We start from the raw sequence: 71,358 nt of genomic DNA on the forward strand, positions 1-71,358 counted from the left end.
AAAGGGGAAAGGAAAGAGTATGTACTGAACATTTTATCTGAGGGCAAGTTCAGCGGTTGGAAAGGAGTATGAGCTTTATTCAAGGGGCCGGCCGCCTGGGGAGAAGGCTGACTCTCGCCCAAAAATCAACTTAGAGGTTTCTTTATTAAGAAAATTTCGGGAAATTAATGAGTAAAAAGGGGAGCATAGTGGTTTGTAGCACTGCTTGATTGCATGCAGACTCAATGGTGCCAACTACAGACATTATCAAGGTGTTCCAAAGCTGTGTATGGGGGGTGGCAGGCGCAGGAGGTTGTGCAAGAGGATTTAGTTCCAAGTCTTTCTAGGAAACAATGCATTATCTATAGACACACAAAAGAAGTTTTAGTTAATCACGTGGCTTAAAGGTGCTAAAGGTTAGACTACTAAATTGGCCAGAGGGGCGTAGGCGGTGGTAAGAGCCATTTACCCATAGGAGAGAGCCATTCCAGGGGAGCCTTGGCTGCTTTTTGGAGACAGCAAGGGAAGTAGGTTTCCCACATAAGTTCCCACTAGCTCCCCCTACCTTTCTATCTCTTGCTGGTATTTTCCAGGGCAGAACTCAACCAGCAATCGGGGCATAGCACGGAGCTTATGCAGTCTCAAGGTGGTAGATTTTGATATCACACCTGCATGATTAAAGGTATGTATAAGAATTAGGAACACAAGGAAATAAGGGATTCAAAATCTGAAGACAATATTGAAGGAAAATTTCCATAGTAGTGACATTCCAGTGAGACCTAGAATGAAGAGTAGGACGTTTCTAAGTGGAGAACGAGGCAGAGGGGTATTCTAGAAAGGACAGGTAGAGCAAAGGCCAGAAGAAACTGGTAATCTGGTGTGAGTGGACTGTAGGGGCTTGGTGGAGAGGAAGGGACATGAGGTGAGCGAAATAGAATGAGAAATGCCTAATGGCCATACTGTATCATTTGAACTTTATGTTCCAGACCTGTGGTCCTGAAAATGTGGTGCCCAGACCACCAGCATCAGCATCACCAGGAATTTATCAGAAATGCAAATTCTGGGCCCAATCTCACATCTACAGGGTTAGAAACTGGTGGGGGTAGGGGGTGGGGCATGGATCTTAGCATTCTGTGTTTTATTGAGCTCTCCAGTGATTCTGACCCAAGATCAAGTTTGCTCTAGGCATCAGGGAGTGACTGAAGGCATATTTCAGAGAAACGATGAGATTGGAGCTATTGTTTCTCTTTTACTTTTTTAAATATTTTTTTAATTAATTAATTTATTTTAGAGAGAGAAAGAGGGGTGGAGGGAGAGGGAGAGAGAATATGAAGCAGCATAGAGCCCGACATGGGGCTCGATCACACGACCCTGAGATCACAACCTGGGCTGAACACAAGAGTCAGACACTTTACCGACTGATGCAAGAGAATTGGTTGGATGTATGGAAGGAAAACCCACACATGGGAATTGGATGCAGAAGACTTCTATCTTTAGAAAAACATCAAATATCTTAATTTCTTTTTCCTTCGGAGAGAAGGTGCCCTGATTTGCGGGTACCCAGTGAGCCGTCTGGGTAATCCAGCACTGATGTTGGAAAGGTGAAAAAGAAATTCTAGGAGCAGGGAGGGGACAAATGCTATTTAATAGGGTATGGCATCCGTTTTCTCTAGAAGGAGAGAAGAGATGAATCCTGTAGCCTACTTTTATCTTATGATACCCTTTATGTTATGGAGAAAAAATATTAAGGAATGTGATTTTCACAGCTGAAATTGATGGTAGTGAAGTCAATCCTACTACATTTTCTTGCGATACTACTTAGCAAATAGCTACACAAAAAATCAACAGCAAACATCTGCTCACATGGTATATTGCTGTACACTGGTGGTGGTGTACAGAACTCCCAGAATCTCATCCTAAGGGAAGAGAAAGAAGGAATACGGGGAGGAACATAGATAATCTGTTCCTATATGGATATAACTTTCTTTCTTTCTTTGTAAGATTTTATTTAATTATTTATTTAATTTGAGAGAGAGAGCAAGCAGGGGGTGGAGGGGGAGGAGCAGAGGGAGAGGGACAAGCAGACTCCTTGCTGAGCTTGGAACCCTACTTGGGGCTCCATCCCACAACCGAGAGATCATGACCTGAGCCAACATCAAGAGTCAGACACTCAACTGACTGAGCCACCCAGGTGCCCCTATTTAAAGCAGATACAGATGACAATACCTTCCACAGAGTGAGAGCAGTAATCCAAAGGCTCACCAACCAGTCTCACCATGAAACTTTCCTTTGCACACGCATTGCAGCCAAGGATCTGGAACTTAGCAGCACCCAGACTGTAGCTTTTCTGAAGCAAATTCAGCTAAAAGATCATGGACACAAAACCATCATAACAGTAAAGACTTTAATGAATCACCAAAAACTAAATGTATAATCTGACTTTTTTAAAAAATGACCTATTACTTAACTTAAGCTTCCTTAGCTCTCTGGACAAATGAAAAGATTCTGGGTTTTTCAATTCTTCATACAGGATGTCCTTGGAAAAAATCTACTTTGAGTACTGTGCAGAAATGCATTTCTGAAAGAAATACAAAAACATGGGAATTCCTCAGCCAGCTCCAGGCAGAAGTCCGCTCTAAGAGGCAGGGTAACTCTGTGCGGGGGAAGCCTTAGGGCCAGACTATCTTCTTCAAATCCCAGCACTTCTACTTATAAATTATGTGACCTTTTTCAGCGTACTTACCCTCTCTATGCATCAGTTTTCTCAGTTACAAAATGGGGATAATATTAATAGTAGTAATCACAGATATAAAGCTCTTATAAAGAGGACAAAATAAATCCATAATAAATATTAGCTACTACCATCTGATTAACAAATGCAGACATGTGTGTATGTGTATCTTTAGGAAAAGAAAAAGACTTCTTTTTCATCTTCTTTGGTGAGGGGCTGGGACATGGATAACCAAATAATTTGCTAGTATGATTTTCTTTAGACTTAAAGAACCACTTAAAAGCGCATTTTGACATGCTATATATCCCTAATAGTAGGCTCAACTACAACCTTGTCTCTGTCTACAGAGAGTATCATGGAAAGACTTTAAGGGCGAAAACAGGACTTGGTGGGACTTTTTAGTAAAAAGCATGGAAAAACTACTATGATGGAGGCTACACCACTGAGGAAATGATGGTCTGTGGAAACTAAAACTAATTTATTTGTTGAACTGGAAGCAGGGAATACTTAAAAAGTACAGTAATATCCATAGGGAAAAAATGTTCAGAAACATTTTTGGTAGCATTAGTATGACAGGGAAAATGCACCCCATACAGCAGATTTTAAGAGTCAGGAGGGAGCAAGGGCAAATAAGAGGCTGGTCAACATTCAGAGTTGAGAGTTCAGAGGCTAAGTGTTCTGGAGTAAGAATCTCAAGTTTTCCAAATCAGTGGTGAGGTCTCCAGAAATGGCTTCCTAACTCTAGCCTCTGTCAAAGATTTAGGGAACATATATCCCTCTGCTGGGCTATTAGCAGCCTGGGCAGGCAGCAAAAAATTATGAAGCACCAACTGTGTATCAGGCTCTATACTGTGAAAAATAGTAGCCTTACTCAATTTATTACCGAAGGTTGCCCAATCTCTGCTTCTTGCCACTTTTCTGGCCATGAGGGAGGGAAGGAAATGTGTGTTTCTACTTTTCCATAACCAAAGCCCCTCCCTCCAGGCCCCCTTCACACTAGGATTTTACTTTTAGGGTACTTAAGGAATTAACAAAAAACCAAAAGTCTACCTCAGAGATGGCAATAAAAAGAGGATTGATAGACAGCTACTATTTCAAATTAAGAACACAGAATATGATTTCAGAACCACAGCACTCCCTCTACCCTCATCAAAGATGACCTAAGAATGAGGCCTAACACCTACAAAATCACACAAATATTTGGAGCTTTTATCTTCTATTAAAAGTAACACTCCAGAAATGATAGACTAGCACATTCTCACTCTTACACAGAACAATTCTTGAGGCAAACAAAAAATTTTTAAAGATTTATTTATTTGACAGAAAGAGAGAGAGAGAGCAAGCACAAGCAGGGGGAGTGGGAGAGGGAGAAGCAGACTCCCCGCTGAGCAGGGAGCCTGACTCAGGGCTCCATCCCCAGACACTGGGTCTTGACCTGAGCCTGAAGGAGATGCTTAACTGACTGAGCCACCCAGGTGCCCCATGGAGATGAAATTATTTATTTATTTATTTATTTTTAAAGATTTTATTTGTATATTTGACAGACAGAGATCACAAGTAGGCAGAGAAGCAGGCACAGAGGAGGAAGCAGGCTCCCTCCTGAGCAGAGAGCCAGGTGCGGGGCTCATTCCCAGGACCCTGGGATCATGACCTGAGTCGAAGGCAGAGGCTTTAACCCACTGAGCCACCCAGGCGCCCCAAGATGAAATAATTTAAAAAGTGTTTCTTCAACTGTGTCTTTTGAAAGCTTGGCTCAAGACATCCCTCCAGTGGTCTTCTTACTCAATTCCTTTATTTTTCAGCTCCCATTTGACACGTTTCAGGTAATCTGGATCAGGGTAGCCATACCTGCAGAAGGAAAAAGCTCCTTAGTTTCTTCACAAACGGTCTTGAGGGATCTGTACAGTAGATCCCTGACATTAACATTCAGTGTTGCAAACATTCAAAACCAAGACTGCAAGCGGATGAATTACAATCACTTGTAAGTGTGCAGATGTGAGTGATTTAGCTGATAAGCGAGCCTAGCTCTCTGCCCAGGATCTGCCTTCCAATAAGAATTTGTTTTTAATTTTCACCTCATGGTAAGCAGTGACTCTCCTAAAGTCATACTACACTATATATTATGGAGGGTAATAATATTCTACAGGAGAATTTTCTAATTTGGGAAATCTTCAAAATTCTCAGGGCACATTCCCTTTTGGACACTAAGGGTTTGAGGCATTCTGTTTGCTTCTGTTAAAGCAAGTAAAGACAATTGGATTACCTATAATACAACTTCCACCACCATTAACTGAGACTTTTCCTAGAGTACTACTGGCCAAGTGAATTTAGGATCTCTATGGACCATTGGGAAGGGAGGGTAAAATAAAGGGTGATTTTAAAAGAAGGCAAAGTAAGTAACATTGCTAGGATCTATCTTCCAAACAGACAGGAAACCCCAAATTAAATCACCTTAGATACCATTCATCCTATATTTTGAAGTTCCCTCCCTTTAATGCAAAATTTAGTAACTGTGTGACACTTTGTGGTTTGGAGGGTAGAAGGTGATAGAACCAATATTTCTGCTTTATATTACCATTCCAGAATAGCATCTCTCAAAATACTTTACTGTAGTTAAGAAATGAATTCAGTAAAGTTGCATGATACAAAATTTATATATTACAAAATGGTTGTATTTCTATACACTAATAACAAAGCAGAAAGAGAAATTGGGAAAACAATCTCATTTACAATTGCATCAAAAAGAATAAAATAACCAGGAATAAATTTAATCAAGAAGGCGAAAGAGCTGTACTCCAAAAACTGAAATTTGATGAAAGAAATTGAAGATGACACAAACAAATGAAAAAATACACCATGCTCATGGATTGGAGGAATTACTATTATTAAAATTTCCTTACTACCCAAAGCAATCTACAGATTCAATGCAATCTCTCTCAAATTACCAACAGTATTTTTCATAGAACTTCAACACTTAATCCTAAAGTTTGTATGGAATCACAAAAGATCCCAATTAGCCAAGCAATCTTAAGAAAGAGGAACAAAGCTGGTAATGTCACAATTCCAGATTTCCAAGCTATACCAAAGCTATAGTAATCAAAACAGCATGCTACCAGCACTAAAACAGACCTAGATCAATGGAGCAGAACAGAGACTTAGAAATAAACCCACATTTATATGGTTAATTCATCTACCACAAAGGAGATAATAATATATAATGGGAGAGGCAATCTCTTCAATAATTGTGTTGGGGAAACTGGACAGCTACATGGAAAAGAATAAAACTGGACCACTTTCTTAAACCAGACATAAAAATAAATTCAAAGTGGATTAAAAACCTAAATGTAAGGTTTGAAACCAGAAAATTCCTCAAAGAAAACATAGGTAGTAATCTCTTGGACATTGGTCTTAGCAACTTCTCTCTGGATATGCTCCTTGGGCAAGAGAGACAAAAGTAAAAATGAACTATTGGGACTACATCAAACTAAAAAACTTTTGCAATAAAACAAAAAGGAAATCTACTAAATGCGAGAAGATACTTGCAAACAATAAACCTGATAAGAGGTTAATATCCAAAATATATAAAGAACTCATTATAGCTCAACATCAAAAAACCCACAAATAACCTGATTTGAAAATGAGCAGGGAATCTGCATAGACATTTTCCAAAGAAGACATAACATTTGTATGGAATCACAAAATGAATGGAATCATCTGATGGCCAACAGACACATGAAAAGATCATCAGGGAAATGCAAATCAAAACCACAATGAGATATCACTTCACACTTAGTATCAAAAAGACAAGAAACAAGTGTTAGCAATGATGTGCAAAAAACGGAGCCCTCATGTATTGTTAATGGAAATGTGAATTGGTGCAGGCACTGTAGAAAACAGTATGGCGGTTCCTCAAAAAGGCAAAAATAGAAATACTGTATAATCCAGTAATTCCACTGCTGGGTATTTACCCAAAGAAAATCAAAGCACAGTTCTAAAAGATATATGCACCCCGATGTTTATTGCAGCATTATTTACAATAGTCAAGCTATGGAAGCAACCTGAGTGTCTATCTATAAATAAATGGATTAAGAAGATTACATATAATATATATATATATAAAATATACATTTATATATGTATGTATATATGTGTGTGTGTATATACACACACACATGGTCCATATAATGTAATAATACTAAGCCATAAAGAAGGATGAATTCTTGCCATTCACAACAACATAGATAGACCTAGAGGTTATTATGCTGGGTGAAATAAGTTAGAGGACCAAAACCATATGACTTCACATATATGTGGAACCTAAAATACAAAACACACACACACAAAGAAACAGTCTCATAAATATAGAGAACAAACTGGTGGTGGCTAGGGGAAGGGGGCTAGAGGTTGGGAGGATAGGCAAAAGAGGGGAAGGGGACTAAAAGATACAAACCTCCAGTTGTAGAATAAATGACAGATGGTAACTACACTTACTGTGGTAAGCACTGAGTTAATGCACAGAATTGTCAAATCAACTGTTGTACACCTGAAACTAATGTAACTTTGTAGTCAACTTTACTTCAAAAAATACTGTATCCAATGCCACTGCTATAAAGTCTCCTTCTAGCCACACCCTCTCAAATTGCCATATTTTACAACCTCTAAATCCCGTTTAACAATCATTATATTTCAGAAGTTTCTCACATTTGTGGTCCCCCAAACGGTGATGTTTTGTGGTGGATATCATTCCATGTAATGACATTGGAGATTCCTAGCATTCGAGAATCCCCCACTGTGAAAATCAGCTTTTGATCAAAGGCTCTACGAAGCAGTCTCAAAACCTCATTTCCTTCCTCATTATCAGGCAAGTAAGCTCTTCGTTGTAATCCAGGGTATTTCTTTCCTGGGTTTGGGTGCTCTTTCTGTATGAAGACAAGAAAATAACACATGAAAACACTCCCAAGTCTAAAGTTTACTGTACAGATAGATGTGCTCATTTGCAGATAGAGCAAATAAAAAACAAAAAAAAATTTTTTTGGAGGTTTGCTCTTATTCCCAATAATTCATATTTCTCTCTTTGCCTAAATTCATTCTGGAAACACTATCCATCTTCTGAGTTGCCCTATTCTTTTTTTTTTTTTTAAGATTTTTTTAATTATTTATTGAACAGAGAGAGAGAGATCACAAGTAGGCAGAGAGGCAGGCAAAGAGAGAGGGGGAAGCAGGTTCCCCACTGAGCAGAGAGCCCGATGTGGGGCTTGATCCCAGGACCCTGGGATCATGATCTGAGCTGAAGGCAGAGGGTTAACCCACTGAGCCACCCAGGCGCCCCTGACTTGCCCCATTCTAACACAAAATCACCACCCGCTCTTTCTCTGCCTTAACAGACACAAAAGATACCTAAGTTAAAAGCAAACATTGCTGCCTTTATTACTGATATTATTCTTATTCCCATTTAAAGCCCTTGCACATGGAAATATACTGAATATCCCTGAGATATTCAGTAATCGGCACCAGGACAGTCTCTTGCTCTGCTCATTCTAGCATATTGAAAAGAAATGCATGTACTTCAGAAACACTTACTGTTTGTATGCCTCCTTTCATATTATAAGTAATCACAATGGAGCCATAGGATTCATAACCTGGAAGTGAGTCTCTTAGGACGGTGACAGTCATGGTTCCCTCTGGCTGATTGCCTTTCTGGATACCATAGGAAGTCTGGCACACAGGACAGACCGGCTTATAGGAAAAAGCTTTGTTGATACAAGAGGTGCAGAATGCGTGCTTACACTTCGATAGCACTTGTTTGTTACTAATGATGTCAATACAGATGCTACATATGTCCTCTTCCTTCTCCTCTCCTGATGCCCCAGAACTGGCAGAGTGCTGGAATGTTGAGAGAGCTATTTTTGAGTCATTACTATCAATGTCCACGCGTGTTTCTTGGTCCGCATTCTTTTGATCTCCAGCTAACAGGGACATTCCCACTTTTTTAAAGATATACTGCTTTGCCTTTGCAAGGTGATTTGGCAACCCAGTCAAAGTCATTGACTCTTGATTTAGTACAAAGTGTACATGCGGATGGTTTTCCCTGAAGTCATCTGCAAACTCGTTCTGATGTAAGTGCTTTCTCTCTTTGCCAAGAGCTTTCAGTGAAAGAACTTCTCTCATCAGCTCGCTTGACACATATTGATAGGCATCGATGAAACTGGAATAAGCATGGGCAGACAGATCGAATTCCTTGTCCTTAGGTTCAAAGAGAATGTGGATTTTCTTACTGTCTTCCCAAACCTCACAACGAGTATTGTACTTTTCTTCTAACTCTGTCATCTCCTGGAGTAATTCATCTTTTACAAGCATATAGTGAGCCGTGTCAACTTCAATTCTATTCATCAGGCATGTGGGAGTCAATATTTTCACAGGTCCCATGACAAGACTTTCAGAGGCTTTTAGGTCAAAAAAATATCTGGCAGCGAAAATGTCATCTTGGGTCCCAAGGAGAGTTAATTCTCCTCCTTTCTCCTTTATAAGGAGCTTTGTAAATCGTTGATTCAGTTCCTGTTTGATCTCATTTGCCTGTTCACTGTCTGCAAAAGCAACAGATTTCTGCTCCAGAGATCCCACGGTTTTCTGAAATTCACTGACAAAAGACTCTCTAGCAGCTTGGAGATCACTTGATGGATTGGAGGTGAAGTCTAAATAGACAGTATTCGGAGAACTCTCCTGAGTTGTTATTTTAATTTTTACACCAAATCTCTTCTGTATCAAGTCTATTTTATCAGGATAGATATACTGGAAATACTCAAAGAAAGGCAAGGGAATTTCAAGATGGTTGCTTTCGTCTTCTGCTTTGGTTTTTGGTTCCAAGGGAGAAACACAGCTGTTCTTCTGGTTCTGCTGATGGAGTGGCTTCCTCTCCATTGTCAAAGGGGAAGATTCAAATTTGCACCCACTTTCTTGGAGTTGCTTATTCAAGAAGTGATATATTTTTTCAATATCTCTGAAGGTGCCGCACACCTTCTCAATTCCATTGTCCCCTTCCATCTTTTTGACCTTGGGGCAGATAGTGGTTACGTGTTCCCTCTGCTCTTTAGAGAACAGCTTACAGTTCAGGTCCGCTGTGACGCTAAGAAAGATCTGAAATTTTAAAAGGAACAAATAAAATCTCTCGGACGTCAGTCCTACAGTCTCTTATCAAGACAAAGTCTATTATACTGAGTGAAATAAGTCAAACAGATAGAGTCAATTATCATATGGTTTCACTTATCTGTGGAGCATAAGAAATAACATGGAGGACATGGGGAGATGGAGAGGAGAAGGGAGTTGAGGGAAATTGGAGGGGGAGATGAACCATGAGAGACTATGGACTCTGAAAAACAATCTGAGGGTTTTGAAGGGGTGGGGGGTGGGAGGTTGGGGGAGCCTGGTGGTGGGTATTAAGGAGGGCACGTATTGCATGGAGCACTGGGTGTGGTGCATAAACAATGAATTCTGTTACACTGAAAAGAAATTAAAAACAAAACAAAAAAACCACCTAGGTTTCGGGAGCCTGGGTGGCTCAGTTAAGCAACTGCCTTTGGGTCAGGTCATGATCCCAGACTCTCAGGATGGAGTCCCACATTGGACTTACTGCTTGGTGGGGAGTCTGCTTCTCTTTCTGACCCTCCCCCCCCTCAAATAAATAAATAAAATCTTAAAAAAAAAAAAAAAAGACAAAGTCGAGAGACCAGAGAAACAACCAGAGGGCGACTGCTTTCAAATCCTTTTGGCAGAGAATGCAGCAGGCTATAGCCTAGAGGTTCCCAGCTCGTTCTGCCCATTAGAATAACCTGGGGAATTAAAACAAAAGAAAAGCAAACAAACAAAAAAGCCAAGGCCCAGGTCCATCTCTAGAGATTTTGTAGTAAATGTAGAGCCTGGGCATGAGCATATTTAAAAAGTGATGTGGACACAAAGTCTGGATTCTAGAGCTGTCCTCTATGTCCACTATTGGGGAATGGGGTGGAGGGAAGGTACATCGGCTTTCTGGGAAAGTTGCTACGGTTCTCAAAAGAGCCTATGAGCTTCAAGGGGAGCCTTAAATCTGAAAAGGATATGTTTTCGTATTTGCTGCTTTTTTCTCATCTTTAGTCCCCCTCCCCTTTTTAAAAAAAACTAAATACCTAACTGCATGACATATTGCTGGGCCCTCTAACTCCTGACCTTTAGAAGATCGAATATAGGACAGAAACACCAGATTAAGCAAAAAAGGACAGATGCATACTGAATGTAAGAGAAAAGCAAGATTTCTCTGGTTTTTGTACATGCTACTCCCTCTGCATACAACATCCTTCATCCAGATCATCCTTCAGATGTTGCCCAAATCCAGCCACCTCTCACGCCTCCATCAGGATCACCCAGAGTCCAAGCCCCTGTCACCTAGCTTCCTTCCTGCCGCAACCCCTCCTATCTGGGCTCTCACTTTGTTTTCACTTTGGCCCCTTCCTACACTCAGTCCTCCACACAGCAGCCAAAGTGAGCCTCCAGAAGTATAAACCAGATCACCCCACTCCCTTGGCTCAAAACCATCAGATGAACCCCCTAAGATTGAAGTTAAAATCCAAAGTCCCTGCCTTCATTCCCCAAAGACCTGATTTCTGGCTACCTCTCCAAGTTCCTCTCCTGTCATTCTCTCCCCATCCCCTGCCTTCTAGCCACAATAGTCTCCCTCCTTGAAGCCCCTGGACTTCAGGATAGAAGCTCCTGTCTCAGGGCCACTTATGCTTCCTTCTGCCTCAAACATTCTTACCTCACTTAGCTTGCTCCCTTACTTCATTCATGTCTCTACTCAGTACCTCATCTGAGAGGTTTTTCCTGATATCTTGTTTAAAATAATGGTCTGAAAAAAAATAAAACAATGATATCACTGTTTATCATCTATCCTGTCTTATTCTTCTTCCTAGCACTTATCACTGGCAAACATTTTATTATATATCTATTTTTTTAACTATTGTTATCTGTTTCCCTCATTAGAATGTAAGGTCCCTGAAAGCAGGGTCTGTGATCCTGGCTATATTCCCAGCTCCCATGACAGTGCCTGGCACACAACAGGAAGTTGATATTCATTTGTCAAATGACTACATGGCTGGCTCGTTCTCATCACTCAAGTCTCAGGCCAAATGTTACCTCCTCAGAGAAGTTGTCTCTGATTTCTGGTCAGAAGCAGCACCATTCCTTCCCCTTCTTCACTTTGGCCCCGTCACCCTCTAAGGCCAAACCCTATCCTATTTTCTTCTTAGCACATATCACTGCCTGAAACTGTTTCTTTTATTTTGTTTACTTGCTTGTCGTCTTTCTGTGTACCTCCCCACCCAGCAGGGACTTTGTCTATTGTGTTCACTTCTGTGTCCCCATGACCAGAAGAGGGCCTGCCTCCTAAGTACATCATCAGCAAGTGGTGGTCAGATCAATAGTGAAAGGTATGGTGAACGGAGAGGAAGGTGCAGGAACATACCCCTCCCAACTCCTTCTTTCAAACCTTACCTTTTGCAGACAGGAATCCATAACATTAGGAATATGTTCTTCGTTTTGATGCTTCTCACCTGACCTCACCCGTTCCTGTGACTGTGGCAAAAAAGATGTTCCGGGTCTTGCATTCTTCTCCATTGGATTCTTAGTGGGTTCCAGAAAAATAGTCACAAGTTTGTTCTCAACCATAATCTGATGATTTTCTTTCTTCAAGACTCTCTCTTTAGCTTTGGTGGAGACATTATAGACACACATACACATGGGAAAGACTTTATGTTTATTTTTACTTATTTATTTACTTTTTAAGATTTTATTTATTTATTTGACAGACAGAGATCACAAGTAGGCAGAGAGACAGGCAGAGAGAGAGAGAGCAAGAGAGGCAGGCTTCCTGCTGAGCAGAGAGCTGGATGTGGGGCTTGATCCCAGGACCCGGGGATCATGACCTGAGCTAAAGGCAGAGGCTTTAACCCACTGAGCCACCTAGGCACCTCAACTTTTTTTTTTTTTAAGATTTTATTTATTTATTTGACACACAGAGAGAGAGATCACAAGTAGGCAGAGAGAGAGAAGGAAGCAGGCTCCCCGATGAGCAGAGAGGCCGATGCGGCTGTCAGGACTCTGAGATCATGACCTGAGCCAAAGGCAGAGGCTTAACCCACTGAGCCACCCAGGCGCCCCAGGAAAGATTTTAAATAAACCTGTTCCTCATGTGTCTGTACCCTGCCTCAGCAGCTTCCCAAGAAGGCAGTTCCCTGCATCCTGGAATAGTGGGTTGGGGACCAGCAGTGCAGGAACTATTCAAACTCTAATGTGGGCAGCTTATGCTTTTGTTTGTTTGTTTTTAAAGATTTTATTTATTTAAGAGAGAGAGAGAGAGAGAGAATGCATGATCCCCAGCATGAGCAGTGGGGAGGAGAGGAGGGAGAAGCAGATTTCCCACTGAGCAGGAAGCCTGATGCTGGCTGGATCCCAGGACCCAGGGATCATGACCTGAGCTGAAGGTGGATGTTTAGCTGACTGAGCCACCCAGGTGACCTGGCTTATGTTTTACTGTAGAAATGAAAAGCTCATGATAAGGCAATACACTCTTTAAAAGTCACATTTCTGAAATTGTCTCCAGTTTCCCATTGCAGTGATATGCAATAATACTCATTACATAAAGTTAAGTGGAAAAAGCAGGAATCAAAGGTATAGCCTCAGAATTATGTAAATATATGTTGATTGACTGACAGTCATAGAAAAAAGGCGGCAAAGAAGTATGTCATATTGTCTCCAGATGGTTTTATTTATTCTTTTCCCACTTTGCTATAGTGAGCATATATTACTTATGTGGTTCTCAAAAATAAATCAATGGAGTAATTAAAACATAAAAATGGAATACCTAAATGACAAGAGTTTACCGGTGTCTGGCGGGAGGGAAAGGTGTCCTTCCCAGAGCTGAGAAATTTGAGTTAGGGTGAGGATACCGGAAAGCATCAACTTTAAAATGTGGTCAGACCAGATCGCCGACTGGGCACTTCTGGGCTCTACCCTCCCCATCGGGCTGTGTCTTTGGGCAGCAGCAGCCCCCGGGTCCTGGCCCCATCAGACGGTGCCATACTTTCTCCCGCCGTCTCTCCTAGGTCAGCATGAGCTGGGTCTGCCTGGAATCCCGCGAGGCCAGGCGCCTTGGCACCCGCAGCCCCGGCCCACCTCTCACCTGCCGGTTCCGCGAACTTCACCAGGAAGGTGACCTGGTCCCTGTGGTAGAGGGGCTGGACGGTGCACTCCCCGCCGCCGGACTGCTGGCTCTGGAAGTAAATTTCCAGCTTCCAGCGTGTTCGACGGCTGGACTCGGACACCCGCACGAGCAGCGGGGACGGCGGGCAGAGGGCGGAGGCCATGGCTCCGGGCGTCTGGCTCCGGGGGTGGGGGGGCACCGGGTTCGACCCGCGCTCGGCAGTCCTGGGCCCTCAGAGTTTCAGTTTCGCTTTCCCCGAAATCCCTCCCCCCGCCAGGCAGAGCCGCTCCCCTCCTCCCTTGGGGCGCCCTTCCTGCGGCGGTCCGCCGGGTGAGTAGGTCCAGGCCCCCGGGCCCCTGACCAGCGTCCCGCGGCGGCGGTGGCCGCTGTCGCTGCTGCTTCTCTCCTGCGGGCTCCGGCGGGGGGGTGGGGGTGGGGTTGGGGGTGGGGGGCGGACAAGAAGCGGGTTTCCAGGACCCGCTGCCCCCTGTGAGGATGGGGACGGCTCAGAGGTCTAAGTCAGACTAAGTGTCTCCTGTGTTTATGATTCCTTTACATTCTTCTTCTTGTTACTATTATTTGCAACGAAAATGTAACTCACATTCTGAATTCAGGTGAAACGCACTCACATTTGTCTTAAAATTTGAATTCGTTCACCTGCATTATCATAGGTCATCAGTGACCTCCCTCCAACCCTATCCTTTAGACTGGCTCTCAGGACTTTCCTCTGATCATGCCTTGATTTGGCTAACCGTGCCCACCCCCGTGTCTTAGGGAGGAAAGGTGAGAGCAGAGGCCCTGCCCTCAGGGGCTGGTAAAGGAAAACGGACTTGTGAGTAAGGAAGCAAAATCTCTTAAGGCCTCCAAGAATTAGTTTGAAGCAGAATGTCAAAAAGCATGAGAGGTGGGGAGCGTTGGAGGGGCTAGAATCCCTGTGATCTGAAGCAGAGAGGGAGCACTTGGCCTTGGAGGAAATGTTAGGGGACCTAGGAAGGGTCTAGATCAGTGCTGACCAATAGAAATAGAAGAGGAGGGACGTATGTTATTTCAAGTGTTTTAGTAGCCATATTTTTAAAAGTGTATGCCCATTCATCGGTTAACACCTGTGTGAAGTGACCTGTGTACACAGTTGTTCTTTACAGCCTTTATTACAATAGCAGAAGATTGGAAACTCCTTAAATGTCCATAAATAGGGGGACCTAGAAGTTTAACAGCCTAGAGTGCATCTATACAATGGAATGTGAAGAGCAGTGAAAAGAATGAAGAAGCTCTTTATGTGCTAACACGGAGAAATCTCTAGGATGCATGACGTGAGAAAGGCAAGATGCAGCAGAGTGTGTGAAAGATGCTACCTTGTGTGTAAAAATGCCTCTGGAAGGATCCAGGAGATGATAATGACAGTGACTGCATCTGGGAGGGAAAGGTAGTGAGGGAGGTAGGAGGGAGGCTTTCAAGTTTTTCTAAATTTGAAGCAGTAAACATTCTACTTTTCAAACAATAAGATGTAAAATTAAATACATTTCAATCCTTAAGAAGAATATATGGCAAGAGGCTCTGAGGCCCTGAAATGAAATGGTGTCAGTACAAAAGGAGGGTAGGGGCATATTTGAAAGCGATTTAGGGGAAGCCCCGAGGCTCAGTCAGTTAAGCTTTCATCTCTGGATCTCAGCTCAGGGAGAGTGGAAAATTGAGGATCAGGAGAAGCATAGCCTAGAGACAGGTGTGGGATTCATCTGGGCGGCGGGTGAGTTGGACCTTTGACCTAGGTGGAGCCGACCTTTGACCTAGGTGGGGCTCCGAGCCGAGCATGGCCAAAGCTCAAGAGTCTCTCTATCCCTCTGTCTATGCGCACCACCTCCATGTGCTTGCTCTCATGCTTTCTCTCTCTCCCTCTCTCTCTCTCAAAAAAAAAAAAAAAAAAAAAAAAAAAAAAAGACAGAAGAGACTGAATGGGGCACTATGCTCTTTTTTATTTTGGGAGGGTTAAATGAACGCTGCCCCCACGCTCAAGTCTCTCCCTGGGTCTTCAAGGAACATCCCCAGGTCTGAAGGAAGAAACAAGTGCAACCGCATCTAAAACAAAAGCCCATTGGACGCCCACAGCCAAGCAGACAGCGACCTTATCCCCCTTTTGTGAAAGCAGCAGTGCCCTCTAGAGGCGAAAGTGGGAGAAGAGGGAGAAGCAGGCTCCCCACTGAGCAGGGAGCCTGATGGGGTGCTCAATCCCAGGACCTTGAGATCATGACCTGAGACACCCAGCCCTCCCCCAACCTTTTAATGCTGTGCTCAGTACCTCTTGGTATTCTCCTCCTCTCCTAGATACATAAAAAGTTTGCTCCATCTTTCAAGCCTAGCTCTGCCCTCAACTCCTCCCTAAAGCTTTCCCGGCTTTTGTCCACATAGCTCTTCTCCTTCTCTGAACGGCCCTTCCGGTTTCAAGGGGATCTTCTTTGTAAAGGATGGAATGTAAACAGCAGCAACAGCAGCAAAAACAATGTGTGCACTTCACCAATGAAACTGAAAACTACTCAAGATCAGAAATCGTACTTACTCTTCCCACAGTGTTTTCTTTTCTTTTCTTTTTAAGATTTTATTTATTTATTTGACAGACAAAGATCACAAGCAAGCAGAGAGAGGAGGAAGCAGGCACCCTGCTGAGCAGAGAGCAGGATTGGGGCTCCATCCCAGGATGCTGGGATCATGACCTGAGCCAAAGGCAGAGGCTTTAACCCACTGAGCCACCCAGGCGCCGCCCTACAGTGTTTTCTTACCAAATTCCCAAAGACACTAGCCTGTGCTTATTGCATCCTTTCTATTCATTCCTAGAAGCAGGCAACCATACTGGGAATAACAGTTTACACTGGGAAACGCCAAACGGATTGTAAACATTTAAAGACCCCAGGGACCTGGAAAATGGACTTTCCTGAGGTAAAAAACGTTAAGTGTGTATAAATGATGAACCATGGTCTACAAACGAAGAGTTCTTCCTGTAACAGCTAGAAACCTGGGGTCTTTGGTTGTACTTGTCATTCTTCTTTGGTTTGAATAACCCAATGACAGTTTTTCTTGTGCACCATGTGGGAGACGGGAAATCAAGAATATGCTAATGTAAGCAACAGAGTCTACTTGAGGATGGGTGATTTTTTAAAAAAAATATGACCTCGGTGTCATTTTGATTGTGTCTACTTACTCCTCAATTCTGCCTTTGCAGGATAAGAGGAGGAGTGGGAGGAATGAAAACAAGGAAATAGAGAAAAGGAACCTCATTTGTTTAAATGGAAAATTCCACGTTCAGGCTTATGTCTTGAAATAGGCAATTGAAAGTAGGTCCTATTGGTAGATGGGGAGGTATGGCTGATGAGGTTCATGTTCCCCTGTCTCTTCTGTCCAGAGAAACCCCACAAGCCTTTGGAGATTGAAGGCCAACCTGGGAGTTTGGGATCATTTTGGTCTGTGACCTTTGGGCCTTTTCAAGTGTTAATCTCCTATTCTTCATCTCATCCTGAATTAGAAGCTCATTGGCCTCCAGTGAAGGGCAGGGTACTGTTTGCTGGGACATTGAGTATTTCAAGTCTGTCAGGTACACAGATTAAACAAACATGAGTTCCCCTTCTCCCTGAAACCTAGTGTTTTTTGCAGGGTTGTTGTAGCTTTGTGTTTATTAGGCTGTATTTGCTATCAGTACTCTGTAGTCATTCCGTTGCAATTTTTTTAAAACTGCTTTTATTTCTTGTAGAGTTCCTATGGAGCAGTGGCTCACCAAGAGAAATCAGGTAGGATCACCTCACTCCTGTTTCAGAGGAGCTCTGAAAGGGGAATATAGAAGCAAAATGTCTGCCCTGCTCCCCAGGTGCTCAGGTGTGTGACTGCAGGGTGTTGTGGGACCCAGTGCATAAAGGAGACTGCTTCAGGGGCAGTGGGACACCCGCAGATGTGCTCTCTCAGCACTCCCACTGATCCTTGCCTTTGCCCACTCAATGTGATAATCTTTTGCCCATAGCCCTAGAGCTGATACAGGCCAGAAGATGTGACTCTCTGATGTCCCTTTGCTAACAAGGGTTCCATGAGCCTAATGGAACCTACCTAATCAAGTTGGTGACCAACTTGAGGTTTTCAGCCAGAGTGTGGGTCATCTGGATCTCTCTGTCCATCTGCTGCTTCTTTTAGGTCACTGAGGCCACCAGAGATCTTTCTAGGTGGCTTAGATTAGAAATGGAAGTTGAAGTAAAATATCATTAATGACCCCATTTTATCTATTTCAGAACTCCCAGTTTTTTCGCATCTTTGAAATAAAGCCACTCCTCCCTGCCAGTCCGTAGAGTGCCATGGTTTAATTGGCATAGTTTTTCCTCTCGAAGTAGCATATAATGTCCTAAGTAGCATATGATGTCCTAAGCTCCATGAAATATGGTGTCACAGGGTGGGTTCTCCAGGAAGCATAAACTGACCTGGAGTTGGGGGTACACAAGGTTTACAGTGAAAGGACAAGAGAAGAAACCAGATTGGGCACGTGGAGCCATCAGACCATAATGAAAACTTGACAAAGCTCTGCCAGCCCAAGAGCACTCATTTCTGGAGTCCCACATTGAACATGAATGGCCTTGCTCAGCCACGGATGAGGGCCACCCCTGAGAATAGCGTGACCTTGGCTGGAAAGCGGAAATAGACCGAGTGACTAACCACTGGACGCTGTTGCCTAGCCGTATTGCCCCTTCGTAACTGCATTGGGGTGGGGGTTAGAGGTCCAAGCAGCACACCTTCCTGTCAGCCACATGCAAGAAAAATAAGTTTTAGTCAGTTTTAATTCCACCAAAATTGTGCCATGAAACTGGAGTATGATGAAGAATTATTTACTGTAGCCCCATCAGTGCTCCACACACTTGCTGGACTGATGGGCAGTTGGAAAAATAGGCCCCAGTTTTTTTACCCCGCTGGTGGTATAGCTATGAGACATGTGATCTGCACTGCCCCCTAGTGGAGTTAGGCTTCATTTGCTTTGTAACACACCTTTTATTCATTTCCTTCCTTGTCCTGTCTTTCCCACTCCTCCCTCCTCATCCTCACCCACCCCTGGTGTTTTGTAGGATCACCTCCCAAATAAACTGACCCTCAAATCCTCATCTCAGAGTCTGCTTCTAAAAGAACCCCAAACCGAGGCAATGACAAAAGCAAACAAGTTATGGATAAAACCTCCGTATATATTTGGGTGACCTACCATGAAAAACTCTTGTATATCCTCAAATTATACGTCCAGTTGAAAAGGAGGATAGGGAAGGGGGTGAGAGGACCATCATCTCACTTTTGCACAAGGGAAACAGTCTTCTGGTGTGAAGTGGAATGACATCCTTTTCAAAGGAACCCACGCTCATTTCTTTATTTTTTATCTTCTCTCATTTTCCAGAGATGGCCACTCCTGAAGAAGACCACGGTTGGCAGATTCCCATTAATCACAGTGACTTCACAATTTTAAAAAAGAATGAGAGTCAGCTGTGTGAAGTCCTTCAGAATAAATTTGAGTGTGTCTGTACCCTGGTCTCTCCATCCGTGGAAGGGAACAGTGAGTCTCTGCAAGTCTTCAGAGAAATGCTAATTCCTGGGCTGGAGTTATCTGTTTGGAAGGACGACCTCACCAGACATGCCGTTGATGCTGTGGTGAATGCAGCCAACGGAGACCTTATTCATGCAGGAGGCCTGGCTCAAGCCCTGGTGAAAGCTGGGGGCTCTGAAATCCAAGAAGAGAGCAGAAGACTAGTTTCCAGATTTGGTAAAATACCAGTTGGTGAAATAGCTACCACAAAAGCAGGGAGACTTCCCTGCAAATTAATTATCCATGCTGTTGGGCCTCGGTGGATAGCAAAAGATTATCAGACATGTGCCTATAAACTGCAGAAGGCCATTATAAGTATTCTGAATTATGTTACCTTTCACAATCCAGACATTGAGACAGTAGCAATTCCAGCCCTCAGCTCTGGGATTTTCCAGTTCCCTCTGGACTTGTGTACAGAGATCATTGTGAAAACAATCAGCTTTTATTACCAAGGGAAGCAACTGGCCACTAATTTGAAAGAAATTCACCTGGTAAGCAATAAGCACCCTACTGTTGTTGCCTTTAAAAATGCTTCAGAAGTAATCCTAAGGACGAACAAGCTGGGATCCTGGATGAGTGAAGAAGCCATCCCTCCTTTCAAGACAGTTCTTGTGAACAATGTGACTCTCCAGATTGTCCAGGGTTACATCCAGCTGCAGGAGGTAAGTCTTTGTTTCTGTCCTCTTGTACTGCCAAAGGAGGTCCCTGAACTGTTTATTACCTATCAGGTATTTTTTTTTTAAATATGTACTATTTCAGATGCTGTTTAGAAAGCATGTTGTTGAAGCTAAGAGTACGGACTTGAGAGAGACCCTCTGCGTTTGAATGATAGCTTTGCCATTTGTAACTGGGTGATCTGAATCAAGTTATTTTATCTTTTGGACTCGGTCTCCTCATCTGTAAAATAAGAATAATAAGATCACGTGTATCAAAGAGCTGGAATCAATACACCTAAAGTGCTTAGAATAGAGCTTGGCACATGGTAACTATTTATGGTGATTATTGCCGCTACTCTTGGGCATCAGGAGGAAACAGAACAAGCTTCGATTCCAAGGAACTTAAAATCAATTAGACTTCTTTTATGTAAGAAAAAATTCTCGATTTGAAAAAAATCCCATTGGGGAAGAAAACCATCTGAACATTTCTGAAGCAACCTATCAAGAGTAAACAAAAAAGTCTTAATAAAAAATGAACTCATGGTATTTAACAGTATGTCAATTTATGACAAGAGTGTAAGGCAGTGGACCAAGAAAGATTAATTCAGAAGCTAGGAGTTTGAATCTGACCTCAAGTTATGATGGGTATGAACTGGGTGGTTAGAATGACTTGATCAGAGAGACACAAAAGTGTTAAGAGCCTAAAAATCATGGACTGGACCCGTCAGGAGATCTAGGTCGAGCTGTAAGTTGTATACTTCGTATACTGCTCTCTGTCAGGGGTTGGAGAGAATACAAAGGGCAAGTTAGGGTTTAGCCAGTGCTTATGGAACACCAAGGCCAGAGCCCTGGCCAGGAAGGGAGGGAATCATGGTAACAGTGAACTTGGGGATTTCTGGGTTGGTGCAACTCTCCTGCTAGGCAGAGCACCTTAAGGCTAGGAATCAAGGCATGTTCATCTTTGTAGCCGCAGGGCCCAGCTTGGCATGCATCTGGGTGTTCAGCAAATTATTGAAGCCAAAGTGAAGGGGGTAGCAGGGAAGAGAAAGAATATAAGGCTATATTCTTTTTATTTCTGCATCAGAGTTGTCACTCTTAAGTTTCTCCTATGGCCACAATCAAATAGACTTCATCATAAGTGAAAAAATGCCACTTCTTTTCTTGTTCTTTTTTTTCTTTTAAGATTTTATTTATTTATTTGAGAGAGAGAGAGAGAGAGAGAGCGCACTTACACACACACGAGCAGGGGGAGGGAGAAGTAGACTCCCCACTGAGCAGGGAGCCAGATGTGGGGCTCAATCCCAGGACCCTGGGATCATGACCTGAGCCAAAGGCACACACTTCACCTACTGAGCCAACCAGGCATCCCAAAATACCACTTATTTTCTACAAGACACAATTAGAAAAGAAGACAGGGGACCCCACAGGATGAAACATTGATTCAATAAGTCATTAATACACCACCTTAAAATTAAAATGGAAAAATCCTAGTTGAATAACTTACCCTTTAACTAAACTTTTATTATATTTCTTTGTTGCCAGCAACATTGAGAACCTTAAAGTTTTTCAAGGGTGCCAGTGCCCCCAAACTGGAAATTCTGATTGCACTTTCGAAGTGAAGCATTCATTAACGTCCATTAGAAGTACCTGGGTTGGGACGCCTGGGTGGCTCAGTTGGTTGAGCAGCTGCCTTCGGCCCAGGTCATGATCCCAGCGTCCTGGGATCGAGTCCCACATCAGACTCCTTGCTCAGCAGGGAGCCTGCTTCTCCCTCTGCCTCTGCCTGCCATTCTGTCTGCCTGTGCTCGCTCTCTCTCCCTCTCTCGCTCTGACAAATAAATAAATAAAATCTTTAAAAAAAAAAAAAAAGTACCTGGGTTGCCCTCAAAGGGAACCAAAGCAATCAGGATGACTTAGGGGTGTTTGAGCATGGGGCAGAAGCAAAAGGAGACCTTCCCCTGTAGCCCAGGCCTGAGGGCTAACTAGGAGGCGATACTACTGAAAACACAGCCCATGTGTATGCAGTCCATTTCCAAAGGGACAGATGAAGAACTGGTAAAAGTGGTTGCCCTCCAGACAGGTGAGTGCGTGGAGCATCCAGGGAACCCACCAAGAGGGAGGCCTATTTCCACTGAAGACTTTTTTGTCTCATTTGTATTTTCTTTGACCATGTACTGCTTTTTTTTAAAAACAGAAAAGCATTAGGAGGTAGAAATTTCCCAAGAAATTTTATTTCCACTCTCTTTAAACCAAACAGAAAATCCACACAGAAATAGCAAAAAGTGATAGCACTGGGGGAGCGGATGAAACCATGTATTGATGAAGGTTTAAACAAATCACAAGGAATGCCCAGAATCTTGGAATATGGGGGGTATAAAGCGGCAAGAGGCTGACAGACATTTGCAGTCAGAACTGTCTTATCCACACGCTTTGCCTAATTTCTGAATAGGACAAATGACTCATGGCAATCAAATGAAATTATGAGTTTCTGTCCACCGCTAAATGATAACCTTGTGCAAAACAAACACACAAACAAAAGATGTCTTGTGAATTTACAATCTTCAAAAGTATTTTTCAATATAAACTAAAGATTGAAGAAAAAGTAATTTAACAATGGATCCTCTGTTTTTTGTTTTTTGTTTTTCCTTTTCAGACGGATGTAATTGTTAATTCTGTAAATCCGCTCTGTGGTTTGGGATTTGGAGATGTGTCAACATCAATTCTACAACAAGCGGGAAATGAAATGGAATTGGAATTTAATGAAAAAATTACTGAAATACTAGAGTCTCCATTGGTACTGGTCACAAGAGGATTTCAATTGTCCTGTCAGTACGTATACCATGTGTTGTTGCATTCAGGACATCACAAACTGACTAAGGTAAGTTCGACATAAGTTTATCTTTATGTAGTCCTGTAGACTGCATAGTCTTTGTTGAATTTCCATCATGTCACTACATTTATGAAAATTTGATAAGTGAGATAGTCCTCGTTTTCTACCATTCTGAAATACAGGAAAAGCATTGTTGTCGCAAGTTAACTTAAGAAATTTAATTTTAAATATTACCTAACTCATGTCTAAATTTTAAGCAAGCGTACTGCGAACAGACCTGGAAAGAGTAGGTTCCCTCAGTCTACACATCTGTTCACCTCACCCCTCTGTGACCCTGTTGCCCTTTCCCTAAATGGACCTGGAATTCAGCCTCTCTGTATTTCCCTGCATCAGTTAAGTGCCAGGGGCACCTGGGACTTCCCTTCCAGTACTGCTCCAGGTAAATCTATCATCTGTGGTGTCTTCCCAGTTGGCTTTCTGGCCAACTCTTCACCCAAGACACATAAAATATACACATTAAAGAGTGGAGGGACCCACTCAAATATGAAGAGAGGGAAAGAGTCTCCTTCCCTGCCTTTGTTTATCTTTATTTTGTCACCATTTCTGGGCCTTCTTTGACTAAGAGCCCTCTAGTCCCAAACTGGCCCTCCAGTCACTCTCTACCCCCCAGTTTTCCAAGGCCCTTCCACAGACAACTTTCCTGTACTTCAGTTTGGATGTTGAAATGTTGATGTAAAGTTTAAATCTGCCAAATACGTTAGCACTTCTTGAGAAGAAAATACATAGGACATTAGGACATATCTTAAAGATGTTGGATAAAACTGCTTACTTATTTTTCCCTCTGTCTCCTTTATTAAACTTCTGAGAGCTCTTTGTTTCAACCTGGAAGCAGCAGGTAAATGGGAATAAACTGGCTCGCAGTCCAGGGGAGATGAACAAGGCTATATAAACTGGGAGAAATCATGGCACCCAAACAGACCCCTCAGTGACTCGCGTTTCTCATCATCTAACCATGTGGCTGTCATAGGCTCTCTAAGGAGGCATAGCCATGACCCTAAGGGAGAATAGAGGTGGGCATTGTAAGATGTGGGCAGGATCGAGAGGTGAGTAAAGTTTTATTCTGACTCAAAGGCTGATCTGTTTTTCCTACAGATACTGAGAATTGCAATGAAGGAATGTTTGGAGAAATGCCTTGAACTAAATAAAACTTCTATTTCCTTTCCTGCCCTTGGGACTGGAAACTTTGGTGTACAGAAGAGTGTAGCAGCCGAGATTATGTTTGATGAAGTTTTAGCTTTTGCCAAATGCCATTTGAAAAAGCAATTAACTGTAAAGTTTGTGATCTTTCCAGAAGAACTGGACACCTACATGGTAAGATAATATTTTAGAAATGTCCCATTCAGGGACGCCTGGGTGGTTCAGTCGGTGGAGCCGCTGCCTTCGGCTCAGGTCATGATCCCAGGGTCCTGGGATCGAGTCCTGCATTGGGCTCCTTGCTTGGCGGGGAGCCTGCTTCCCTCTCCGCCTCTGCCTGCTTGCGTGTGTGCTCTCTCTCTCTCTGACAAGTAAATAAATAAATAAATAAAATCTTTAAAAAAAAAAAAAAAAAGGAAAGGAATGTCCTATTTATTCATTCATTCATCCCATAACATCTGTGTAGTATCTCCAGTGTAAGACATGAGCTAAGCACTGTACAGCACAGTGATGTTCTAACTTGGTGAATTTAATGTTTTTTTAATTGCTCATCTCTGACCTAGTGAGGAATGTCATTAAAACAGCCATGTTACCCTGCTCCCTAAATTCTGTCTTTTCCTTTGTTGGCCTTTATTCTCCCCTCTGCTCCTCAAAGATAAGCAACCTTCTCGTTTCAGTGTGGGGGTCCTCTGCTCCTCTGTCTTCTCTCCCGCTCTGAGAACACAAGTATTCTGACAATTTCTTCAAAGACCTGTCTTCTGAGCCACCTTCAGACCCATACACTTAATCCTGTCTCATTTCCACTTGGTTATCCCATTGTCATATTTAGACCAACATATTTAAAACAAATTCTTTGTCTTCTCTCCGATTGATCAACTTCTTGGGGCAAGTTAATATACTTTTCCATGCTCCAGTTTCTTCATCTTTAAAGTGGGATAGTAGGGAAGCTTGGCTGGCTCAGTCAGTAGAGTATGAAACTCTTGATGTCAGGGTCATGAGTTCAAGCCCCACTTTAGGCACAGAGCTTATTTGGAAAAAAAAAAAAAGTAGAATAAAGTGAGGATAATAACTACCATCCTATGGAGCTGTTGTGAGCATTAAATGAGTTAATACACATAAAACACTTAGAACAGTACCAGGCATGCAGGGAAGCCCTCCGTGAGGGTTAGCTGTTGCATCAGCTGTAATGAATTGTAATTCACAGAGTGCTGACCTAAAGAGGAAACCAAGTGACCCGTTTGTTATCTTTTCTTCCTAATTAGATTATTAATTATTTCACAGCAGAGTTATCTTTGACTACTTTTGCCGTGTCCTCAGTACTGCCCCCAAATTCAATCTATTGTTTAACTTCTCTGTGGGTGACCCCAGAGGGAGGTCAGTAGTGGTCTGATACAAAGGGGAGGGACCAGTGTGTAGGGGCGTGTGTCCATGTGTCTGAATGCAGAGATCTGTGTGTCCAGCTGCTTTAGTTTTCACTTCATCTCAGCTTTTGCTTTAGAGTGGGCAGATTAAGTTGAGTTTCTAACATGTGAAAAGGTCCCTGATATATTCAGCATAATTAATATAGAGTGCTGTGAAGTTCTGCCTTTAACGTACCATCTCTGGGCTTTATGCTCACTTAACTGGCACTTCGAGAAGGAACTTGTTCTGATGTAAAGGAGCAATTAAAAAGGAAATGAAATAAGATACAGTGACTTAAAACAGATTTTCAAGACAGGTTTCTGATTCTGCCAATAGCAACATCCAAGTGCTAGCACAGCCTCCCAGGTGTGGGTCCAGGTATCGGGTATAAAGAGCCTTCCTCGGTGCCTGGCAGAGAGAGTGGCTCTGAACAATAGTCCTCTGACTGCTTTCTCTTCCACCTTGCAGCCTGTCTCCAGGTGGATGGTTGCCATTTTCTCTCTCCCGACAAGAAAACGAACTTATTCTTGTTCCAGCTTGCTCTTTCCTGGAACAAGTATTAAGGTTCTTTTTCCTTTTGCTGCTTGACTAGGCACAAGGAAGTTTGTAGCATTTGCTGATATTCGTTGCTGACATTTCTGAAGATGGAGTTGGGAAGAGATGCCCACAGTGAGCTCTCATTAGCCCATGTCAGCCAGCTCCAGGACACCAGGGTGTCTCTCCCACAGACTTATAAGCCAGTTACCCCGTAAAGTAGCTCACTTTCCAGACACAAGGAATCATCCAGTCTTGCAAATGAAGTTCTCCCTAAAGCAGAACTCAATCGATCGATCGATCCGTGGGCCCAGGTAGGTGCTCCGGGCACATTCCAGAACAGCTCAGGAAGGACCATCTTCCTACAAGGGGAATGAACTGCATGTAGAAAAGAAGGTTCATTCTCTTCAATACACAAACAAAAATGTACGTGGCAGTTCAAAAAACGTAGAAAGATCAACCACAATCTGAGGACTCCCCTAGGCAATGATAATAAAAACAGGTGCCGTGTGTTGCATCAACCAGGCCCTGGGCTACAGAGAAGCTGCAGAAAAATCTTTTTCAAATGAATTTCCATTTTATTAACTACAAGAGCACCTGCCTAGTTTTGTCTTCTCCAGTGAAGTGGCTGCAGACTTGGTTCAGTGCCTCACAGGCAATAACCAGAGCATTAATGTTTGTGGAATGAATGAATGATTATGTTTTGCCTTGGGATATACATATATATTCTCTTTATCTTAAGACCAGATTTCGGTTTTCTGTCTGGTTTTTCTATACTTGTTTCCCCTAGGTGTTCTAATAGATCGTGGTACTACACGATTTGGTGCTGTGATCGCTGTTTCTTAGGACTTCCCAAAAGGCTGCTATAGATTTGTGGCAATGGGGATAGAGACTGACAGAGTGGATGAGGTCAGGTGTGGTATGTGCAGGTAGGAAGAGGGATTTGAGGACTATGGCTAAAAGCCCCACTTATGACTCTGCTCTGTTTTGCTTCTTATAGGCTTTCAGCACTGAAATGGAAAAGACTAAATTCAAGCTATGTGGTTTCAGTAACTACAATGGTGAGTAAGAAATTCCCGGGTCTAGAAGTAGAGCCTGTGGGATGCCTGGGTGGCTCAGTCAGTTAAGCCACTGCCTTTGGCTCAGGTCTTGATCACAGGGTCCTGAGATCGAGTCCCGTGTCGGGCTCCTTGTCCCACAGGGAGCCTGCTTCTCTCTCTGCCTCTGCCTGCTTGTGCTCTCTCTCTGACAAATAAATAAATAAAATCTTTAAAAATTAAAAAAAAAAAATAGAAGTAGAGTCTGCTCACCAGAAGCTCATCCTCTTCATCATCTTAACTAATAGAAGGGACAAAAGGAAGAACTAAGCCCAATATATTTTCTCCTGTTTGGATACTAACCTGCTTGGCGTCTGAACATCATTCTGTTTTTGCCCAGTCCAGTTTCATGATATGAATAGAGAGAGGCTAAGCCGCGGTGGGTAATCCACAGTGTGGTTATTTACTTCACAGATAGCTCTCTATAATTTTTCTCTAAGAAAAAGTTCTGTCCTTCATAAGCTGACTGAGCCAGTGACTCTTTCTGCTCTGAATGGGGTCACATCTAAATGAGTCATTTTAGAAAACACATCTCAGTCATACCAGATAATAATAAATGGATTCACCTGATGCTCCCCAAACCTGAGAATCACTAGGATCATAATAGAAACTTCAAACAAATAAACAAACAAAAATATGTATGGCCCCCAACTCTACATATTCTGACCCAGGACCTCTGGATCTGGGCCAAGCATGTGTATTTTTCAGTAGCTCCTAGTCAGTTTTGCTGCTGAACTAGGTTCGGGGATCCCTGGACTTAACTAACCATGGCCAATGTGGGAGAAAGATGAACTGTGTCATGTAACTCCTTTCCTTTAGTGGAGCTGGAGTTGATGGAGTTGGAATTGCTTCATGACAACAAGGATGTGTACTTGTGAAGTGGTCTTTTGAGCTACAGTAGTCTAAAAATGTCAAGAACACTAGACATTCAGTGAGGAATAGAAACTGTTGGGGTATTTCCCACTAGGGTCACAATGACTTGCTTATACCCTTTAACAGAACAGTTCACTTATAGATGGGCCATGGTCCAGCAGTGCTGGAAACAAAGGCGGGGTTACTTGGAGAACTGTGGTCTGTCACTGTGCCTCTTATGAACCTCTTTATTTATCCGTAAAATGATGATAAAGACAGACTTTTGTCAGCATAAATAGAGATTATGTATGCAAAAATGTTCTGTTGCAAAGCATTGAATGAAGGCCAAAGAATAATGAGTGAGAGGATGGACAAACTACCCAGGGGAGAAACTACCTGGACAAACTACCCAGAAGAGGCAGAGAGTCCTTCTGATCTAAAAAGATCGAGAGTGGCTTCCTGGACAAGTGGGTCTAAGTTGGGCTTTATTGAGGATGGCAGATTTTCAGTGGCTCAAGCTGCTGCGGTGGGGCACCCAATGTGAAGAAAATGCCTAGAAGCAAACAAATGCAGTGCATGTGGGGGGAACCACACTGAACCAAGGGAAGGTAGACAGGAGTTTTAGGTGAGGCTAATATGGAAAAAGAACACACAAATGTCTCTGTTTTTAGTCCAAATAATAGGGCCACGTGTTACCATTTACTTTGGTCATTTTAAAGGACATCTGTAAAGGAATTATAATTATAGCACAGGACAATAATTGACCTTAATGATGGTTAATGGTAATGATCTCAGATTATCAAGGAAGAGCTGAACTATTTAGGAAGGCAGGGAAATGTGTTTTCATTAGAAATATTTAACTAATAAATATTTAACTAATAGACTAAGTAATCTAACTCATAAATATTTAACTAAGGTATTTGGTGCTAGAAGTGTATCCCCTAGTGATCTGAAAAATTAGTTTCCCAAAAGAACAATTTCCCCCCCGCCCCGGTAATGATGGGTAAGTGAAGTATCACCATGTATTGCTTCTCTTTTCTCCTAAAAAGTAATATAAACTCCCAGGGAGAACAAGGGTTAAAAAATAAACAAATAAACAAAATCCCTATGTCTCCAGTTTAAGAACTCTTTGTCACTTCATTGTCCAAAACATTGGCTTTTTTTTTTTTTTAACTCAGACCCTCTTCCTGCTGTCTCTCTCCTGGTACTATTTCAGAGTTCCTGGTACCACCCAACTATTCCATCGGGGAAAAGATGCTAATTACCACTACTAAACTCAGATCATTTATGGGGAGGCAGAATTATGTGAGTACTAGAGTCAGACTGCCCATACCTAGTAGCTCCACGGCTCCTACTTACTAGACCTTTAACCACGGGCAAGTTACTTAATAACTTTAAAAAGTTTCCTCATTTGTAAGATGAGGCTGTTAATAGTACTTATAAGGTTGTGAGGAGTGAACAGAATAATTTATGTGAAGCATTTAGAAATGCCTAGAACATAGTAGGTGCTCAATTTACTTTTCCCCTTATGTTATGTATCCCCATATACTTATGTTTTTGAGATTCATCCAAATAGCTAAAGTTCACTCCTTTTCATTGCTTTAATAATATTCCAATGCTGAAGGACATTTGGGTCATTTCTAGTGGGTTTTGCTGTTACAAAGGAGAAGGTGAATTTTCTTGTATATATCTCCTGATGCACACATACAAAAATTTCTTTACAGAACATAATTATGGGAGTAGTTGTTCCAGTTTTACACCCATCATAAATATATACAGAAGTTCCAGTTCCTCTATATCATCCCCAACACTTAATATTGTTAGACTTATTTTTTGCTGATCTGTTGGATAATTTTTCATATCCCTGATTGTCAGTGAAGATGAGCATCTCCTCACACATATCTGGGCCATTTATATTTACTTTTCTATGAAATCTTTTGTCCAGCTGAGTATTAGGTTCTTCCTTTTTCCTGATAATTCGAGAGAATTCTTTATATATTCTGGATACTGCTTCACCTATGAATTTCCTCTCAGCTAGTCCCCCCAATTTCTTTCTTTCTTTCTTTTCTTTTCTTTTTTATTTTTTTTTGCAATTTGAGTTGAGAGTTACCCCAATCCATCAGAGATTCTAATTCTTTATATATATCTTTGCTCCTTATACACATGGGTGGGTTGGAATCAATTTCCATGGCCTGTTCTGCTGGGATATACCATGTCAAGTAGTAGAAGCTGCTAAGCTGCAAATTCTGTGGAGACGTAAATTGTCCTGTTACATACAGATATGAAATCAAAAGGAATCCCAGGTAATGAGGTTATGGGTATTTCTTCTTTTCATTAAACTTGGATAATTTTCTAATTTTTCCAAAATAAATGTATTATTTTTATAATCAGAAGTACATATTTTTCAAAAGGAATTTTTGCCCTTTAAGCTCTATGGCTTTCAGAGATGTTTGATTTCAAACTCGATAGTAGCGAGAGGTTGAGGAAAATCTCAGTCAGCGGGACACAAAGGCATACCTCATTTTATTGTACTTTGTTTTATTGTGCTTCACAGATACCACTGGGTTTTTTTGTTTTGTTTTGTTTCGTTTTTCCAAATTGAAGGTTTGCAGCAACCCCGCATCAACCAAGCCAACTGGTGCCATTTTACCAACAGCCTTTGCTCACTTTATGTCTCTATATCACATTTTGATGATTCTTGGAATATTTCAAACTTCTTCATTATTACTGTATTTGTTATGGTGATCTGTGTTCAGTAATTATGACTCATGGAAAGTTCAGATGATAGCATTTTTTTTTTTTTTAGCAACAGAGTGTTTTTAAATTAAGGTAGGTACATTGGTTTTTAGACATATTGTTATTGCACCCCTAGTAGACCACGGTATAGTATAGACACAAATTTTATATGCACTAGGAAACCAAGACATGCATTTGACTTGCTTTATTGCAACAGTCACTTGATTGTGGTGGTGTGAAACCCGACCTGCGTCTCTGAGGCATGCCTATAATTGTTGGTTAACATCCATGGTGATATCACAAGGTGAGCTCATCTGTGAACTGACAAATGCAACATAGCAGGGGCGAGGCATGATTAAACCAACCCCTCACAGGCTGAACTCTGCCCTCAAGGAGACTGTAAATCATACATTTAGATTTCCTTCATATCTGACACAGCAATCAGAGCTAGGCACTTAATTGAAGCTGCTGCCGCTGGCAATGGTCATAATGTCCTCGGGACAAACATTGGCCTTGGTGTTTTGTTCAGCCCTGGTTTAAAACCCACCTGCCTTCTATGGATGTTTATGACAGTCTTTTCAGTCCCCCAGTTGGCCAGAGAGGAGAAAAGAGAAAATGGGCTCCAAGCTAAGTCTCCTGCCATCAGTCTGATGGGATCCAACCTGGAAAAGATGAAGGAGGCCCAAGCATGGATCCAAAGGATACTGACCCCCCAGGACCACAATATCATTGAGAATAATCTTATCCTCTATCTTGGGAAAAAAGAACATGACATTTTGACTCGGCTTCAGAATACCTTGAGGGTCTCTATCTCAGAGATTATCAGTCCAGAAAAGGCAATTTTAGAGATTAAAGGAGCCCAAGCTGACGTCATTGAGGCCGTTGTGAACATTGAACATATGCTGTGTGAAGTTCAAGAGGAAGTGGCAAGAAAAAAGGAACTAGCCCTTTGGAGCTTGTCAGGTGAGTGACTTTAAGTTGAAAAGTCAGCTCTTGCAAACTATTCCTTATGGGTGTGAGGACGTCTGTATGCATGTGGGTCAGAGATAGCATGGAAAAGAGAGCGGACCATGCTGGTTCTGTGTTAAGCTGTGACCTTTTATAACCGTTTTTTGGCTGTCTTTCTACCAGCAAGGTTAATTAGTAAATGAACACACACACACACACACACACACACAATGCACACACTCATGTGCACGCACGTGATTGGATTTACTTATGATGACATGGATTGCCTAAGAGGCAATTAAATGGAAAGCCTCCAGCTACATAAGCCAAGGCTCTGGGGAAAAATGTACATCTCTAATTCCAAAAATGGATCGTTCAAATATAGACACGTTCCACTTGATCAATTCATTTCTTTGAGTTTTATTGCATTTACGTATTTGTTGCTGGCAGCATTAGGAATCTTGAAATTACTTTGAGCTCTCTCATCACAGTAAATTATTATTCATGGTGTGAAGTACACTCAAGTATCTCCCATTCAGTGGGGCAAAAATCATCACAATGACTGGGAATTTGGGTCTGGAGAAGTCTTTTCGACATGGCCCTAGAGCTAACTAGGAAAATTACACTGTTGCAAATGTCAGCTTGGGAAACAGAAGCTTATTTCATTTATTTACTTGACTAATGTATATTGTATCCATGATATGTGTCAAGCACGTGGTGGGTGCTGGGAATACACTGATAAGGTGGACATTGTTTCCACTCAAAATCTAATTGAGGATACTGAGCTATGAAAGAGGGTGAAACTGTTCTGTGGGAGCATCTCGGACAGGCACTGTGATGTTGCAATTTAGAAAATATATTTCTTCATTCATATGATCCAACCTTATTTGTTATATATATTTGGTCTTCCTCCACATTCCTGGCTTATAGCTCTCAAACCCCGTGGATTTCCTAAGTGTGGAGAGTGATAAATGTCTTTTGTTACATCGAGGAGGTGACTTTGGAAAGCACCTAAGGATGGGGACTGGTCACCAGGAAACTTGACCTGTGATTGGAGGATTGGAACTCTTGGCATCCCCCAGTGCAACTTCTGGGGAGGGGGCTGGAGGTTGAATCAGTTGCCAATGGCCAATGATTTAGTCAGCTGTGACTAGGTAACGGACCTCCATAAAAATCCAGAAGGACAGGTTCAGAGAGCTTTCAGGTTGGTGAGCATGTGGAGAGCTAGAGAGTGTGATTCGCTGGGAGAGAGCACAGAAACTCCACACCTTTTCTCCCTTCCTTCCTTGCCTTATGCATCTTTTCAGTCTGGCTGTTCCTGAGTAATACACCTGTATAACAAACCAGTAATCTGGTACGTAAAATGTTCCTCCGAGTTCTGTGAGCTGCTCTAGCAAATAAATTGAACCCGAAGAGGAGATCATGGGATCCTCTGATGTATAGTCAGCCAGTCAAAAGTACAGGTAACAACCTGAACTTTCAGCCAGTGTCTGAAATCCAAGGAGAAGGTCATTGGAACCTTCAGTTTGTAGCTAGTCAGCCAGAAGCACAGGTAATAACCTGGTTTTTGACTGGTGTCTGAAGTGTGTGTGTGTGTGTGTGTGTGTGTGTGTGTGTGAAAGAGAGAGAGAGAGAAAGAGAGAGCGAGCAGTCCTGTAGGACTGAACTCTTAACCTGAGAAATCTGATTCTATCCTTGGGTAGACAGTAGCAGAATGGCTTGGTTGCATACATGGGAAACCCTCCTACCCACACAGACATTGGAATTGGGTCTCAGAATACCAGTTTAGACACCTAACCCAGACTTGGGAGGTCAAGGGGAGCCTTCTCAGAAGAGGCATCATAAATGGAGAATGAAGAATAGGAAGAAATTAGTAAGGTAAAGATACTTTCAAGCAATCAGACCATGGCAGGGTCTAGATTAGGAAAGACTTAATAAATTCCATGAGATTTCAGAGTTTTTCTTGAAATAAGGGAGAGCCTTGAAAGATTTTAGCAAAGATAAGGTCAGTTTCACTGTAACATTCATGGATTTGGTACAAAAATTCAGATGCAAATTTTCAAAGGACACCTCATTTTCACCTTGTGTTTGTAAAAATAATTCAGGCAGACATGGTCAAAGTGAGTGGGAGTTTACAGTAAGAAAAAGCATGGACAAAAATAATACACAAGAGGGGCACCTGGGTGACTCAAAAAAAAAAAAAAAAAACAGTAAAAAAATGGACAGGGCGCCTGGATGGCTCAGTGGGTTAAAGCCTCTGCCTTCGGCTCAGGTCATGATCTCAGGGTCCTGGGATCGAGTCCTGCCTCAGGCTGTCTGCTCAGCAGGGAGCCTGCTTCCTCCTCTCTCTCTGGCTGCCTCTGCCTACTTGTGATCTCTCTCTGTCAAATAAATAAATAAAACCTTTAAAAAAATGGACTCTCACTCTCTCTCTCTCTCTCTCTCACACACACACACATTCTCTCTCTCAAATAAATAAAAAACATTTTTAAAAAATTAAAAACATTGAACATAAAGAAATAGTATTCAAAAGTAATACACAAGAATGAGACCAAAGATTATGATTTCTACTTAGCTTTTGAAAGGTAATGACTATGGATATTTAAACTGACACAAGAGTACACTTCCCAAGAGAACAAGAGACAAAGAAACACTGTTCTGTAAAGCTTGCGGCATTGCTTTAAAGTAACTGCATTCATAGGGTTGACCTATTCTCCCAGCTATTGACAGTTAGTCCTGTTAAGTCCCTGGTTCTGCTGCAAGATGGCACTTTTGATAGTCGATGACTAAGCATATAATTCCACAGCTGTGTTTCAGAGGCTCCTACACCCTTACCCTCTCTCATCCAGATTGGGACTAGTTAACAAAATTGATACATTTTCTTTTTTCTTCTTTTTTTTAAATTTAATTTTATTTTTTCAGTGTTCCAAGATTCATTGTTTATGCATCACACCCAATGCTCCATGTAATACGTGCCCTCCTTAAAAGCTACCACCAGGCTCACCCAACCGCCCACCCTTCTCCCCTCCCAAACCCTCAGTTTGTTTCTCAGAGTCCACAGTCTCTCATGGTTCGTCTCCCGCTCTGATTTCCCCCAAATCACTTTTCCTTTCCTTCTCCCAATGTGTTATTCCTTATGCTCCACAAGTAAGTGAAACCATATGATAATTGACTTTCTCTGCTTGACTTATTTCACTCAGCATAATCTCCTCCAGTCCCATCCATGTTGATACAAAAGTTGGGTATTCATCCTTTCTGATAGAGGCATAATACTCCATAGTATATATGGACCATATCTTCTTCTTTTTTTTTTTTTTAAAGATTTTATTTATTTATTCGACAGAGAGAGATCACAAGTAGGCAGAGAGGCAGGCAGAGAGAGGAGGAAGCAGGCTCCCCGCCAAGGAGAGAGCCCGATGCGGGGCTCGATCCCAGGACCCTGGGATCATGACCTGAGCCGAAGGCAGAGGCTTTAACCCTCTGAGCCACCCAGGCGCCCCTGGACCATATCTTCTTAATCCATTCGTCTGTTGTAGGGCATATTCTCCCTTTCCACAGTTTGGCGACCGTGGCCATTGCTGCTGTGAGTATTGGGGTAGAGATGGTCATTCTTTTCACTACATCTGTATCTTTGGGGTAAATACCCAGTAGTACAACTGCGGGGTCATAGGGTAGCTCTATTTTTAATTTATTAAGGAATCTCCACACTGTTCTCCAAAGTGGCTGCACCAACTTGCATTCCCACCAACAGTGTAAGAGGGTTCCCCTTTCTCCACATCCTCTCCAACACTTGTTGTTTCTTGTGTTGTTAATTTTGGCCATTCTAACTGGTGTGAGGTGGTATCTCAATGTGGTTTTGATTTGAATTTGCCTGATGGCGAGTGATGATGAACATATTTTCATGTGTCTGTTAGCCATTTGTATGTCTTCTTTGGAGAAGTGTTCTGTTCATGTCTTCTGCCCATTTTTTGATGTGATTATCTGTTTTGTGAGTGTTGAGTTTGGGTTCTTTATATATCTTGGATATCAGCCCTTTGTCGGTAGTGTCATTTGCGAATATCTTCTCCCATTCTGTGGGTTTTGTTGACTGTTTCCTTTGCTGTGCAGAAGCTTTTGATCTTGATGACATCCCAAAAGTTCATTTTTGCTTTTGTTTCTTTTGCCTTTGGAGACACATCTTGAAAGAAGTTGCTGTGGCCGATGTCGAAGAGCTTACTGCCTATGCTCTCCTTTAGGATTTTGATAGATTTATGCCTCATGTTGAGGTCTTTTGTAAAATGGATACATTTTCAGTGAGTTATTACTACAAGGAATGTCAGCTATCCATCAGGGCGATAAAATTTAAATACGGAAGTTAGGAGTTTCCTCTTCCATGCTGCTATTGTAATCCTTCCTGGGGAGCACTTCTGACAGCAGGAGTTTGTGGATCTTTGAGTCTGCAGTGCTCAACCCAGGTCCCCAACCCAGTGCCAGCAGGTAATAGGAGCTCAGTGAATGGTTGCTGAACTCAAGTGAGCTGAACTCTATTACTATACCTTATATATGTCGGCTGTTGCTCTTGAGATTTAATTTATAATCTCCTCCTTTGAAATTTCCTGCCTCTGAAATTTCTCTGCTATGGAATTTTGTTCCCCCTGCTTTCTAGATTTACAGCTTGGCCCCTCTAGTGAATTTCTTTGGATTTATCATCTGCTTTCTGTGGTTAGATTGAGCACGTTCAATTAAATAATGTGATGGGAATTATGTCATTTTTGTTTACTTGAGTTTAAGTCAAACTGAAAATAAACTGAGGGGTGACTGGGTGGCTCTGTAGGTTTATCCAGTGCTGCATCAGTCTCCCTCTGCCCTTCCCCCCTGCTCATGTGAGCATGTTCTCTCTCCCCCAAATAAGTAAAATCTTTAAAAAAAAAAAAAAAGAAAAAGAAAAGAAACTGAAAGAAAATAAGTCTTTTTGGGGTTTTCTGTTTGTTCACATGTATGTATATTTATTCCAACAAGCAGTTGGTAGGCAATAACAGGTTGTCCCTTGAATTTAAAAAGGAAGGTAGGAAAGTTAAGGAAGAAGGAACAAAGGAAGGAAGAAAGGAAGGAAGGGAGGAAAGACAGAACATAAACTCTTAACCTCCAAAGTTTGCTTTTTGTGGTTGGGTGCATGTGAGTGATGTATGTACCAAATATTCTGCCTTTCCACTTGCAGAGAGCGCTGGTGAAAGCCAGGTTTATATTAGCTGTGTGATATCAGCCAAGTCACTTAACTTCTCTGAGGTTTTTTTTTTTTAATATTTTATTTATTTATTTGACAGGCAGAGATCACAAGTAGGCAGAGAGGCAGGCAGAGAGAGAGGTGGGGTGGGGGTGGGGCGCAGGCTCCCTGCTGAGCAGAGATCCTGATGCAGGGCTAGATCCCAGGACCCTGGGATGATGACCTAAGCCAAAGGCAGAGGCTTTAACCCACTGAGCCACCCAGGCGCCCCTTCTCCGAGTTTTAATTTTGTTTTTTGTCAAGGTGTGTTAGTTATTTCAGTGGCAGTGTTGTAATAGTCAAATGAAGTTGAGATATGAAATCTTTTTGAAAATCTTTAAGTTTTATATAAATGTCATACTATTTTTCATCATTCCTTAATGTTTTATTTATGTTTTTTTATAATAAAAAATAAGGAATAAAACATTCCTTATGTTTTATTGTGCCTGTGTATTTTTGTTGATGAGCATCCTGGCCAGAAATATAAGCATTTCCTATTAGCAACATACTTATACATTATCTTACAACATCGATGGGGGAAGTATATACTAATGTTCTTTTTTCTCTCACCCCCTCAGGCTCGTTATCTAAATCACGTGAAGACAAATTTATTAACCCCCTCTTCTATCCCATGCCTTCTCGTTATACTGTACTCTCCTTTCATGTCCTAAACATATAAGGCATACAATTTAAACTGGCTAATCCATTTCTTTAAATTTCTTTAATTTGTTTTATTAAATTTCTTTATAAATCTTTTTCCTCTCACAGAGCATTGAGACAAAGTTTTATGTTATTCATTTTTAGGGCAGTGGTCTAATTGGCAACCCCCAAACCAGGATGAAATGAAAAAGAATACATTTCTGAAATGCCTAAAGCTTTCAACGGAGGAAATTCAGGCTCAGAAGAAACAGTTTGAGAGTTGTGGTTTGCAGGTTATAAAGGTACACTTAATTGTGGGAAGGATTCTACTCATCTTGCTATCATTTGGTTCTGTAACTGAGAGAAAAACTCAGCTGCTGAGGACTCTAAGCCAGCTGCTCATTGACCTGGACCCGGAGGATTAAGACTGAAAGTCGGGCGGGGTGGGCAGACACAAAGTGTATAGTTGGAATCAGAAGAAAGGAATGATGGCAGGAGGTACAGAAGCACCCATCAAGCCTCAGGGATAAACTTGTCTGCCTATCTCGAAGCAGTATGAAAAAAAAAATAGAATAGCATTTATTACACTGTATTATAATTGTTCACCTACTTTTTACCTCCTGTTAAACCAGGAGCTTTTAAGAAGGCAAAGACTGTCTACACTGTTGACCCTTTTGTTACCAGTGCCTGGCACGTAGGGATTCACTCAGTGAATTTTTATTACATGGATTTATCAAAGAAGGGACAGGGAATTTTGAAGAGCCAGAAGTCAAAGTAGGAGAGGGGTGGGAGCCAGGAGGACTCTTAAAACACTTTATATGAAAAGCAAGTTGCATGCCTAGTAATACACACAGCCTTTCTCTTTGAAGCAGAGTATCAAGCAACATACATTGCGCTTCTCACTTTTTTTCCCAGTTTTTTTTCAGTTTTTCATATCCTTGGGTCATAGGTGGAGAAAATAGACAATGAGGTTCTCATGGCTGTCTTCCAAAAAAAGAAGAAGATGATGGGAGAGAGAACACAGGGGAAGCCTGTGAGCCACAGGCTGTTTCAGCAAATTCCTTTCCAGTTCTGCAAAGATGTATGCAGAGTTGGCTTTCAAAGAATGTACTCGGTGCCCTGCGGTAGGTATCAGCTCCTCATCTTCGGGGTCTCTGTATGTGGGGAGTGGTGAGCAGACCCCAGCAGATGACTCACCATTTGTGGTTTTTGTTGCTTTGGTTAAGGGAACCCTGGCAACTGGGATATAGTGATTGAGTCATTTGGAAAGGGTCATATTTTTTGTTTGTCCTTCTTGTTTTGTTGCTGATGGGTTTAATGCTGATGAAAGCTTTTGCGGTAAGATGTACAGTTCACTGTTTTTCTCTTTTCTGTGGTTATGTGTCTTATCTGCCGAAAGCACCCTGAAGTTTTTTTTCTTAGCTCCACAAAATAATTATCAACACTACCAAACCTCATCCCTTAATTAAAAGGGCATTTTCCTGAGCTTAATAAAGTTGCTCTTTTCTCTTCCATCTTCTTCATTTCCTGTAGCCTGCTAGTGAATGAATTAGATAGCATCTGGCAGGTGAAGTAAACAATCCTTTAAGATCCTTTTCAGCTATGGGAGTTCTACAGTGTGTAGCTTCCATATCTCTTTTCAGTTGTACAACAATACTGCATACTTAATTGCTGTATTGTCCCCTCTAGATCTCTCCAAAGGAGGCAAAGAAGCTTAGTAATAATCATGGAGGATACTAGCCATACAGCTTGATTTGCCTGATCTATTGATTCTGTTCTTGATTTTTACCTTTCAAAATATGTAGCATGATCCTTGCTGTGAAGCCAACTCCAGATCTTAATTTCTAGAAAGCAACGGGTCTGGAAATCATCATCTCTTTGCCCCCAGAGAGAACATAAACAATACCTGGAGTAAAAACTGAACATGGGAAGTTCCTGGGGGTAAAAAATTTTTAAATGGATCCCTACCAAGAAAAGAACTCTTTGAGTGTAGTCAGAAGAGTGATATTGGTTAAAGTCTTAAAAATTCACAACTTCTGTCTGCTCCCAAACCCGTCGTAACTGGCTTCTTCTCTGCACTCCCCGCTCCCATCCCTACGTAAACTACTCTCACTAAGACCATCACTGTCCTCCTATTTATAAAATCCAGTAGTGCCTTCTTTTCAGTCCTGTGGCAGATGCTGCAAATTGCCTGACATCTGCACGCATCTTTCTTCCTAAAAGGCACACACATCACCTCCCAAGGAAGACAGCCCCAAAATCTCGTCCTATCTCATCAGCCTTGAGTCCAGAAAGTCCTCTTAAAGCTTAAAAGCAAGGTAATTGCCCTAACCCAGTCATTATATAATGATAGGAAGAGCAGGAAAACTGCAGTAAAAAACTCCCATTTCTAGGGATGCCTGTGTGGCTCAGAGGGTTGTGTCTACCTTCTGCTCAGGTCATGATCCCAGAGTCCTGGGAGGGAGCTTCACATGCTTCTTCCTCCCCTTCTGCCTACCACTCCCCCTGCTTGTACTCTCTCGCTCTGTCAAAAAATAAATAAGCGCTTTAAAAACAAAACCAAAAACACTCCCATTTCTATAGGGGAGAAGGAAAGTCATGGTCCATACAATTAATCCCATGCCGCCGGACAGGGATAGCGAAGACAGTATTCCGGGAGTGGACTAACACCCTTGTTTGGCACTCTGGGAAGAATCTTCCCTATGCGTTGCCATCTTTGGTCATTTCTGGACCCACTGCGGCCTGTGGCCTATCAGGGGTCCGTGGATTGCCTCAGGGACTAGAATGCTCTCAGGCTACTGACAGCCAGGCTTACAGTTTCTTCAGCAATACAGTTCCTTTAAAACCTTAGCAGGCATGAAGCCTGTTTACTGCTGGTCAAGTTTGTGTCTTCAAAGCCCAGCCAAAGGTCTTGTCTCCATCTAGTCTTGAAGCCTCAAGATTCTGGCCTTTTACCTACTGGCCTCGGTGCTCTGTCCACATCCCTAGCTTTTAGCTTAAAGCCGCTGCCTGAGGCGATTCAGATAATAGATTCACTGGGGAGATACTGTCCATAATGGGACTTGAGCCAACATGTCTGGTGAGCGTGCGTAACCAAAGGTGCTTGAGAAACCCAGGAGACATTTTATCACTGCCAAAGTTATTTTGCAACTCTTCTTTTTTAACCCAGTTTTCATTTGGAGTACAAAGGTTCTTGGCTTTATTTATTTATTTCTTTTTTACCCCTGCAAGTTTCCCAATTATGGGATTCTCAGTCAATTTAGACGGCTAACTATAGGCAAAGTGGGCTTCTATGAATGAAGCTTTATATATATATTTTCTGTCTTGGCTTACATTCCAGCCAGTTCTGATTTTATCTCTTGCTTGCAGGATTTGCCCAAATGTAGCAAGAAGGAGCCTCCATGCTTGCAATGTGTTTTATTGGGTTCATTCACTCATTCATTCGTTCTTGAGCACATTCTGTAAGTCAGGCCCTGTGCTCGGTGGGAGGAATACAACAGTAAACACAACACAGAGTTCCTGCCCTTATAATTTATAATCTAGTGAGTCCATCTGTTGGGTGTTTTCTGGAGTTCTAAAGGAAGCTTTTTTTTTTTTTTCCAACCCTACGATGTCCCCCAGGGTGATTGCACCTATACCTATAGCTTCAACTCCTACCTCTGATGACTTACAGATTTGTAACTCGAAGCCCCTTCTTCTCTCCTGACCTGCAAGTCCATATCTCCAACTGTCTTTTGAATATTTCTGCCTAGATGTTCCATAACCACCTTGGACTGAACTTTTTCCTTGGCCATACTTTTCCCTAAGAAATAGGTGCTTTTTCCTTACCCTCCCCCTGCCATACCCCCTATCCTGGCTAATACCATCACCATCTATATATGAGGTCTTCTAGCTGGAAACGTTATCTTCTTCCATTCCTCCTTCCTCTTACTCTAGGTTCAGGCAGTCACACAGCCCTGCTGGTTTCCTCTTGAAACATTCTCAGCCCAGCCTCATCTCTCTATTTCTGTTGCCTTTGTTCTTCTTCCCCTGGGCCCAGATGATGACCAGGTCCTTTCTTGCCTCAAAACCACAACTCTATCCAACCTATCCTTTTCTCTGCTTCCAGAATTGTCGTGCTAAAAACATACATGCCTGTTTAATATCTACTTACCTAGCTGCCTGCGAGGTAAAACTCCAACCCCATTGGCAGAGCATGTAAGGACCTAGGTTCCCCTGCTCCTGCATCATTCCCCCCCTCCCCCATCACTCACTGTGTTCATCCACATGTCAGCCAGGAACTACTTAGAGTTTCCTAAATGTGCTTTGTTATAAGCTTTATCTTTTTTGCCCCAATATAATGAGTAGCAAGAACTCAATGGGTAGAGAAACCAAGAGCAAGATGAAAATTCCAGGAAAGAAATCTTTGATTTTTATCTCAAAATATTTTCTCTCCACATAAAACTGTGCTGTACTTTACCTGTTTACATGTGGGTGTTTCCCTTTGTGAATTTTTGAGAACAGGGATCATGTCTTAGTTATTCTAGAAGCCCGAGAGCTGAACTGTCCAACTGGTAGCCATTGGCCACATGTGACTATTGAGCACCTAAAACGTGGTTAATCTGAATTGAGATGGATTATAAATGCAAAATATACACTGATTCTAAAGACCACTACCCAAGGAAAGAATATAAAATATCTCCTTAATAATTTTTTATATTGATTACAAGTTGAAATGGTAACATATTGGATAACACAGATTAAATAAAAATTACTAAATTAATTTTATCTGTTCCTTTTTACTTTTTTATGTGGCTACTAGAAAATTTAAAATTACATATATGCTTACATTGAACTTTTGTTGTTCAGTGCAGCTCGTGAGCCTGCAACAATATTTGGTTAAATCCGAAGTAAATGTAAAGAAAAAAATAGGGAGGAAGGGAAATAAAAAAGGAAGTAGGTATATAAATGTAAGCTGTTATTAGGCTGATGATATCAATGATAATTTGTCTCAGTAGGACAACTTTAGGTGTCTTTGCTGCAGACAGGGACTTGAGACCAGGAGGTGGTGATTATTTAGAGGACTAGAGAGAGATTACATAGTAGTACCCACATAGGCAATACGATTCATCAGATCCTAATAATCTTTTAACTTTTTTTTCTCTTCTCAGACCCAAAATATGGAGTTGGTATATACTTCACCAAGAGCCTGAAAAACCTAGCATACCGGGTCAAGGAAACATCGGCCACAGACGAACTGATATATGTGTTTGAAGCTGAAGTACTCACAGGCTCCTTCTGTCAGGGTCATCAGTTACAGATCACTCCCCCACCATTGAGTCCTGGAGACACAGACTGCCATGACAGTGTGGTTGACAATGTCTCCAGCCCCGAAACCTTTGTTATCTTTAGTAATACTCAGGCTATGCCCCAGTATTTGTGGACTTGCAGCCAGGATCGTGTACAGCCACGGGATTACTCGTCAAGACCAAGGATGCTGTCTTCACAGCAGCCTAGAGCAAGATTCTCAAGGGGTAGCTCTGTTGACTAAATTCCACATCATTTTAACTAGTGCCATGTGCTTGCTTTGGAGGAACTCTCCAAGTAATGACCAGTAGTGAGTCAGAGAGTGGTTTGAATAGGTCAGATGGGTTGTCCGTATGGACCAATTGGGTTATTGAAGAGACCCAGCACAAACTAGCATCTTGGTTCTTTCATCTTTGTCTTTACCTCTTGGGATTGGGGTGGGTAGATCCCAACCCAAACACTCTCACGTCTGTTCGCTCTCCTTCAAATTGTCCTTTCATCTGTTTTACTATAGGTAACAGCAAAAATGTTTTACATATGATGAAGGGGAATTTCTAGTATATAATCCAAGCCTTTTTAAATGATAGTATAACACTTGGGTGATTTTAGATTTTCCAGAAAATCTTATATAGCGTTTTAGATATTAAAATACACAACCTTTGTCTGAGTAACTGGCTTTGAAAATTTCTGTGTAAAATGACATTATTCAAAGTGGAAGGATAGCAAAAGGCTGATATTCTACTTATACCCTATTTGGATTCGACCATATCAGGCAATACCACTCAAGCATCACGAGGCCAAATTATGTATATTTTAAGATATATTTATTGTCGAGAGAGAGAGAGAGAGAGAGAGTGCATATGATGTGCGAGGGGGTGGGCAGAGGGAAAAAATCTCAAGTAGATTCCTCGCTGAGTATGGAGCCTGACATAGGGCTCAGTCCTAGGACCTGGAGATCAAGACCTGAGCTGGAATCAAGTCGGATGCTCAACCAACTGAGCCACCCAGGTGCCCCAAGGCCAACTTATTAATTCATCAAATATTTCTTGATCATTTGATGAGTTTCAGTCACTTTCTGGATGCTGGGGATATGATGCAGGACAAGACAAATGTCTTCAGAAAGCTTTCAGCCTGAATCATCAGAAAGACAGATATGTGATTGAGTATAACAAAAGAGAAAGTACAGATTCTTTGGAAAAATTTAAGAGGGAGGGGATAAATTAATCAAGGGTTGGGAGGAAGAAGAGAAAGTGAAACTCTAGCTGAGACCTGAAGTATTTATAAGAGTTACGTGAATGAGGGATGCAGAGAATAGTATTTATAAAGGCTGAATCCTCTGTGACTTTGCCCAAATTTTACATCAAAGTTCTACAATATAGAGGCCAGCAAATCTCACCAGGTATCTTTTGCCTATTCTGAAACCCATATTTCTCTATATTCCCCAAATTTCCTGACCCTCTTCTCTTTGCACAGAATACTTCTTTCTGCCTCATCTTACTGTAACCAGTGTTCTTCCTCCTTTTTTTTTTTTTTTTAAATCCCCTTCACCTATTTCCCCACCCCACCTACCTCCCCTCTGGTAACCATGTTTACTCTCTATAGTGATATAGTCTGTTTCTTGGTTTCTATCGGTTTTTTGTTTTGTTTAGTTTTGTTTCTTAAATTCCATATATAGGTGAAATCACATGGTGTTTGTCTTTCTCCTACTGACTTTCACTTAGCATTATACTCTCTAGCTCCATTCATGTTGTTGCAAATGGCAAGGTTTCATTATTTTGGGGGGCTGAGTAATATTCCTATATATATATATATATATATATATATATATATATATATCACATCTTCTTTATCCATTCATCTATATCAATGGAAACCTGGGCTGCTTCCATAATTTGACTATGGTAAATAATGCTGCAATGAACATAGGAGTGCATATATCTTTTCAAATTAGTGTTTTTGTATTCTTTGGCAATAGTGGAATTACTGGATCATTTGACAATTATATATTTAATCTTCTGAGGAACCTTCATACTATTATCTTTTTTTGTTCTCCATACTGTTTTCCACAGTGACTGTACCAATTTGCGTTGCATTTTCTCCACGTCCTTGCCAACAGTTGTTGTTTCTTGTGTTTTTAAAAAAATTTTTTTTAAAGTTTTTACTTAAATTTCAGTTAGTTAACATACCGTATAATATGACTTTCAGGTGTACAAATTGTTTCTTGTGTTTTCGATTTTAGCCACTCTAACAGGTACAAGTGATAGCTGATTGTGATTTTGATTTGCACTTCCCAGAGAAGTGATGTTGAGCATCTTTTCGTGTGGCTGTTGGTCATCTGTATGTCGTCTTTGGAAAATGTCTGTTTATGACTTCTGCCCATTTTTAAATTGGATTATTTGCTTTATTGGATGTTAACTTGTATATATTTGCAACTTTATATATTTTGGATCCTGAGTTTTTATCAGATGTGTCATTTGCAAATATCTTCTCCCATTCTGTAGGTTGCCTTTAAGTTTTGATGATTGTTACCTTTGTCGTGCAGAAGCTTTTCATTTTGTTTCTCTCCCACACCATGTCCCCTGCACTTCATACTTTCCTCGATGTGGCCTCTTCTCTCCCTCTAGTTGTGCAATTTGTTCTGTCAGTACTCAGGTCATTTTTACAGATATTCCAAATGATTTGATAGTTATCTGGTTGTGCTCTAGGAACAAGAAGAGCATAGGGTCCTCCTACTATGCCACCGTCTTAGCTGCTCAGAAGCATCTAATGTTGATGTAGTCTCAATAGGTTATTTTTGCCCTCATTTCCCTTACCTGAGGAAACATATCTAGAAAAATGTCAGAGAAATTACTGCCTATGCTTTCTTCTAGGATTTTTAAGGTTTCAGGTCTCACATTTAGGTCCTTAATCTTTTTGAGTTTATTTTTGTGTATGGTAGAAGAAAGCAGTCCAGTTTTATTTGTTTGCATTTTGCTGTCCAGTATTTCCCATCACCATTTGTTGAAGAGACTTTTTCCCATTGTATATTCTTGCCTCCTTTATGGAAGATCAATTGACCTTATAATTGTGGGCTTATTTCTGGGCTCTCTACTCTCTTCCATCGATCTATGTGTCTATTCTTGTGCCAGTACTATATTGGTTTGATTACTATAGCTTCGTAGTATATCTTGAAATCTGTGATTGTGATACTTCCAGTTTTGCTCTTTTTTTTCAAGATTGCTTTGGCTATTCAGGGTCTTTTGTCGTTCCATACAAATTTTAGGGCTATTTGTTCCAGTTCTGTGAAAAATGCTGTTGGTACTTTGATAGGGATTGCATTAAATATGTAGGTTGCTTTGGATAGTATGAACATTTTAACAATATTTGTTCTTCCAATCCAGGAGCATGGAATATCTTTCCATTTGTTTGCGTCATCTTCAATTTCTTTAATCAGCGTTTTATAGTTTTCAGAATGGAGGTTTTTCACCACCTAGGTTTAATTTATTCCTAGGTATTTTACTTTTTTTAAAAAAAGATTTTATTTATCTATTTGACAGAGAGAGAGATCACAAGTAGGCAGGCAGAGGGAGAGGGGGAAGCAGGCCCCCGCTGAACAGAGAACCAGATGAGGGGCCCGATCCCAAGACCTCGAGACCATGACCCGAGCCGAAGGCAGAGGCTCAATCCACTGAGCCACCCAGGTGCCCCAATATTTTACTCTTTTTGATGCAAGTGCAAATGGGATTGTTTTCTTGATTTCTCTTTCTAATACTTCATTATTAGTGTATAGAAATTCGGTGAATTTCTGTGTATTTAGTTTGTATCCTGCAACCTTACTGAATTCATTTATCAGTTCTAATAGTTTTTTAGTGGAGTCTTTAGGGTTTTCTATATGTAGTATCATATCATCTGTGAATAGTTGAAGTTTTACTTCTTCCTTACCAATTTGGATAACTTTTATTTCTTTTTCTTATTTGATTTCTGTGGCAACATTCTTCCTCTTGAAAAAAGCTTGCTTCCTGTCTTATACAGTACTGTCTTTGGATATGGACAAGAGAGGCCCTGACCTGAACCTCTAGTTTGAGAGGACCCCACTCTGGCCTTCCTCCAGGTTTTCTCATCTTTACAAAGTGAGTAGTCTATAGGGTCAAGAGAATATATCCATTTGAAGCCTGCATACTTCACTTCTAAACCACCTACTAGGTAGCTGGAACCCCCCAATTTCCTGCCTAAACAGCTCCAAGTCTATTTCCACGGCCTAAATTGAGTCTCTTTCTTGGGTCTGTCCTCTTGAGGTGGATTATCCCACAGTCTGCATCAAGAATGGCCAAAGGGTGACTGTTTTCAGGGATGGAGCTTAGACATGAAGGCTGAGTTGGTCACATGCCTGTGTGTGAGTTTGTGACATAAAGCTAAAATAGTGTTTAAATTATCTATAAACTTAAAGCTTGTATTAAGAAAAAATAAGGGTAGAAATTATTAGCATCCAACTTAAGAAAGTCAGAGTAAACTTGAAAGGTTAAAAACAGAAAATAACGAAATAGACACAAAAACATACAACAGAGAGAAATAAAAAAGTCAATAGCTGTCTCTTTGTAAAGATTCTTAAAAATAGACAAATCTTTGGTAAGATTGATAAAGAAAAACAAAAGGTCAAATAAAGAATTTGAAGAATAAAAAAAGGATGTAACTAAAATACATTAGAGATCTAAAGGTAAATAAGATAATAGATAATACTAGAAACAATTTCGTGCTAATAAGCTGAAAATTTAGAAAAAATAGAGATTTTGTTAAAAAAAATACAAACTGCCACAATTGACTGAGGAACTAGAAATCCTGAATTTTCTAATGTCTATTAAATAAGTTGAATCAGGGCACCTGGGTGGCTCAGTGGGTTAAGCCTCTGTCTTCGGCTCAGGTCATGATCTCAGGGTCCCGGAATTGAGTCCCGCACTGGGCTCTCTGCTCAGCAGGGAGCCTGCTTCCCCCTCTCTCTCTGCCTGCCTCTCTGCTTATTTGTGATCTCTCTCTGTGAGTCAAATAAATAAATAAAATCTTTAAAAAAAAAGTTGAATTAGCAATTAAAGTTTTACCTACCAAGTAAACAAATAGAATAGGCTAAGATGATTTTGCTAGTGACTTCTACCAAATCTTCAAAGAAAAGATAATTCCAATTTCATATAAAATCTTAAATCTTCATGGAAAATTTTAATAAATAAGAGAGAACATTCCCTAATGAATTTTTCAAGGCTAGTTTAAACTTGATAACAAAAATAGACAACCAGTGTCTATAAGAAAAATATACAGACTGATTTATTTATGTAAATAGATGCACAAAGCTCAAATCTCAAACTATTAATAAATATAATTCAGTTCTGTATAAATAAGTAAATCATGGTCAAGTTGGGTTTATTTCAGAAATGCAATGATTATTTAAGAACATCTACTAGTATAAATCACCACATAAGTATTAAAGAGTATGCTCTCTTCAATACACAGAGAAAACTCACTTAATAAGCAATTCATAAAAGGATATTGAAAACCTAGAGCAAGCATCATATTTCATGGTAAAACATTAGAATGATTCCCTACAAAATCAAGAGTGAGACAACAGATGTTTTCTATCACCACTAACCTTCCGCAATGAGTTAGGACACATATTCGACACAGTAAAGAAGAACAAATGAAAAACATAACTAGTGGTGGTAAAATAAAAATGTCATTAATCATAGGAAATATGATTGTCTATAGAAAATCCAAGGAAATCTGGAGACAAATTATTAGGATGAATAAGAGCATTCTGTAAGGTTATAAATAGAAGTTTTAAATAAGTCAATTTCATTCTTATACATGAGAATAAATATAGTGACTTTTTTACCATTACAATAGCAATATCAAAAAAATAGACGGGCTAGAAATAAGTTTAACAAAAGATGTATAAAACTTCCATTAAAAAAATCACAAAATGTTATTCAAAGGCATTAAAGAAGACCTAAATAAATGGAGAGCTATACTATATTGTCATCGAAAAGAAGACTCAATATAATAAAGATCTCTATTCTCCAAAAATAAATCTTATCAATACACTTTCAATCAAAACCATAACATTTTTTTCATAGAAATTGATGGAGCAATTTTAAAATTTATCTTAAATCTAAAGGCTCAAGAAGAGCCAAGGTAATTTTAAAGAAGAAAAACAAAGTAGAGGTCATTTGACTATAACAGATCATGACTTGTATACATCTATAGTAATTATGATGTGTTATTGGTGCAGGAATAGGCAAACAGACCAACTGGCTAGAATAGAAAGCTCCAAAACAGACCTATGTCCATGTAGAAACTTGAGAATACTTAGATATATATACACATACATATATATCTCAAATATATCTCTCTCTGTCTAATAGATATTAGTTTAATACATATAAAATACATATAAATTTATAAATATGTTTATTTGAGAAATATATCTCTCAAGTTTGTATATTATAAAAATTATATACTATAGATATATACTATATTATATACTATTAAAATTATATATTCTGTAATATTTATGACGTAACTTCACATTGCAGGTTTGATGGTGTCAATATTTTTATGGTACATTTATAAAATTTTGCAGCAGATATTTTCAATTAAAAGCCAAGTGCCATTTAAAAGTCAGAACTCAGCCTGAGTGACTCAGTCAGTTAAGCGTCTGCCTTTGGCTCAGATCATGATCCCAGGGTCCTGGGATCGAGTTCTGAATCAGACTCCTTGCTCAGCCGGGATGCTGCTTCTCCTTTTGCCTGACACTCCCCCTGCTTGTGCTCTCACTCTCTCTGACAAACAAATAAAAAAATCTTCAAAAGTCAGAATTCACATGATACAGAATACAGTTGATTTCTTATCCAAGTTTTCCATGTCAAGTCAAAACTGGCTATTTGATGCTAACATTTTTGCTCACTACTTCTTTTCACTTTCTGAGTATCATGTGATTACATGCATACTTTTCTCAGTATAGAGCTCTGAGTGTGTAGATATATGAATGACAGAGGTAAAAACTATGGATTTCTGGGAAAACAATGGACCAATCTAAATAAATTGTCTTAGACAACTGGTTAAGAACATGGAAAACCATAAATTTGGATCTTGTTCTAGGTCTAGACAGGGCCCAAGATGGGGATTCTTGTTCAAGTGACTTATTGGGGGACTGCTTTCAGAAATAGGGGGTTAAAGGCAGCAAAGGGCAAGGGGAAAGCTAGCAGAAGTATGGTTTTAGCTGAAGATGAGCTTCAGTATAATCCCGAGGGAAATCACTAGGGCATAAACTGCACCATTAAACTAAGTTGAACTCTGTAACAGCAGCTGGTCTTTGGAAGTGATGTGAGTTATTGGCCTCCCTCCATCCTTGGGGGGTAGGAGTAGGAGCCTTCTAGCAAGCTGGCTCCTGTGAGGACTATACTTCTTCAGAAAAGGGGGCAGATGAGAGTTATCTGCCAGCACTCATATCAGGTTGGGGAATGGGGATACCAGCTAGATGAAGTGAATTCGTTTGACTTCAATACAGGAAGGGAAGAGTGACAAGTGTCCTGATTTACCTGTCTTTCCAGGTTTTGGTTCCAAAAATTCCCACATCCTGGGAAACCCTTGTAGGACACACAAAGAATCCTCATCTATGATGGGTGTGGAAGATTGGGGGGAAAGTACAAAACCCATCCATACGACAGCCCAGAAAATAGGGCCTGAAAGCAACCACCCTGCTTTGAGTGTCAAATAGATAAAGCATAGATTCTCTGACATCTGTAGTTACTGCTGGTGTTTTTCCCCCCTGGCCATTGATACTGGTAACCATGGTTTGCAGTTTATGATAATCGTCATCCACTGTTAAATCATTCTGAGGGATCTGAGTTAAGGGTGCAGTTTAAGTGCACTGTAATCAGAAGCATCAGCAGTCTAACTTTGGCTTTGCCTGTAGGTTAACTGCTGTGCCTCATACAAGATGAAATTTTTTAAACATTGTCAATGTAGTGACCATGTTTTATAAGGGCGGCGACAGTGAAGATGAGAATGGTTATAGCGGCAGCAGCATGATCCAGACATCACTGCAAAAGAAAGCTAAACAACTCTGTAATGTTGATGACCGGTGGAAGACAGTATAACTGGATTAGGGAGGGAACAAACAGAAATAGGGCATACTGCACACTACGCAGAGAAGAATTTCGAATTGGCTCTTCTGGAGAAGAGAATGTGAAAGCGCATATGGAGACCGCATCTTCCAAATCTGGGATAAGAGAGACAAGGACTTCAGAATCAGTCAAAAGTTTTTAGCTTCTCAAAGACACCAATGCTCAGCCGAAAATAGCAGCTGCGGAATCAACTTGGGGTGTCCCATGAACCAGTGCGCACGCATGTATGGTACCTTTGACTGCTCTATGGAACTGAATAAGGTTACATTTCCTGATTCAAAACAAAATAAAACTCCCCTCTAGCTCCTAAGGCAATTTGACCTGAAAAATGGGAGTTTCAAATTGGCTTCCTAATGTTGATTAAGATTTTAAATGAAACGATACACACACAAAACAAAGGGTGTTCTATTTTGTCCAAAGACAAAGTAGACTTGGCTCATTTATCTGTTTTCAGTACAAATGTTAATTTTGACAAATTCTATTCAGTCTCTAAACTTCCAAAGAAAATGAAACAATCTCATCTGCATAACACCTTATACACAACATTACCGGGGGGGGGGGAAGAAAGAAAGAAAAAAGGTGTGGTTTTCTTACCTGGGATACAGAGGTTTCCATAATGGAAGTAGTTGGTCATTTCAGTTTCCTCAAAATGTGCAGAAGCATTTAATTAAATTTTGACTTTATAGAAATGGAAGGAGATAGCTACCTGAAACATGGGCCTACAAGATGATTGTCAATGGGGGGTGCCTGGCTGGGTTGGTCGGTAGAGCACATGACTTTAATCTCAGGGTTGTGAGTTCAAGCCCCAACGTGGGTATAGAGATTACTTAAAAAAATAAGTCAGTAAATAAATAAAACCACATTTTATACATGCATACATATATATGTGCATATATATGTATACATATACACACACATATATACAAATACACATATATATATAATATATGTATATATAAAAGATGACTATCATTGTTGCTAGCCATAGAAAACATGTTAAAATCATGGCCTGCCATAAAATCATATTTTCAAAGTATGAAACAAGAAGAATGTCCTGCTTCAATTTGGAAATATGTTGAGGATGAGAATGGAGAGGACTACAGTGAAACAGAAATAAACATGCTGGTTCTTTAAAACTGTCTGACAATCCTTGAAGAGGGCATAAGGAATCTAGCAAAAGATGAACCAACTGCACCTGAGTTATTCAGTGTTATGTTAGATTGAGTCAAAACTCCAACAGATAAAAAGAAAAAGATGAATTTGGGGGGAAATAAATTATTTCAGAACTTTTTAAGAAGTCCCTAAAGAGGGGCACCTGAGTGGCACAGTTGATTAAGCACCCAACTCTTTCTTTCCTCTCAGGTCATGATCTCAGGGTCCTGAGATGGAGCCCTGTGTCTGGCTCTATGCCCTGTTGGGAGGAGTCAGCTTGGACTCTCTCTCCCTTCCCCTCTGCTCGTCCTCCTTGCTTGCACACACACACTCTCTCTCTAAAATAAACAAGTAAATCTTAGAGGAAAAAAGAAGTCCCTAAAAAAGGGCAACCAAGTTTAGCAGAACGTTTGGAATGTCTTTACTGAAACTGTAAACTTACTTGGAAGCTAACTTCAATTTCACAAGTTTAAATTACTTTTGTGTTTCAAAATCATTTTCCCTAGGAAAGAGAGGTTTAACTTATGATGACATAAAATGTGCTTCAGAATGTTTTTAGAACAATGAGCATTTTGGATAGGGATAACTTACATGGTTAATTTAGAGAGGCAAAGAACCTCACTGACAAACATCTGGCTTACCAAAGCAAGTCTGTAGATAATGAAGTAGGTAGACACTTTAGGGAGCTGGAAACCAAACCCTACAATTTAGAAATGTGCTATGCTAATAAATAAAATCCTAAGTATTCTGTGTTCAAACGCTTTCATTGAGAGAATACGTATTCACTTTAACTATTATGTAAAAAAAGAAAGATTCCTAAAGGCTCCAGGCAGTTCAGAGAAGTATTAATTGTAAAGGAAATAAAGAATAAAAAACTCCCATTGTATCCTAGAACAGAAAAAAAATTGTTATTTTTTATTTAATATAGTTAATATCTGTTTAATTAGTTCTATTGTATTTACATTCTCCTTTAAAAAATTCTTACATTTATGTACCTTAAGAATATAGAATAATACAATGAATACTGTTACGCTGAAAAGAAAAAAAAAGAATATAGAATAATATAGCCCACAAAATTTAAATATGCAAAAAAGAGTTAAAAACAATTAAAATAAATTGCTGTATCAGAGGACAGAAAAGAACATAAAGATACCATGTTATAAAAATATTGGGGTGCCTGGGTCGCTCAGTTGGTTAAGTGTCTGCCTTCAGGTCATGATCCAAGGGTCCTGAGATCAACCCCTGTGTCAGGCTCCCTGCTCAGTGGAGTCTGCTTCTCTCTCTCCCTCTGCCCCCTGCCCTAACTTGTGCTGTGCATGTGCTCTCTCTCTCTCAAATGAATACACAGAATCTTTAAAAAAAAAAAAAAAGTAAGAAAAATTTTAAACGCCCAACTCTTGATTTCAGCTCAGATAATGATCTCAAGATTGTGAGATCAAGCCTCATGTCCTATTCTGTACTGGGCATGGAGCCTGGTTAAGATTCTCTCTCGTTCCCTCTGCCCCTCCCTCTCTTTCAAAAATTGTTTTAATTTTCTCACATATGATATTTGCTTAACTATATTTAGTCTTCCTGTTATTACTAGTTGCCACTTTCACCTAGTCCTATTGCTATTTTAAGTGACAGCATTAGTGCCTCAGAAAAGAAATATAACAGTATATATAAATTCAAGTAAATACATGTTTTTATATTAAAGTAATAACCTATGTATAATTATACTATTATTTATTTTTACATCTATCAGATAGACAAAAATTTTTAAAAAGCCAGACATTTCCAAATGTTAGCAAGATGTTTAGAGAAGAGAATCTTAATATATTGCTTGTGGGGTATAAATTGATAAAGCCACCTTGTAAAATTATCTAGCAGTATTTAGTATATTAGTTTTCTATTGTTGTGTAACAAATTACCAGAAACCTAGTGCTTAAAACATATTATCTCACAGTTTCTGTGTCCTAGGAGTCTAGGCACAGCTTGACTGTTTCATCGGCTCAGGGTCTCACAAAGCTGCAATCAAGGTATAAGTCAGGCTGTCTTCTGGAGGCTTGCCTGGGGAAGAGTAACTTCCAAACTCTCTAAGGCTGTTGACAGAATTCATTTCCTCCTGGTTGTAGGACCGAGGGTTCTGGCTTCTTACTGGCTGTCAGCTGGAGGCACTCAGGTCCTAGAAGCCATCAGTAGTTCCCTGCCATGTGACCCTCTTCTTAGGCAGCTCACAGCATAACAGCTCACTTCTTCAAGCCCAGTAGGAACAGGTCTAGTCCTAGTCTGCTAAGATGAAATGTAATCATGGGACTGACATCCGATTATCTTTGCCATATTCTACTGGTTGGAATTAAGTCAAAGGTCCCACTCACACTTGAGGGGTAGGGATTAATACCACAACACTAGGGGACAAAGATCATGGGGGCCATCTTAGAACTCTGCCTACCACGGCTAGTGAAATTAAAGATGTAGTATCCTAGGATCTAGCAGTTTCTTTATACACACAAAAATGTGTACAAAAATGTTCATAGTAGTATTGTTTGTAATAGCAAAATTATTCTACAATTTTAAAATTTCTCAAACTACAAAAAGATAAAGTCAGAGAAATATTCACTAATAAAATATGTTGTGTGGTATGATAACATTTTTGTAGAAGTAACATATATATAAGAATTTTGCTTCATCAATGGCCTACTGTTGTCGAGCAAATCCTCCCAGCACTGAGAATAACTGGACAAAATATAAAAACACTAAGGCATGGAGGAGCCACCAAGGCAGTGAGAACTTCTGTGTCCCACATCTGGAAGGAAACAGAAACCATAAGAGGAAAGCCTGACATTTGCCATCACTTTTCCACCTGAGGTGATAAGTCTGAAAGCAGTGGCTGAAAAACTGAGTAGAGATTTTGGCTGTCTCATGGGGCTGAGGAAGCTGCGCCCAGAAAGAGAGGTGGGGCCAAGGAAGAAGGGCCCCAGCTAGGAGTAAAGGTGAACTGGGAAGAAACTAGTTTTCACAAAGACCAAAGCCCAGCTCTGAATAATCTTAGTTCTGACTGGAATAAAGTGATCTCTCCACAGTTTAGCTGTGGTCAGGTATACTTGCCCCCCAGGTTTCTCCCTTAGAACACCTTGCCTTTCCCCAGTCCCCTTGCTCACACTCAATTCATCCTAAAAAACATACCATCCACCAATGGAGAATGCTGATGCTGCAGGAAGAGATGCAGGACAAATGAATATTTCATAGCCTAGGATTCAGGTAGTGAGTGGTCCTCCCTCCCACACTTGTAAATGAATTAAGCTACCAGATTTCTTTCACGTTGCTTCTCCGACAGTATTTTAAATCAATCTGATAGGCCATGTCACATGTGAGACTTTCTATTCTGTGACCTCTGTTTGGTTGGCTTCAGTCCCTCTTCTTTGGAAAGCAGTGTTCAAAAAGAATTCCATCAAATTTAACGGGAACAATTATTTGCCCAAAATTTGTTTGCGAGCACTTGTGAGTGAAGCAACGATTTATGTTTTATTTAATTTCTTAATTATTTTTGATACTTCTCATACATTATCAGGCAAAAGGGAAGGGAGAGAACAACAACAACAAAATACCCAGAAGCCTCTTCACACGTGCTGCCTGTGAATGCCTTAGACACGAGGCATTGACTTTTGACACTTTTGCAATACTCCCTCAGCCTGCATTCATTCCATCATTCATTCAATAAACGTGTACTAGGTACAAGCTCTGTTAGAGGCTAGTTATAGGCAGGTGAGGCGAAGATCAATTCACCTAGGAAGAGCTGTGAAGACAGATTTGTAAACATAACTTTGCAATTCAACTTAAGTAACGTCCTGTGGTCACTCCACCGCGTTTCTGCAACCTTTGCCATTGACTGTGAATCTCCTCATCGAGACTTTCCCAATCCCCGGCTGTTCACTGGTTCCCCCTAGCCGCTAGGAATTCCAGTGAAAGACGGGTGGAAAACTACATCTCCCGGCAGCCTCTGCAGCAGGGCAGCAGAAGAAAACGCGCAGGCGTGCGGGCCGGCCCCCGCGCGCAGGCGCTCTGCGAACGCCCGCTGAGCTGGGTCTCACTGCTGGGTACGCGGCGGCGGAGAGCGAGGCCTGGTGAGCACCGGCGCTGGCCGGCTGTTGGAGCTTGCGCGCGGGAGAGGTACGGCGGGCCGGCAAGCGAGAGAGCGCCTCACCCCAGCATCGGCACCGGGATCGGTTGCCTTGAGCCTGGTGAGTGCGGGGCCCCGTGGCTCCGGCCCCTCCCCCTCCCGCTGGCGGATCCGGCAGTCCTCGGCGGGACCCGGGAGAGGCCCCGGGGCGAGGGCGGGCGCCGGTCCGCTCGAGCTCGGGTCCCAGGGCCCGGGCGCTCGCTGCTCGTCCGTGCGTCACGGGCCCGGCTGTCCTAACGGCCGCGCGGCCGGCGGAGAGGAGGGTGGGGGTGGGGAGCGCTGGTGTGATCGCCATCGGGAACGCCGGTCGAGGCGAGGCGGGGCGGGGCGGCGGCGGGGCTGGAAGCGGCGTTGGGGACTGCGGGGCGCCGAGGCAGCGGGGCGGAGAGGAGGCGAGCGCTGAGTCTGCGCCGCGGCGGGGCGTGAGCGGGAGGGGGGCGGGGGTGGGCAGCGCAGAGTGCTGGGACTAAGGCAAGAGGGAGCGGGGGACGCGGGTAGAAACCCTGATCGAGGCTGGAAGGGACGGTCTCGGGAATTCACAAGTTAGAGCCCGAGCCGGAGCGGGTGGTTGGGAGGGAGAAGGGCGGGGGTGGAGAGGGACGACTGCAGTTTACAGATGTCATAACAACATGGGCCTGAAGCGGCTGACCGGGGTGTGGTAATTATAGGAATGACTGAACTTCGTCTGCTCAGAGTTTAAGAGGTGATGCGAGGGAAACAGCGAAGTATGAGATGAAGCGCAAAATGGGAGGAGAAAACCCAAGGATGACTGGAGTCAGGGAAGTCGTTTGGAAGGAAAGTATTTAATGTGCCACTTTTCAGGGAAAGATTTCAGAATCGTGGGTTTTTTAGGTTTTAAATCCGGAATAAACAATTTTGAAGTTATTTTTCTAGAACATGCTAATAAATTCTATTCTTAACTTTCCCCGTCCCCTCTTCCTTTAAGAAACAGTTCCTTCGAAACCCCTATTTCTCAGCAGTAGATGAGTAAGTGATTTTCCCCTCTCTTGTTGCTTCAAGGCTCTTTCTTGACAGTAACTTGTTCTTGTGTTTGTAATATTTTGAAACGGGTCCAGGAGTTATTTCCCCTTAAAAATTGAGGAGATGAAATTTTAACTTTTTTTTTTTAACTTTAACTTTTCAAAGGAAATTGATGATGAAGTCTGTTGTAGTTTTACTGAAATCATTTATTCTTGGAGGGCACTGTGTATACCTGATTGTAAGATGGAGGACTTGAGAGAAAGGAATGAACATTTGCCCTCCTTTCCAGATACTGTGCTGAATCCCTTAGGTATAGTAAAACATCTAATCCTCATGGTAACTTTGAAGTAGATGTTAATTTATTTGATTCTACCGATAAAACTTTGAAGGCCAGAAAAGTAACTTACGTAAGGTTATGTAGCTCTTGTTGGAATCAGCCTTAGAACCGAAGATTACTGCCATTTTAAGAATTATTCCTTAAAAAAAATAAAAAAATAAAAATTTCTCCTCTTCTTTTATGTTTCGTTCTGTGTTTTTTTTTTTTTTTTTTTTTTTTTTTTTTTTTGTTAATGTTCATTCAGTGAATACTTACTGAGTGTGTGCTGAGACTAGGGACACAGACCTGGTCAAAACACTTTACTATGTCATGGAAATGATAATCTAATGTAATGAATATATGTATTAACTGCATGGCATTTTATCAGTCTTTATAATTGAGCAGAAACTGTAATTTACTCTAGTAAACAGCAGACGAAGTTCAGATGGAATCAGACATGAGCCTTGAGGAATTTACAGTCTAGTAGAGAAACAAAACATATAAAAACATAGAATAAACTAAATGACAGAAGTAAAAACCTCACCTGAAGTCAGTAACTTGCATTTTGTTACTTAGGTCCTCTTCATAGACCTGTGATTTAATATTACCGGCGTTGGCTTTTATCTAGGATTGGTACAGAATAAAGGACAAAAAAAATCTTCATTGCCATCCAAGACACTTTCTCATTTATTTATTGGTCTTTATAAAGTAGGTAAGTTAGAGACAAATTCTTTTTAAGACAAATTGATACATTTTATTTTTTATTTTAAACAAGTGACTGATTTTATTAGGTCATTTGTGTTTTGTAAGCCCTCCTCTTGCTCTTTATACTTTGGCTATCAGGAGCTTCAGAGCTGTGTCCAATTTTTATAATTTTCTTTCTTCTTCTCTTTTCTAAGATTTTATTTATTTGACAGAGAGAGAGAGCCCAATGTAGGGCTCCATGTGGGGCTTGATCCCAGGACCCTAGGATCATGATCTGAACCCACGGCAGATGCTTAATGACTGGGCCACCCAGGCGCCCCTGTTTTTTATAATTTTCTTTAGCCTCAACTGTTATAAACTATACCAGATAGTTTGGAATTTCTGTCAGTTGTTTCCTGGACTATTTTCTTTGTTCTCTGTTGCTCTCAATTTAGTTTCTACCTTTTCCCTTTCATTTGAGATTAAGGATTATACCTTGTTTTTAGCTTCAGTTGTTTTAGCATAGTATTTGTTAAATTAATGATTGTCATGATGATTTATGATGTTTGTGTTAAGTCTGTCAGATTGATTTTAGAAATATGTGAGAATACTTTGTATAAAATCAGTTTTAAGACTTTGGGTCATGCAAGTAAAAGTGACTGACCTAGTGATAAAGGTAATTCCCTGTTACTCAAAGTCTTTGTTATAAGATTGCTGTACTTTGCAGGTATTATGAATTCAGCCATAATAATGGAAGAAAACGTTGGAAATGGTAAACAATTCAATTAGCTGATTGGGGCTGATTTCATTCTGTTCTTGCTGCAGTAAGCAGGAGGTGGCCCCTGGCCAATGGGGGGCCTGCATTAGAAAATTTTGAGGCCCTGCAGTGGAAGAGCAGGGATGAAGACTGATGGGACCTACTGTTCTGTTTTTTGTTTTTGTTTTTGTTTTTTAAGCTGTTACAACTCCACAAAGGACTGTGAAGTGATAAAATGTTTCTGACCTAGTGTAGTAGATTAATTAGGACAGTTCTTGAAAGCAGGCAATAATCCAGAATGTGGATAATAGGGATAATCTTCTTCACATAACAAGAATAATGCTGCCTGCCCTTCATATACAAAGATAAGTCTGCTTACTCATCGTGATTGATTTTTCAGCGTGAGGAGGGATATGTGCTGAGTTGTCCATGAGTCTCTGTATTCTGACCAACAAGGCAGCTTGGGGCCAGAATGGGGGCTTGTAGCTAGGGAACAGAAAGGCAAGCATGAGGGACTAACATCTATTGATGGATCAAGCATTGCATTAAGTATTTTCACTTAATTATCCTTGCAAAATCACTTTGAGGAGGTAGTTTCAGGTACAGGGTGGTTAAGTAACTTGCCCTATTTCACATAGTATGTGATGGAGCTGGAATTCAGACAGGGCTATTTGTACTATGTTCACATCAACCATTGAAGCTTGATTTTTGTCTTAGTTTGCAGTTCACTCTCCAGAGCAGAACAAACTAGGTGTAGTTCTTTTAGCATCATGAAATGATACTGTGAAGATCTAATTTGCTAACAGGGCAAGAAAGACTGTTCAAGTCCTTGCTATATTGCCATTAAAAAAATACAGGTTTTTAATTAGAATACTATATGAAAAACAACTGTCCCTTGTCCCAGCCCCTGCACTTTTAGAGCCTACCCTCCCCCCCTAGCCCCTTTTTTAAAAAAGTAGGCTCCATGCCCAGTGTGGAACTCTATGCAGGGCTTGAACTCATGACCCTGAGATCAAGAGTCAGATGCTTAAATGATTGAGCCACACAGGTGCCCCTTCCTCTTTTTTTTTTTTTTAAGCTGTTTACTTTCATATTAATTAATAATTTACTTCTGTTTTTTTTCTTGATATAGCAATTTCAGGCGTTACCTGTTGACTTTCCTTTGTACACATTGCCTCTCCCATCCTCCCAATATAATTGACATAGTTCTTTATTAAGTCAATATTCAAAGTGTTTACAGTATTATAGCCATGTAAATATTCATAGTTGTACCATGTACTTTATTATGATGTCATTTCTTCTGTTAACCAGTTTGTGTTTTTCCAGGAGTTAATACCTTTTTTACCCTCCCTTCATTTCCCGAGATAGCTGTCCTGGAACTTGCCGTGCTTTTATTGCTGTCTGGACTAGTTATTTTCTAGGCCTACTTGCCACCTGTTACCCTGGAACTTCTCTTTACATCACTCTTAAAATTCTTTTTGCCTCCTCTCTTCTATAATGGGTCTTCTATTTCCCATATTTTCTTAGCCTCCTGAGAAAGGATACCTGGGAAGTAAAAACTTTCTGAATGCATGATTGAAATAAATCTCCATTCTCTCTTACCATTTCATCAATAATTTGGCTAGGTATAAAATTGTAGGCTTAAAAAGTTTGGAAGTCATGGCTTGTTTTCTTGCATTCCATTGTTGCTGTTGAAATCTAAAACTATTCTGATTATTTGTTTGTGACCTTGCCATCTTCTAGAAACTTTTCGGATATTATTTTTAACCCCTGAAATTGAATGATAATGTGCCTAGGTAGGGTTTTTTGGTTTTATTTTGTTTAATTTAAGGGAACTCCATGGATGCTTACAGTTTGGAAGCTTATGTCCTTTAGTTCTGGAAAAACATTTTTTATTATTTTTTGGACTTTAGGTAAAAAGGGTTTTAAAGTTAATTATGCGTCTCAGTTCTTGATGTCCTGTCATGAGGCTGTACAGGATTCTTTAAATTTTCCTTCCATTTCTAAGCCCTACTTCCCCATTGCCCTTTTTAGCAGGTATCCACTGCATTGTGATTGATATATTTCTTGATTATATGTGAATCATTGAATCATTGTGAAATATGTTGTGTTTTGTGTCTGTATGTATGTATTTAGTTTATGTATTGTAGACCTTGTTCTGTTTCTTATTTTTTTTATTCAACATTGTTTTGGAGACCTTTCTGGGTTTTTTTTTTTTTTTTTCCTGTTCTGTTTTGTGTACATATAGTTGTATATAATATAATTCCATAATATGCATCTACCACATTTTTTTCTGTCCCACCTTGCTGGCATCAGAAATACACTGTAGTGAATATACTCTTAGTTGTATATTATTATGGACCTGTGTGAAAAGTTCTCTGGGGTATATACCTAGGAGTGGAATTCCTGGGTCATAGAAAGGGAGCACTAATTTACGTGCTCACTAGAACTACAGGAGGGTGTTGTTTGCCCACATCTTTGTCAGTACTTGGTTTTATTCAACTTTATAGTATTTGCCAGTCTGATGGATATAAAGTAGGTGTCTCATTGCTTCAGTTTACCTTCTCTGATTACTAATGAGTTTGAGCACCTCTTAGATTCATTCAGGTTTTCCCTTTTGAAAACTGTCTGTTTTGCCCTTAGTTTCTTTTTCCTTTGGGTTGCTGTCTTTCTTTTTGGTTTGCAGAAGTTCCTTGTGGAGGTTAAATTTGAGTGGTCTGTTGATTTTAGGCCTGGAAAATATCTTCTATAAGATAATTGTCTCTGTAGGGGCGCCTGGGTGGCTCAGTGGGTTAAAGCCTCTGCCTTCGGCTCAGGTCATGATCCCAGGGTCCTGGGATCGAGCCCCGCATCAGGCTCTCTGCTCAGCAGGGAGCCTGCTTCACTTCCTCTCTCTGCCTGCCTCTCTGCCTACTTGTGATCTCTGTCTGTCAAATAAATAAAATAAAATCTTTAAAAAAAAAAAAAAGATAATTGTCTCTGTTAATTTTGTCTGTAGTGTCTTTCATTGAATGGCTATTCTAAATTTGATACCTTGTTTCTTTGATAGTATGTTCTTCATCAGTTCTTTTGTTCTCTGTTGGAATTTGTATTATTTGGGTATTGGAACTCATAGGTTGTTCTTTTATTTTTTTAAAATCTTTTAAAAAGATTTTATTTATTAGGGAGAGAAAGAGTGCTAGCAGGGGGAATGGCAGGGAGAGGGAGAAGCAGACACCCTGCTAAGCAGAGAACTTGATGGGGGACTTGATCCTAGGACCCTGGGATCGTGACCTGAGCTGAAGGCAGATGCTTAACTGAGCCACCCAGGCACCCTTCATAGGTGGTTCTTTTAATTTTCTTTTTTCCCCCCCTTTTTCTTTCCATCACTTAGTCTTTTTGTTCTGCTTCCTAAGAAATTTCCTCAGTGTTATGTTCCAACCTTTCTATTGAGTTTTTAATTTCTATCTACATTTTGTTTTTAGAGCTCATTTCTGTGTTATAGTATCTTTATATTGTTTCATAGACACTATAATCCTTTTGAAGATTTTAATGATAGTTTTTTTTTTTTTTTTTTAAGTTTTGTGTTTTCTTCCCTCTTTGCTCTGTTTCTTCTAAGTTCCTTTTTTTGTTGTTTCTGTTGCGGTCTTTTCTCTATAGAGGCTTTCCCCAGCCATAATCTTATATGGCTGTCCATTCATATTTAAGAGTGAGGTGCCAAAAACTGAACTCAAAATTCTGTAGGTGCGGCTTATTAAAGATGGTCATTTATGGGAGGAGGGGACACTATTAGGTCTTTTTCTTGGGCTGGTCAGTTTCCTTGAGAAAGAGAGCCTCCAGTCCCTTGAGGGGAGGTTATGTACACCTGGCTGCTATGTTTTGAGAACTTATCTTAGAAAAGGAGCTGGAGATCTTGCTGTTCATTGTGTTCTTGTAATCCTGTTTTCTGTGTGGCATATCACTCCCAATTTACCTGTACTGGAGACCTCCATTTTGGAGTCTCTTAGCTTGGTTTCTTCAGAGTAATCTCCACAATTGTAGGGTGAGAGGAGGGATGGTTGCCTACTTCGGAGAAGTCGGGGAGGAAGTCTAGCTGTGATGACTATTTTGTAGGCTTCCAGCTAACCTTCTGGTTTTTGTCCTCCCTAACCCTTCAGAGGTGCCTATGAGGACTCCTGCTTGTGGACAGTGTGAATCAGCTTCTTTGCAGGTGCTTAGGCTTTAGAGTTCTCCACTTTGCTAGTATAATATCACTTGACCATCTGTTTTATAGTTTCTGACAAGGTTTTGACATCTTATATGTGATTGTTTCCTTTTCTATCCCATGGGTCATTCCTTTAAAAAAAAAAGTTAAAATTTTAGTGTTAATCGGTCTACCATATTTACCGTTTTATTTCTTTATATAGACTTTTTTTTTTTTTAAATTTGAGTTATTTGAAACAGTACTACATTAATACATAAACTTTATATTCTGGAACGTTCATTCTTTTCATAACATTTGAGGGACTGCTATATGCCTAGTCCTATGCTTAATATTGAAGATTAAAATTTAAAATTTCTGGGGGGCACCTGGCTGGCTTGGTTGGTGGAATGTGCAGCTTTTTGGAGGGTTGTGTGTTCAAGTCCCATGTTGGGTGTAGAGATTACTTAAAAATAGAATCTTTTTTTTTTTTTTTTAAGATTTTATTTATTTATTTGACAGAGAGAGACAGCATAAGCAGGCAGAGTGGCAGGCAGAGGGAGAGAGAGAAGTAGGTTCCTTGCTGAACAAGGAGCTCGTTGTGGGACTCGATCCCAGGACCCTGGGATCATGACCTGAGCCGAAGGCAGCTGCTTAACCGACTGAGCCACCTAGGCATCTCTTAAAATTAAAATCTTAAAAAATTAAAATTTCTGAACTTTGTTAATATATTTCTGAGTTGTTAATATATTTTGGGAAGAAAGTTACATCCTGTATGTGCTGCTTAATTTGAAATGTGAAAACCCTCATAAGTGCCCATGTGATAGATATATTACAGAACTTATTAATTTCAGTAATGAATAGGAATTGGATTAAGGCAAGTTTGCAGTTTTTCTTTTTTCACATGAAGGAATGCTTTACACGCATTACACCATTTTGGGGAAAGATTTATTTAAATAAAACCCACGGGGTCCTGGGTGGCTCAATCAGTGAGTGGAGCGTTAGACTCTTGATTTTGGCTCAGGTCGTGATCTCAGGGTCCTGGGATCAAGCTCCGCTTCAGGCTCTGCACTCAGAGAGGAGTCTGCTCTCTCCAGGATTCTCTCCTGTCCTTTACCTTCCTCTGGCCCCCATGGGCATGCAGTTGCGGGCTCTCTTTTTAAAGATTTTTATTTATTTGAGGGAGAGAGACAGCAAGAGGAAGGGAAGGGGAAGAAGCAGAGGGAGAAGCAGACTCACCCCTGAGCAAGGAACCTGAAGTGGCCAGATCCAGGCCCGGGGATCATGACCTGAGTCGAAGGCAGATGCTTAACCTACTGAGCCATCCACGTGCCCTTCTCTCTCTTAAATAAGTAAATCTTTAAAGAAAAATTAAAAAATAAAAATAAAATCCAACTACATATAAAGGAAGAGGTAGTTTTTTTTTTTTTTTAAAGATCTAAAGTGTTAAATCAGAACTTTGATGAAATAGCAGAACATTGAGTTGATAAAATTCTAGCCAAAAGTTAAGAACAGTTTTCAGTGTTTTAGGTAGGCTGGGAAGCTTCACTGTAGTAAATAATATGCTTTCAGTTCTACTGTTTGAAAGTATTTCTTATTGTATAAATAGTATATTGCTTACTATAGAAAATTTGGGAGATAGAGAAAAATAGTAACTTGCTCTTGAAATTTTTATATACCACTTTAAATTATGAGTGTTTTTAAAGGTATAGAGAATAATAATATATATAATATATTATACATATAATATATTACATATATAATATGTATAATATATTATATAATTATATATGTAATATATTATATATATATATAATATATATAATAATATAGTTTTTGTTCCCAACATCCAGATTTTTCATATGTTTGTATTATTTTTCTCATTTCTCAGTATGTCATTTCCTTAATCCTCATTTTGGAATTTTTAGGTTTACAATTTTTCACTAATAATTACAGTGCAGTGAACAATCTTATACTTACTGCTAATTTTATTTCCTTTTCGTATATTCCAAAAGTGGAATTACTGAATCCTAGGGTATGGGTTTCTAAAATCCTTAGTAAATATTTTCCCTTAAATGTTTTGCTATTTGTTTGGTCTTTGGAGAACACTGCAAGTTGGGAACCTAGAGATACTGGAAGGTGAGGTCAATATTAGGGTCAGAGGTTATAGTCAGTTTTTCAGTGGAAGAAAGTTTGAAGCTGGGGCTTGAAAGAAAGTAGGTATTTCTATTAGATTAGTGGGGTTAGAGCTCTAAGATGTAACCAGAGATGGTACAGTGAATCATGTCTGCAGCATTGATGTCTTATAGGAGAGACTTAAGGCAATGTTTTTCAGACTTTGCCCCCACTAGAATGTCACTAAAATAAAGGAACTCTTTGAATTATTTTATAGGAAAGAAAATGGGTTGGATATTTTCAATTTTACTTTTCTTCTCTAATTTATTAAAATCTTTTAAAAGGACCTGCTACCATTTGATTAGAAGTTGGTGGCAAATGAGTAATTAATAGTCACAAATGATCTTAAAACCTTTTTAATACTTAAATTCATTTATGCTTATATTTATAGGTCCATAACTTATTTTGTAGTCATACTTTCTTGTGGTCATGTTTTCTAATACAGTTATGCTTGGTTTATATGACTAAGTAAATTAACTGTATTAACGTTTCATGGTGTTTCACAAAGAATATGTTGAATGTTAAATATTCAGAATTTTTAGTGTGTGTTTGTGATTTACGGACTGGGTGGATTGACTCAGCATCCTAAATACGTACCGTCTTGAATATAATAAAATATAAAAAGATATATATTCAGTGTGTTGGGTATAGATTGATGTAGAATAGAGAGAGTATTTATTGACTCAGTCAAGGCCAAGGGATCTTGTAGGACAAAGAAGTTCAAATTTGATTTAAGATGTGCTAAAGATTCATTCCTAGATCCTTAGGCATTGAAGTAATACAGTGAAAAAGGTGTTGAGATTAATAGAGAGCTGTGTGAAGGATGGCTTGAAGAGCAGAGAGCCAGAGGTTAAGGAAGGGTGGGTTAGAATTCTCGCAGTTCTGTGGATATAGGGTTGACAAGGACCCAGACTAGACTGGTGGCAGTGAGAATACACAGGAGCAGATAAGGTCAAACACTTTGGATAGACTAATAAGGAAAATTTGATAACTAAATGAACATGAAGGAGGAAGTGGAAGATTTCATTTTGGAAGAGAAATGCATTTATATTTACCACCAAGTTTGCATCTGGCTTTTAATTTTTTGCTTTCTTGGCTTTATTTCCCTAGAAAACATGGAAAATTAGGCATAATGGCTTTAGAGAAGCCATTGTTCTTGAGAAGGTATTTTGAAAAGTTATTAACAGAAATTTAGGATTTTTAATTAATTGTCTAAGTGATAATATAAAAATATTTGATTAGGATTAGGAAAATGTTCATATATTACTTTGTTATTTCTCCTGTAATCCTCTGTAGATTTTGTTTCATTTCTTTGTTACCAAAGTTCCTTTCAATCCAACTTGAGCCCACATTTCAGCTGTATTTTGCGTTGTTTTTCGGTAAAGATTTTGCTCCTTTATAGTGTTTTTCTTTTCTTTCTTTCTTTCTTTCTTTCTTTCTTTCTTTCTTTCTTTCTTTCTTTCTTTTTTTTTTAAGATTTTATTTATTTATTTGACAGAGATTACAAGTAGGCAGAGAGGCAGGCAGAGAGAGAGGAGGAAGCAGGCTCCCCGCTAAGTAGAGAGCCCGAAGCGGGGCTGGATCCCAGGACCCTGGGATCATGATCTGAGCCGAAGGCAGAGGCTTTAACCCACTGAGCCACCCAGGCGCCCCTATAGGATTTTTCAATTGCAGATGTATATCAGAATTTATTTGGGAATCTTTGAAAGAAAAAACACCAGAGACCTAGTATGTGCCTCAGGCTTACTAATCAAATTCTTTGGAAGGACAGTTGAGGTGTCTGTTTTTTAAAAAGCTCTCCCACGTGACAGATCAAATCCCCTCTTGAACCCACAAGGAGGGGAACCAACCAATCTCGGTTACCAATATGAGTAAATACATATTTAAGATTTTTTAATATAGGCTTTCTATTTTAGAGCACTTTTAGGTTCATAACAAAATTGAGTGGAAAGTAGAGTTCCCATGTATCCCACTATCTTCCCCATCATCAACCTATGCATCAGCTTGGTACAGTTGTTTTAATGGAACCAACACTGATACAGTGTTATCATCCAGAGTCCATAGTTTACATTCATTCTTCATGTTGTACATCTATGGGTTTTGACAAATATATTGTGACAGGTATCCACCATTAGAGTATCATGCAGAATAGTTTCTCAGTGCCCTAAAAATCTTTTCTGCTCTGCCTTTCATCCCTCCCACCCCATAAACACTTGGCAACCACTGATCTTTTAATAGTTTACATAGTTTTGCCTTTTGAGAATGTCATATAATTGGAATCATACCCACATGTTATTTCAAAACATCCTCAATGTGACAGATACCCTGTCCTCCACAAAAAGGCGCGGAGGAGGGTGTTGTTTTACATAATCAATCTCATTTGTGGATACTGGAAATTTTTCTTTTTCCTGGAAATTATGGATACTAGAAATTTTTCTTTTATGGGTTTTTTTTAAATTGAAGTATAGTTCACACAATGTTACATTAGTTTGACGTATACAACGTAGTGATTCTATAATTTTATACCTGTACAGTGTTCTTAAGTGTAGCTACTATATGTCACCTTATAACATTATTAGAGTACCATTGGCTGTATTCTGTAGAAGGTGCTGTACTTTCATCCCTGTGACTTACTCATTCTATAACTGAAAGCCTGTGTTTCCCGCTCCCCTTAACTTCTTTTGCCCATCCCCCTACTCCCCTTCCCTCTGGCAAACCGCCAGTTTGTTTTTTATATTCTTGGATTGGTTTTGCTTTTTTGCTTGTTTGCTTTGTTTTTTAGGTTCCTCATATAAGTAAAATCATAGGGTATTTGTCTTTTGAGTTATTTCACTTAGTGTAGTACTCTCTAGGTACATCCATGTTGTTGCAAAGTGGCAAGATTCTTTTTTTGTGGCAGAGTAATATTCCATTGTATATATATATACACCATGTTTTTTTAATTCATTCATTGGTGGACATTCAGGTTCCTTCCATATCTTGACTGTTGTAAACAATGCTGCAATAAACATACGGGTGCATATATCTTTTCAAATGAGTGTTTCCTTTTTTGGAGGGTAAATACCCCATTGTGGAATTATTGGATCATTTGGTTATTCTATTTTTTTTTTTTTTTAAACATTTTATTTATTTATTTGACAGAGAGAGAGATCACAAGTAGGCAGAGGCAGGCAGAGAGAGAGCAGGAAGCAGGCTCCCCGCCGAGCAGAGAGCCTGATGTGGGGCTCGATCCCAGGACTCTGGGATCATGACCCGAGCTGAAGGCAGAGGCTTTAACCCACTGAGCCACCCAGGCGCCCCTGGTGATTCTATTTTTAATTTTTGAGGAACTTCCATACTGTTTTCTATAGTGGCTACACCAGTTTGAATTTGCACCAACAGTGCATGAGGGTTCCTTTTTCTCCACATCCTCTGCAACACTTGATATTTCTTATCTTTTTGATACAAATTTGACAGGTGTTAGGTAATATTTCATTGTGATTTTGATTTGTGGTGTAGAAGTTTTTAAGAAAATATTAACACGGAGTTTAAAAGGATGATACACCGTGACCAAGTGTGTTTATTTAAAGAATCAGTCTTTCAATATCAAGAAATCTATTAATATCATACCATATTTAATATGTCAGAGTAGATAAACTTGATCATTTTAATAACCACCAAAAAGTGATTTGATAAAATTCAAGACACATTTCAGCTTTTAAAAATTAGTAAAATAGGGACATCTGGATGGCTCAGTCATTAAGTATCTGCCTTCACCTCAGGCCATGATCCCGGGGTCCTGCTCAGCGGGGAGCCTGCTTCTCCCTCTCCCACTGCCCCTTCCGTGTTCTCTCTCTTGCTGTGTGTGTCTCTGTCAAATAAATAAATAAAATCTTTTAAAAAAACCTAGTAAAATAGGTATGGATGGCTGGTACTTAGATGTTATTTTTTGTTTCAATTTAATTTTTTTTTCAGTGTTCCAAGATTCATTGGTTTATGCACCACACCCAGTGCTCTATGCAATCTGTGCCCTCCTTAATACCCACCACTAGGCTCACCCAACCCCCCACTCCCCTCCCCTCCAAAACCCTCAGTTTGTTTCTCAGAGTCCATAGTCTCTCATGGTTCATCTCCCCCTCTGATTTCCCCCAACTCACTTTTCTCTTCCTCTCATGTCCTCTGTGTTATTCCTTATGCTCCACAAGTAAGTGAAACCATATGATAATTGACTTTCTCTGTTTGACTTATTTCACTCAGCATAATCTCCTCCAGTCCTCTCCATGTTGATACAAAAGTTGGGTATTCATCCTTTCTGATAGAGGCATAATACTCCATTGTATAGATGGATCATATCTTCTTTATCCATGGTCTTTTGAAGGGCATCTTGGCTCTTTCCACAGTTTGGCGATATGGCCATTGCTGCTATCAACGTTAGGGTACAGATGGCCCTTCTTTTCACTACATCTGTATCTTTGGGGTAAATACCCAGTAGTACAATTGCAGGGTCATAGGGTAGCTCTATTTTTAATTTCTTAAGGAATTTCCACACTGCTTTCCAAAGTGGCTGCACCAGCTTGCATTCCTACCAATAGTGTAAGAAGGTTCACCTTTCTCCTCATCCTCTCCAACACTTGTGTCTTGTTAATTTTGGCCATTCTAACTGGTGTGAGGTGGTATCTCAATGTGGTTTTGATTTGAATTTCCCTCATGGCTAATGATGAACATTTTTTCATATGTTAGTCATTTGTATGTTTTCTTTGGAGAAGTGTCTGTTTATGTCTTCTGCCCATTTTTTTGATGTGTTTATCTGTTTTGTGACTGTTGAGTTTGAGAAGTTCTTTATAGATCTTGATATCAGCCCTTTGTCTATAGATGTCATTTTTTTTTAAAGTATCTCAGAACAGCAGTGCAACACAACTGGAGCTCATGGATTGCTGGTAGGGATGCATGGTGGTACAGCCATTTTGAAAAACAGTATGACAATCTTACAAAAGTAAGCATATTGTTACCATATGACCCAGCAGTGTCATCGCAGGTTGTTACCCAAGAAAAATGAAAATACTTGTTCATACAAAAACTGTATATGAAAGTTTATAGTGGCTTATTCATAATCACCAGAAAATGCAAACAACCCAAATGTCTATCAAGTGGTGAATAAAGTGTGGAATACAGTGGAATACAATTCAGCAATAAAAAGAATGAATTACTGCTAGATAAAACAACATTATGAATATTAAATTAGTTGATACTGACTAAAAGAAGCCACACTCAAAAGGTTACATATTGGATGGTTCCATTTATTTTACTTTCTGGAAAATGCAAAACTGTAGGGACAAAAATAAATCACTAAGTGCCTGGGGTTGGAGAGGGAGTGGATTTACTAGAAGGAGACCTGATAGAACTTTTCATAGTAAAGAAAATATTCTCTGTTTGTGGTGGTATTTACTTAAATGTTAAGTTTTACTTTATGTAAATTATAAATAATACCTTAGTAAACCTGACTTTTAAAAAAATACCCTAGTATCATGTTTAGTTAACAAAATATTAGACATAGATCAAAACCAGAAATGAGATAAAATTGCCTGCTCTAACCTTTGTTGCTTAATTAACATTGTAACTTTGTCCTGGAAGTACTAGTTAAATATTTTTAAATAGGAAGTGAAATGGAATACTAACTTTAGAATGGAGGAGGCAGAAGTTACAATTGTTTAGAGATATTAAATATTGAGAGTGTCAGCTGAAAATATCAGAAACAGAATTTAGTAGCTGATTTAATTCACTGGCTGGATTAAAAAATTTATGTATAGTAATTTTTTCATATATAGACAGTAGCCAATTAGAATATATTGGAAGGAAATTTCACATTTATCATTGCAATAAAAAAGATAAGTGTAAATACATGTTTAA

General features: G+C 40.3%; 3 protein-coding genes across 6 annotated transcripts in view; 2 read left to right on the forward strand and 1 right to left on the reverse strand.

Moving 5' to 3' along the window:
* Nucleotides 1-4,374: 4,374 nt before the first annotated feature.
* DTX3L (deltex E3 ubiquitin ligase 3L) lies at nt 4,375-14,139 on the reverse strand. 3 transcript variants are annotated; one of them, XM_032869525.1, is made up of 5 exons: nt 13,917-14,139; nt 12,230-12,441; nt 8,291-9,844; nt 7,412-7,629; nt 4,375-4,558 (listed from the first exon to the last, which is right to left on the reverse strand). In XM_032869525.1, exons 1-5 carry the CDS (start codon nt 14,098-14,100, stop codon nt 4,489-4,491), a joined length of 2,238 nt encoding a protein of 745 aa, XP_032725416.1. In that variant the 5' UTR covers nt 14,101-14,139; the 3' UTR covers nt 4,375-4,488. The 3 variants fall into 3 exon arrangements, with proteins under 3 accessions (XP_032725416.1, XP_032725415.1, XP_032725417.1); XM_032869524.1 differs by having other exon boundaries at nt 8,276-9,844; XM_032869526.1 differs by having other exon boundaries at nt 8,276-9,844; nt 12,230-12,358; nt 13,917-14,013.
* Nucleotides 14,140-16,762: 2,623 nt separating this feature from the next.
* On the forward strand, nt 16,763-43,606 carry PARP9 (poly(ADP-ribose) polymerase family member 9). Of its 2 annotated transcripts, none has more exons than XM_032869523.1 (9): nt 16,763-16,865; nt 17,674-17,795; nt 19,339-20,186; nt 22,834-23,058; nt 24,163-24,381; nt 27,140-27,200; nt 37,819-37,955; nt 38,603-38,777; nt 42,804-43,606. In XM_032869523.1, the coding sequence occupies exons 2-9, from the start codon at nt 17,681-17,683 to the stop codon at nt 43,181-43,183; spliced, it is 2,160 nt and encodes a 719-aa protein (XP_032725414.1). In that variant the 5' UTR covers nt 16,763-16,865; nt 17,674-17,680; the 3' UTR covers nt 43,184-43,606. The 2 variants fall into 2 exon arrangements, with proteins under 2 accessions (XP_032725414.1, XP_032725413.1); XM_032869522.1 differs by lacking the exon at nt 16,763-16,865 and adding an exon at nt 31,407-31,787.
* A 12,671-nt stretch (nt 43,607-56,277) lies between these two features.
* The window catches only part of KPNA1 (karyopherin subunit alpha 1), a 67,086-nt gene continuing 52,005 nt past the window's right edge, over nt 56,278-71,358 (forward strand). Inside the window, exon 1 of the mRNA XM_032869527.1 lies at nt 56,278-56,461. The gene's annotated coding sequence lies outside the window, so the exon portion shown is untranslated. The remainder of the gene's footprint in view (nt 56,462-71,358) is intronic.

The sequence above is a fragment of the Lontra canadensis genome, unplaced genomic scaffold (genome assembly GCF_010015895.1).
Source record: "Lontra canadensis isolate GAN:19392208 unplaced genomic scaffold, GSC_riverotter_1.0 scaffold38, whole genome shotgun sequence".
NCBI lineage: Eukaryota > Metazoa > Chordata > Mammalia > Carnivora > Mustelidae > Lontra > Lontra canadensis.

What these genes read in the sequence shown, in the direction of transcription:
- DTX3L (XM_032869524.1), bottom strand. Translation starts at nt 14,100, where the DNA reads ATGGCCTCCGCCCTCTGCCCGCCGTCCCCGCTGCTCGTGCGGGTGTCC. An exon ending in TGGATTCCTGTCTGCAAAAG is followed by an intron (nt 9,845 to 12,229) that starts GTAAGGTTTGAA and finishes TTAAAATTTCAG; the next exon opens with ATCTTTCTTAGCGTCACAGC. An exon ending in CCGTTTGGGGGACCACAAAT is followed by an intron (nt 4,559 to 7,411) that starts GTGAGAAACTTC and finishes TTCCTTCTGCAG; the next exon opens with GTATGGCTACCCTGATCCAG.
- PARP9 (XM_032869522.1), top strand. Translation starts at nt 17,681, where the DNA reads ATGGAGCAGTGGCTCACCAAGAGAAATCAGGTAGGATCACCTCACTCC. An exon ending in GTTACATCCAGCTGCAGGAG is followed by an intron (nt 20,187 to 22,833) that starts GTAAGTCTTTGT and finishes TTTCCTTTTCAG; the next exon opens with ACGGATGTAATTGTTAATTC. An exon ending in AATGTACTCGGTGCCCTGCG is followed by an intron (nt 38,778 to 42,803) that starts GTAGGTATCAGC and finishes TTCTCTTCTCAG; the next exon opens with ACCCAAAATATGGAGTTGGT.